The sequence below is a fragment of the Homarus americanus genome, unplaced genomic scaffold, assembly GCF_018991925.1.
Source record: "Homarus americanus isolate GMGI-L3 unplaced genomic scaffold, GMGI_Hamer_2.0 scaffold6317, whole genome shotgun sequence".
In the NCBI taxonomy this organism is placed as follows: Eukaryota; Metazoa; Arthropoda; class Malacostraca; order Decapoda; family Nephropidae; genus Homarus; species Homarus americanus.
The window spans coordinates 21,833,087-21,905,175 of NW_024730668.1; the positions used below are offsets into that span (position 1 = coordinate 21,833,087).

Genomic DNA, 72,089 nt, shown 5'->3' on the forward strand with positions numbered 1-72,089 from the left:
TCTTCTGGTTTGTGGGACCCCATCTGTCGTCTGTGTAACATTACTTGCACTCTGTGTAACGTTACTTGCTCTCTGTGTAACGTTACCTGTGCTTTGTATAACGCTACTTGTGCTCTGTGTAACGTTACCTGTACTTTGTGTAACGATACCTGCACACTGTATAACCTTATCTGTGCTGTGTGCAACGTTATCTGTGCTCTGTATAACGTTACCTGTGTTCTGTATAACATTACCTGTTGTCTGTGTAACGTTACCTGTGCTCTGTATAACGTTACCTGCAATTTACTCTACTTTCCTGTCCTCTTGCAGATAGCCTACAGGTGTTTACACATACTTAAGTTAGTGCTCAAATTCACACCATTCGCTCTAAAATGAACAATGATCGTTTACAAACACCCAATCTTGCTTCACCTTCAGCTGTGAGCCCCATTCTCGTGGAGTTAGATTCGTACTTAACCCCCTTGTCCCCTATATTCTACGGGACAAGTTTTTGAGAAATAGTGCGTTTAACGTTTGTGAGAGATTTGGCGATTCCAATTCGCAGGATATTTTGGATTTGGGTTTAGATGAACAAATGCTTTGGACTATGATTTATTCTTTGATTATTGACAATATTTGTATGCGTCATGGTATATAAGGGGTCCTTGGTTGAAAAATGTTTGAGGACCCCTGCCCTAGAGTATGGTGGCTTAACCCCTTGAGTACGATGACTTAACCCCTTGAGTACGATGACATAATCACCTGAGTATATCATAATCCACCGAGAACATGGTCATCGTACTCAAGGGGTTATGACTATATTTTTGTCAGTCACGAAAATATTGTCAATACTAAATAATTATACCCCTCAAAAAATAGATCCTTTTTTAATACGAATCTTGAACAGAGCCTTATTTTCTCAACAAGGCTTGTTGAGAAAATGATGATCCGCCACTGCTGTGTGGCCTAGAATGCACGAGACCGCATTATCCCCCCCCCCCCCTTTTTTTTCCTTGCTGGAGGAACGCGCCCGTGGAGGCTTCTACTCCTCGCTGGCCGGTGATTTACTGCTTTTTGTTCTCCAGAGGTTGGCCAGTACGCAGGTTTTCAATCTAATTTATCAATGGTTGGTCCAGTATTAGCCTTAGTCGGTCGAGGGTTATTCAGATGTTATCTGCTGATTTCAGTTTTGTCATGGTTTGGAAGGAATTCGTTCGACCGATTCAAATTCATTCTAATTTTTATTAACCTAGATAATTGTTTTTAGTAATTCTTAAGGTTTGTATAAAATAGAAATACTCGAGGAGTTCAGGAACAATCAAATTAAATTTTTATAACGCAAGTTATCCGAAAGTGCTTATGGTTTTGTCCAGTAATGGCTCTAGTGTGGCAGACCTCGCCTTGTTTCTTTCGCGGCGGCTGTGGTTGCCGAGTATTAAAGGAACTACAGATTTTTGCCGCCTGGGGACTTCACCGGCAGTGGGGTGGAAGGGGAGGGTGTCCTTATACGTATATGTCAGCACGGTACTCCTTTGTCCGTGATATTCAGTTGAGTGCAGCGGCCACGTCAAGTCCTCAGCTAAACATGTCAAAGGAACAGCAAGCTTAAAAATCTCCACTAGGGAAGGTAAACTGTCATACTTAAGCACTTGGTTGTGTGGTAAGTCTGTCTGTTATTTTTTTACAGCTATGTGCAATAAAACGTTAACTTGTTGGTGATAATAATCTACTCAGTATCAGGTTGTGTATCTGATATTTACCCGCGTAATGTATCGTAGATGGTTTTTATTTTTTTATTATTATTTTTTTTATTCTGGGTGTTTCCAAACCTGATTGATCATTACTGGTGTATAACAATGAGCTGGGGTGGACAAAAAAGCTGGTGGGGCGTAGCCAAGCGAGATAAAAAGTGGCCGGGCGTGACTGAACCTCCTCTCCTCTGTGATAATCCTTGTTTGATCCGCTGGCTAATCAAATATTCTAATCTAAATATTATTATGAATGTTTTCGCTGCTTCACGTCAAGGGAGAACGACCAGAAGAAAAAAAATGGAATTATTACTCAAACCATTAGCATATCCCAATGAGATAAGCTTGTTAGTAGCTGCCATACCTGTTCATACCTGACATTACTTCTATGGTATATATTAATACCGAGATAATTATATGCTGTCTGAAGGAGCATAAACATGAGGCGCATGAATCCGACTCCTTGGTTCACACGACCACTGAACCTTGGACCATCGCCACCCCAGTAATGGTCCTCCTCGGGGCTCCTGTCCTTCTTGACACACAGTTTCTACCACCATGATGGTAAATCTTATTCATCATTGTTGTCAGCACTGAAGCCTTAGCTACCAACGGGTAAGACCATCCCATCATAGCCACCGAGAGAATAAGACCATCCTATCATAGCCACCAACGGGGTAAGACCATCCCCTCGTAGGAACCCTTACAACCTAACACCTTTTTGCCAACTAAAACCACCAACAAGGTAATCAAACACCTGATCGCCATCTACTGTACGCAACACCCAGCCACAGTAACTGGACCTATTAACGTGATACAGTTGAAGATTGACCACGATTAATATACATATCATCTGACAGGAAGTGTTTACCCGCTACTATGTGAGTAATAATTTATCTAGACTCAATATGGGATTTAATTTTATGTGAACAGTAATAGCTACAGGGTTTCCTCGGGATGGTTATTTAGCCTGTAGTCTGTGTTTGTGAGTGTGTGTGTGTGTGTGTGTGTGTGTGTGTGTGTGTGTGTGTGTGTGTGTGTGTGTGTGTGTGTGTGCGTGTGTGTGCCAAGCAAATATCACTCTTGTTGTGTTGCTCTAAGATTTCAATTTCAGTATCCCTGAATTACCCAGGAAGTACAGCAGTAATAGCATTTGCCTCTCCTAAAAAAGAAAAAAAAATCAATCAGAAATATGATATTTGGAAACCCCGGCCAGAACCCGAACCCAAGGAGAAAAAAGTGTAAGGTGCATTTTTTCTTTAACTGAGGAAATAAAACTCAACTGACTACTTCATTCAAATTAGGAGATAAAATTCGACCGCCTTCTTCTTTCCAGCCGTGAAGTTAGGTACCTACTCACAAATGGGTGGACTGGGAGTACCCCGGACGAGATCTAACGACCATTAAGACAGGAGGCAACCATAATTAAACGTACTGTCTTATTCACACATCAGAATTCATGTACTATACGACTGTTTGAGAATCCAAGACAGACGGAGACTTTACAAGGATTAGCTAGTCATATCACGTCAACAAAAGCACAGTTTTTATACTACACAGAGTTGTGTCTTTATAATGAACAAGGTAATCAGAGATGACATACCTCGCCCCAGTCGCACCACCGCCACAGGAACGGGAAACCCCACACTCATGACACCATTCCAATAATCGCTCGTGTTTTTATTTTATGAACTGAGGAAGGTTCCACAACGACTCTCCATAATATATTTGAAGTGTTTTTATCCAACAGTTTCAGAGATATGACGATTTAAAAATGAAGAAGGAATTTTCTGTGGTCATTGTGAAGTGAACCTTCGACTCTCCAATGACAAAATTTTAAAGTTTCCCCTTAAGAAATCTTCACACTTAATTCTTATTAAAAAAAATAAAATAAAAAATAAAAAATAAAATAAATAAATAAACAAACAAATATATATATATATATATATATATATATATATATATATATATATATATATATATATATATATATATATATATATATATATATATATATATATATATATGTATATATAATGTCTGTCGAAAACTCATCATCTTCTGCACAAAAATGACGTAGTGGAAAATATAAATAATACTTATCTTGTGAATTTTGTCGAAAAACCTAATAGCACAATTCCCATCCTTGACCTTAACCTCACCTTTAAAGCTTTGACTGACTACCCAACACTTTTCATCCATAACATTCCGTCAGATTTGGTGCAGATATGGCTAAGATATATGGGCCGATGGTGTGAAAATACTACTGCTACTTCAAGAGAGCTCAGGTTCTCAACTGGCTCAGCGATGTTAATATTGTTTTTTTTATCAACTCTGTATCTTTGTTCTTCTGGTTAAATAAACTGTTTCAATATCAATACTTCGACTACTATTTTGCAGTCACCCGGAATCGAGTATGAAGATCATCCAGCTATAACACAATGATATGAGTTATTAAGGATGCTGCCTTCGTTGGTGAGCTCTGGGGTGACTCAAGAGGCCGATACGGGATCGGCAGGGCCGTCCACAGATGTTGCACATGTGGAGGGCTACATCTAGTGCAGGAGGGTTGTCGGCTGTGTTCAGCACACTTGGTGAGGAGTAGTCCGTTGGGATTACACTTGCCTACTCCGTTGCTTCCAATGGTTCCCTGCCATATGTCAGCATCTCTGTCAACTCTGGCATTGAAGTCACGAAGGATCACAACCTTATCTTATCTGGGGATAGAGGTTAGCACTCTGTCAAGATCGGCGTAAAAGGCCTCCTTGATGTCACTCTCTGCATCCAGTGTTGGAGCGTATGTACTGATGAAGAAGGCATGACGAGTGATTCAGTGAGACTCGGAGCGTCATTAGGCTTTCGTTGATCCCAACAGGCATTTCAATTAGCCGATGTAGGATGGATTGGTGAATCGCAAGCCAACTCCATAAATACGGTTCTTCTCTGCAGCAGGCTTACCTGGGAGTCTCTAATGGCTGTTATGTCTATGTTATACCTAGACAGTTCTTTTGCTACAAAGGCAGTTCTTCTTTTAGGATGCTCATTTGTGCCGGTATCCAGAAGGGTCCTGACATTCCATGCAGCGACCATAAGAAGTTGTATAGCTTGTTTTTGCTTTGATCTGTGATTATGATTATGTTTTCGACCGGTATTAGGTTGCCCTTAGTGGGTGCGGTTGCCCCCAGTCAGGTTGTTTTTTTAGGCAGGCTATGTTTAGGGCACCTTTTCTATCTCTCTCCTGGAAAGGACTGCTCAATCGCACAGACAGGACCGAATTGCACTGCTGGTGTAATCCCAGTGCATAAACGATCATCTTATCTATGCCGCTCATGCGCAGAGTTGTGACCAGAGACCCCTGGCAGTCATCTCTGCCTGTCCCCGTTGCCACTCATCTGTCGCCATAGGACTTTTGGGGGTATAGGGCTTTTGATGATAAGAAGTATGATGAGCTGGTTGTGGCTGCACGTGAGTGGATTTATGTGGTGAGGCTGCAACCACACATCTTGGCTTTCCCTTTTCCTGATCCAGTGGTGCAAGTACAGTAGTAACAACGACTGGGGAGTGAGAGAGATGGGTTTCACCTTCAAGCCTGTTCATCTTGCATTGCCTTCATCCGCCGGTGTAGTCGTTGTGTTCCTATGTTGGTCGCCTCTTCTGCCTTTACCGTCGTTGGGGGTCTTACTGGAGCTCTGTAGGCATGTCTGCCTGATGCGGGGCTCCACCACAGATTTATCGTTTGGGGTTTGCTCCCATAGTCTTATACCTACCAAGGTTATTCCTCAAGGCAGCGGGGCAGTGGTTGGTAGGCCCCAGGACGTGTCCACATGCCAGTGAGCCTATGAACCGTCCCTCTGAGGCCCACTGCTGCTCCGAGATCCCCTGCTGGTCTAGCCTGGGCTCACGAGGCACCCAGTTACCATGTGTTGCCACGAGGAGGCACAACAGGAGTCTTGATGATGAAGAGGCTGTGTACTGGTAGGGGAAGACCTATGCAAGGCTGCGTCCTTGTTCACCACGAGGGCTAGCCAGAGGCGGTAGCTGGATGCGAGGGGAAGCATGCAGTGCTTGCACCTTAACACTAACATAATGCTGCTATACTAGACGCATTACACTACCCTGTACGCACAAACAGACAGACAGACACACACACACACACACACACACACACACACACACACACACACACACACACACACACACACACACACACACACACACACACACACACACACACACACATTCAAATACCTCTCAAACCCCTTCTGAAGTGAGGTAACAAACTCCCGGGATGAAACAAGGTGTCCTACTGTAGCACCTCTAGATCATAGGATACAGGGTTATCAGTGCCTTATCCTAAAGAGATAAAAATAGAGGATTAACAGTTTATTAACCTAACACAAACAGGATATTAGGTTAGCAGTTCCTCATCCTCAGAAGAACACAGATGAAGGACGAAGGATGCTGGGTACTAAAGATCACACTGACACGCACTTGTCCTCTCTCTCTGTCTCACCTGTCCTCCTCTTACTCATCTGTCCTCCCCTATCACTCACCTGTCCTCCTCTATCACTCTCCTGTCCTCCTCTTACTCATCTGTCCTCCCCTATCACTCACCTGTCCTCCTCTATCACTCACCTGTCCTCCTCTATCACTCACCTGTCCTCCTCTATCACTCACCTGTCCTCCTGTCTGTCATCCCTCTCTCACTCACCTGTCCTCCTCTACTCACCTGTCCTCCTCACTCACCTGTCCTCTCCACGTCTCATCTGTCCTCCTCTCATTAACCTGTCCTCCTCTCTCACCCACCCACCAGTCCTTCTCTCACCCACCTACCAGTTTCTTTTCACCCACCTACCAGTTTCTTCTCACCCACCTACCAGTTTCTCTCACCCACCTACTAGTTTCTCTCACCCACCTACCAGTTTTCTCACCCACCACTAGTTTCTCTCACCCACCTACCAGATTCTTCTCACCCACCTACTAGTTTCTCTCACCCACCTACCAGTTTCTCTCACCCACCTACTAGTTTCTCTCACCCACTTCTCTCACCACCTACTAGTTTCTCTCACCCTACTTCTCTCTCTCACCCACCTTTTCCTCACCCACCTACCAGTTTCTCACCCACCTACCAGTTTCTGTTTCTCTCACCACTAGTTTCTCTCACCTACCACCAGTTTCTCTCACCCACCTACCCAGTTTCTCTCACCCACCTACCAGTTTCTCTCACCCACCTACCAGTTTCTCTCACCCACCTACCAGATTCTCTCACCCACCTACCAGTTTCTCTCACCCACCTACCAGTTTCTCTCACCCACCTACCAGTTTCTCTCACCCACCTACCAGATTCTCTCACCATTCTACTTGTTTCCATTGTTCTTCCTCCATGGCGCCTGTTCTATCTTGTCCCCTCACCGTGATTGCAGTTTTTTCTCTACGACTCTTTGTTCTTACTCTATCTTGTTCTTCCTCCAGGATAATTGTTCTTCCTTTAGGCTGCTTACACCTTATAATAATAGTTTATTCGTCACCCGGGTCTCTCTTAGTACAGTATATTAATGATCTAGTCGCCTATAACACTTGTCACTCTTGAATAGTCTGGCCTTCAGATTTTTCCTTATTTTTATTTATTTATTTATTTTTTGGTATGTGAAACAAGGAGTTGAATGAATCACCCAAACGCTGGAGCCAACCTGAGAGCTGACCAAACAAGGCGAGGGAATCGTACACTACTGTTTGAAAAGGACCACAAGAGCCCCGAGATCTGTTGGACATACAGTACAGTATGTTGACTTGTGTATACTACTGAACGGTGGAAAAAAGAATTTGATTGCTAAACAGGTCTCTTGATTTGTCGGTCGTCGCTTATTCTGTCTTGGGTAAGTGACGTGTTTGAGGGAGTGTGTGTGTGTGTGTGTGTGTATGTTGTGTATAGTATGAGTCAGCAGCGGTGGTCTCAAGTAAGCAATGGTGATTGGTTTTAGGGGGGAAAAACTCACTTCATTTAACTAACCCTGGAGGGAGGGAGTTTGTTGGTATGTCTGTTGTGTTGACGGTATTTAGTTTAATGAAAAAATCTCTGGTGGCTTTTTCTCCAGTTGGTTGTGTGGTGAGAGACAGCCGCCACAACGCCTCCCCGACCCCCTACCTCTCCCGCCCAAGCTCTCGCCTGCAGGTATACATACACACAACAAGCCAACTGGTCTTGGTGGCTCCCTCTGTAAAGTAAATATAGATTTAAATCCGTGTATTTAATGTTATGGTGATTATTTTGACCGCTTCGCCGTGTTTGATCGTTATACATCTGTAATGTCTATTAAAACTGATGATGTTTGTTGTGTTGACATAAATGAAAAGGTTCGCGTGCATGGGACGGGAAGGTTAGCGAGCCACTCATCATTTTTTTTTCTTAGCTCAATGTTTGGACAATGACAGTTATCCAGGTTCAGTTACATTTCCGTGTTGGTTACGAAACAGCAGTTAAAAAATACCAACGTTGTGTTGTCTGGTGAAGGTCCGATTAATGCGTTCTTCCGCCATAAAAAAAGGTGGAGGAAAAAAGTGGTCGTGACTTGAGAGAGGAGGTTCCCTGGGCAAACCATAATGGCATTACGTGGAGTGTGAGCCAAGGATGAGGAAGTGAGGTACACCCCGCGGTAATGCGCCCAGCCAGCCCCGCAGCCCTGCCCCCACTGCCAAGGCTCCAGCCTGGAAAAGGGGCCAGGAATGTAATGAAAGATACGATCGATCAGTAATACCTTCTGGATTATATAGTGCGAAGAGAAACATGGAGTACACGTGTTGAAGATTATAGGATTATCAATGCGAGGAATGGACTATATTTACCATATTTACCTAATGGCCACCCACTAGAGTTGGCCATACCTGCCAGCGGCCTGTGGAGGATCCCCCCATTGTTATTGATAGTTTTATCTCTGGCTATTTTGAAGCCCAGTATTGTTCTCGATTTCACACCTTGGGCTGGTACTCTCTAACATAGGTCTACCACCCTCTGTGTGAAGAAGCATTTCTTTATATTCGTTCTGCAAGATATCTTGGCGAGCTTGAAGTTATGTCCGCTCGTGCTGGTGGTTGAAACCACGAAAAAATTTTCCGGGTTCACGTTTTCCATCCCCTTTAAGATTTTGAATGTTTCGATAAGATCTGCCCCAGTGTGCCTTGTCTGAAGGGTTGTTTGTCCTAAGGCCCTCAGTCTACTTGGATAATCGAGGTAGTATACTTCAGGAATCAACTTAGTCGCTCTGTGTTTCACCTTTTCTAGCGATGTTAAGTCTTTATGGAGGTAAGGTTTCCATGCCTGTATACAGTAATCCAGATTGAAACGTACAAGAGACTTATAAAGTTGGAGGAGCATTTTGTTATCTTTGCATTTGAAGATACGACCTTTAATGCCCGAACTTCTGTTGGCATTTTCTACTTGTTGCGCCGCCTTCAACCGTATCCAGGACAGTGTTATTACCAGAATAACTGTGATTAAGGTTGTTGTATCCTATGTGCAGTCTTACATTTTGTAAAGTTAAAAAGCATTTGCCAGTCTTGCGACCATTAGAACAGCTCGTGCAGATCTTATTGTTTGGTTGCGACACCACCCTGAATTGCTGCCTTCCCAAATATCTTCGTGTCCCCTGCAGGAAGGGCGAGGCGGTGTGTTGTTATATAGCTGCGACGTGCCCGTAGAGCTGTGTGTGATCGGAAAGAGGTCACAGTGTCGAGATTTAAAACTCTTGAACCGTCAGGAAGGATAAGCAACTGAAGTATCGCAAGCAAACATGTGTTGTTGTCTAGACGTGCCACCAAGAAAAATGTTTTCTTGAACCATATGTAAATAAAATATATAAAATGATAAAAATAATAATAATTATAATAAAGCTATTTACAGGCAGAGAGACAGATGGACAGACAGAAGGACAGGAGTTAAACTTATTTTCTCCCGTTCAAAGATTAACATAAATCATAAGAAAAAGAAGATCAATACGTTTAAAGTAACTCGACTATTTAAAAGGATAAAATATACAGTATGATAAAACATTATTAAATATAATGGTGGAAAGAAGCTGAGTACCGCAAGTGTGTTTAGTTAAATCAGACTAAAATGTCAGAAATAGTTGGGAAAACATAAGAGATAAAAAGAGAATATACAGGGCAGATAAGAAGAGAACTAGAGAAGACAGAGGACTATTATTCAGTTCTTGTTCACAGGTATTGTTGTGCTTGATGTGAGGCAGAGATTGAGATTGCGTCATGTACGTACCTGTGTGAAGCGTGAGTGCCCATGCAGTGACGTCTCGCGTGGCAGTGTGGTGACGGCACTCAGTGAAGGTCCCCCGTGTATGTTGCGTTGAGACTCTTGCATTTTCAAACCTGGAAGAAATATAACTGTCACTGCCTCAAACTTACGATCTGAACTTGTCAATATAGAGAAATTTATGTTGGTAGAAGAGGAGGAACATTTAGTTGTTTGGAATGATGTAGTAGCTCACGGTTCGATATTAATACGTCCCTAAAAAACATATTGCTGTACTTTGGCTACGAGTCCTCATACAGTATTGTGTTGAAACTGGAGAGACGTTTGCCCAGGTAGTGTTGGTCTGGGTACGGGTGTGATAGATTCTAAACTCCTGGATGTGACGAGCTTGTGTGAGGGGTGAGGGTGGCGGTGGGAAGGATGAAGAGTAAACTTGGGGAAGGTCGCGGGGGACGAAGGAGGGCAGTGGGAGAGAGGCGTGAAGGTAACGCTGGAGGTGCTGGGAGAACCGGAAGACAGAGGTGGTTCCTTGTTCTAGTTAAAAGAGAAGCTGGCCAACGTCACGTACGGTACACTTTCTATAGCTAAGGACGCTGAGGATGTAGACTATCAAGGTTTATGCAGTAGATTAGGGGCCGGATATACATTATGACAGTAACAACACGTATTATCACCAATAAATATTATTCCGTTAAACAAAGTTATAAAGACGAGATTTCCTCAGATATTAGATTTGGTGTCAATACTAGAAATGGTTCGACAATTTGGACACAAATTGGTTTATGTCTTCTGGTAAGGTTCATGTAATAATTACATTAGTATGATTTCATTAAAAACCCCTTTCTTTCTCAACTACCACTGTGAGCAATGAGTGCACGCAAGGGTAGGTAAATAAATTTAATAGACCAGGTGCTGGTATCAGGAACTCGACTCTGCGTCGCAAAATGACATCATTCGAGGCTACGCATGAGTTATGTGTCCTTGGTAAGGAAAGAAAATTGTGTCGATATCTCCGTCTTCAGGTATCAAGCTCGATCACTAGAGGTGTTGGGAAGTAATTCATCAAGGAGCCTTGTAAGCGGAGGTCAACACTCTGTGGTGAGAGCCTGTCAGCCTGCCGTCGGAGTGTTGGGGAAAATGATTGTTGAAGGGGATACTATACGTACTTGACCACGGGGTGGGGCAAGGGTTGACAACTAGGCTGGTGGAATTTTGTTTTCTATGCAGTAAAATTTTACTCATATTCTGTAGATTTTTGTTTAGCGATGAATAGATTATGTACGTACTGTGGTATAGTATTACGGTAATCAGTGATGGGCGAACGTAGCACAACCAAGGCACTTATTCTGAAGGTTAGCCAGATAAGAGCACTTCTTAAGCAGCTCTGAGGATGAAACTTTTATGGTTATCTACACAACATGATAATGGCTCATTAATTTCAATTACAGTAACATTCGGATCCTTCCAAAGCGGAAAAACTTGCAGTCAGTGCTTGGTCTGGATTGGGTTATAATTACTGCACTTGGAAAATGAATTAGAGAGTATTTTTTAAAGTTTATGCCCGGCTATATATATGAAGCTGAGGTGAGGGCCATAGAGATCTAAGGTGAGGTAACTCTCTCTTTAGCTGAACCCAAACTAAAGCAATTGAACAACGCTCTTAGCGAGAGTTTTCAGCATTAGTTGTGTTTTACAAAACACCAATATAACTTACAGGACTAACTTACCATCTGTTGACACTGTTATAATGAGACTAAGATTGGGATACAAATATTACTGGCAGTTACGGTAAGTGGAGGGGCGGGTAAACCGTGTCAACTGTGTCATCTTAGGGATCCACATACACTGCAACATTATGTAATAGGATGTGAAAAAATCCAACCATACAGGAACAGTGAGATCACTACTTTGAAGAAACAAGTTTGTTGGATGATTAATAATGGAAAGATTAAAATACTTCTTGAAATGTATACAAATTTTACTCCAAGGTAATGACATTTAACTCTGTGTAAGATTACATTATCTGTTCTTTTAACATAGTAAAATATTCATGTCAAACTAATCTATCTTATATGCTGTAAAGATAATTCTTGTATTGTTATAGCGTTTATAACCTTTTGTAAGCCCCTAAAAGGTGAGGGTGGGAGTAGTATATTACACTGTCCTTTTGATGTAATAATTTTTTTATTGTCAATTAAATATTTAAATTTAAATTTCTCTCTGCACCTGAAAATCAATACACGAGCTTGTAGTTTCCAAAGGTCTCGAGCCAGTACCCAAGACCAAGGGTGTCCGAGACCGAGACCTGATAAACCAGTCTCGAGACCTACATCAGTGCTGTGAAGCAGTAAGACATGTGTGTGTGTGTGTGTGTGTGTATGTTGAGATAGATTTATGTGTAGCGAAGAGGCAACTGCATAGAATTCAGACACAATCTTATAGAGTTAGACAAGTGTATGAAGCGTTGAAACAGGTATGTGAAGCGTTGAAACAAGTATGTGTGAAACGTTGAAACAGATTTGTGTGAAGCGTTGAAGCAGGTTTGTGTGAAGCGTTGAAACAGGTGTGTGAAGCGTTGAAACAGATACAGTTGGCTCCACTCCTGCATTTACCACCTAGCGTTGCCAACCCTCTCTCTCCCTGAGGTCTGAACCCCAAACACTGAACTCTGAATTCGAAGCCTTCGCCCAGTGAGCGGGAGGGAGAGGGGAGGGTGTGTCAGGGTAGGTGTCTTTTTGTGGGGGAGGGAGACGGGGTACTGGGGGTGAAAAGGAAAGGGTACAATATCTCAGTTTGGACGATTACAATGCAGAATAATGCTTTGACAATACCGACGGAGTTTCCTCAGCTAAATGGAATCGTCTAGCGCTAGCCAGATGAAAATAAAGTTACAAAAGGGTGAGAGGGGAATGAATTCATGTTCTAAGTAAGATGTTCTTTTGTAAAATGGGGCATTTATGAGCAAATGGATTTTGGATGTTTGAGTCTATATCTTGACTACGAGATGGAAATTCCCCAGCCGAATAAAATCGTCTGTCGGTAGCCAGAATAAAATAGATCAGAAGAGCTCATACTGAAAGGATTAATTAGCAATCAAAACAATGAGGAAGTGGGCACTACATATTTATTTCAATACAAACTGACATCCAAGCGACCGACATGACTTACTATCTTTGTCCACACGAGAAAGGAACAATGTGAGGTAAATCATTATGTTCTCTGATCGATTAAAGTAAAAACATCAACAAGTATTTCACTTTGATAGGATAAGCTTAAAAATTCAAAAAAGCTTTTTACACTGTCTGACAAGTGTGATCTATATACCGTATTTGTAGTAATGAAAAACCTAATTAATTTAGAACAGGAATTATTGAATATTTGAATGGTATGCATTGGTGAGCACATGGATGGTGATTGGTCCATGTGAATAATTTCTCTTAACATAGATCAAAGGTCGTTTCTACGCTCCAACCCACCAAAGTAATACTGTACTCTGTCCATGAAAAATCCGTAAGTTTTATCTTTAATTCGGGAGCACTATATCACCCCCGTTAAATATCCAACCTTGTGCTATTTCTATCTTATGAAGTTCTGACTATCACCTCTCCTTTACAGTAGTTCAACCAAGACGCTCAGCTCATTACTTCAGCGCCGCTCACCAACACCCTCTCCCCCCCCCCCCTCTATTTATTATATATTCCTGGCACAGTGAGGCGTCACAACTCTCCCAACTCATGTATTTCGTGAATTACGTAGTCTGCAGGTCTTCGGTCTTTGAGTCGTGTCATTACATCACAAGATTCAGTCGTAACCTCCCCAATTGCAAGACGACCCGCAACTGAGATACGGTGTCTTTGAGGAAGTGGTGGGCGGGCTAGAGAGGGGGGGGGGGGTATAGGGGGTTTACCCTTGTTAGGTCTACATGTGGTTTTTGCTGTGGTGGCAAGGACGTCTGTGGTGGGGGTGGGTGGGGGAAAGAGGGAATACCTCTCTCGTTCATACACACACTATCTCAAAAAAGTCTCTGTGTGAAACATTTTGAGACCACAGATGATAGATATTGAGATATGCACGTTCCTGCCCTGTGTATTTATTTCGGCGTAATTACTGTAATATGAAGCTTTGTTACCAAATGTAGTAGGATCCGTGTGCCACACAGCCATACATACCAACCCTCCCGGGACATGTCAGTGCAAGTGTCAAGTCCTCCAGGTTTCACCTCTACCTCCTCCATCGTATCAAGTCCTTCGGAGTTCTCGCACCCAAGCACCCTCAACAATCATACTTTCCAAGCTCACCTATGCTTCTCTAGCCTGGCCTTCCTCCCTAAATGCCACACAACAGAAACACCTAAAAAAAAGGTGCAGAATAGAGCATGCAAGAGTATTTATTCTCTCTCACTCCCACTCCACATATCAAGAAGCTTTCATCACACTGACCCTCTCGGCTCTCTCTGATCATCACCATGGGAACATCTGCAAGTTTGGGGAAAAGCTTCTGCACCATCCTCGACACCGCTTCCTACTTCCACCCGAGATTCTACAGTAAACGTCCGCGAAATTCTATTCGACACTACAATCGCATACGACCACATGTGTTCGCTGCCATCCAATCTTATTTTTGCACTGTTGAAATTCCCTGTTGAATGACCTTCTCCCCACCTTGTTATTATATATCATATTTGTACCACTTATGTTACTTGTATATAATTTGTATATTTTCATCCTTTTAGCTGCCATGTTCTTTCAATAAACCGCTGAATTTATTGATTATTATTATTATTATTATTGTTATTACATAAAACACACACACATACACACACACACACTGAGCATGGAAAGGTGGGGGGTGGGGGTGAGCCAGGCAACTACATCTCTATGGAGCCATAAATAGTGATAAACTAGTGCAGACTTTAATGAACCGATCAAATACCCAGTTAACATCGACTTATTAAGTGTGTGTATGTGTGTGTGTGTGTGTGTGTGTGTGTGTGTGTGTGTGTGTGTGTGTGTGTGCAAGGTCACTCACACCACCAGTCTCAAGCGGCCCTGGCCTATAATTCCCAATGTCACCTGTTTTACCCTTTTTTACCCCTTAAATGACAACGACAGAACCCATCGAGTTGAAATAATATCTAAAGTGTTATTTAGACGTCACTGTTGCCTTTTAAGTGTGTTTTTAATTTATTTTTCCTAGTATAAGGACAACTGATTTGGTGGCGAATGGTATGGTAGGTTAGGTTAGGAATCCATTTCATGAACTAGGCAAAACAACGTAATGTAGTGTAATGTAATGTAACGTAACGTAACGTAACCTAACCTAACTTAAACTAACCTCGGTTTGGCACGATACTTGTCATCACCTTTCTTATGACGCCTCACTTTACAATCCCCTTAATGAAGGCTCCCGTAATGCGCTTTTTTTTTAGAGGACAGACTGATTTATCCGCAGAGACACGATGGACTCTGAGGAGAACGATGGTGAAGTCCGTTTTTTATATTTTCTTTTCTCTTTCTTTCTGTCTCCTCAAACATTCCAAGGAAGTGGTGAGGTGTGTAGCGACCCCCGGCAGCTGTAGAGTCAGCGTGGGTGCTGGTGCGGGACAGTTCCAGGGAGACTCCAGTGACTGTCTGTTGGCCACCGCGTTCAGTCCTCCTTCCCGCTTCACACCTTCCCCTGGCTCCAGAGCGCCACCACACACCTCCCTACTTCCTTTCGCCGCGCTTCTTGGATGTGACTGGGTATTATCCGCAACCTAAGTCACGGGAAAACGGTCTGAGGAAATTAAATTGAGACGTGGAATTATCAGGATTTTTTGTTTAAGTGATATAAGATAGTAAATATTATATGAACCTACTGTTGACATGACCATACAGAGGATAAGAATCATAGGTAATCTACTGTAATTCCTTGATCCTAAACGCCAGCGCGGAAGATTGTGAACGTAACGCGGAAGTAGAGTGCCCGTGTAACACCTGGCTGCTAGTAATACCTTGGCACCAAGTAACACTTGTATATTCATGGAAAACTTGCTTGTGGTGAAGCAGTGATGTAGACTGTGAGAGTGAGGTGTGAACGACAGCGAGGCTCCAGTGCCAAGGGTGGTAGAGGTGAGGCTGGGGTGCTACACTGGCAATAACGCTGGGAGTGCCAGTGTTTCGCCTCAACCCTGGCGCGCCACACTCTACACCTCCACCAGGTGATGGCAACTTCCGCTCCTCACTCGACAGAAGAGAGAACGATATATTTGTGAATAAAAGTTGTAAGTTCGCCAAGAACACCTCCAGTATGAACAGTCTCCAACAGTATTCCCTACGAACTGGTGAGTCAGACATTTTTCTGTTACCATTTTTCCTGTACTTAATGAAACACGCAATGATCTTGAACGTGTCAGTTAATAACACTGGGTTTGTTATATAATAAGAAATGTCATAAACTAATGCGCAAATATCACAATTTGCATCATAATACGAGTGGAAAGTGACTTATTAGGATACAATAAGGACAAGTATTGGAGTTACAAACATGGAACCCCAACCAGCCGCGCCAGCACATACACACACATACAGATAACTGTCATATTAAATATTAAAACTATATTTTTTCCATAAAGTGATAACTTAGGGTTTTTCTAGCTGTAACATAACAAAGTTTGTTCATATACTGTATCGTAAAATATGTTGTTTCAACTCAAACCCGTGGGTTACTCTTATAACATAACCAGTGTCTAAATTTTGTTCGGTAGGGTCAGGTCAGGTAAGGTTTGGTTTTGTTTTAAGATACTGTACTTATAGTGTATGCTTCTACACGATTTTCCTTATATACAAACCAGGGATAATTACCTACTAACAATAACTTCAATAAATATAATATTGTGTGTGTGAGCAAGAAAGGCTGAGAACAGCAAAGACATAGATAAAAACTTGAACATTGGGATGAACGGCGAAACTGACGGTTTAATCAAACTTAGGAAGTGTGTGTGTGTGTGTGTGTGTGTGTGTGTGTTTGTGTGTGTGTGTGTTTGTGTGTGTGTGTGTTATAAATAAGGAGACTGGTTTCAATGTAAACAAGAGTGTGTGGGTGGGGAGGAAGGGGGAGGGGCCAGCTGGTAGTTGGTGAAGGTGGGTGGGTGGAGTACGGGGCTGAGCGTGGTGTTGGGGGAGGTGGGGACTGGCACTGAATGGCGTGGGTGGAGAGGGTTGGGTCAGAAAGAGGAGTTGTGTGTTTCGGTAAATATGGAGGACAGGAGAGGAAGGAAGCAGGGATGGAGGTACTGTGTGACAATGTGGGAAGGGCTGGCTGGGTACTGAAGGTGTGGGTGACTGACTGGTTGGTGAGAAAGAGGTTAAGCCACATGTTGTGTATCACTCGCGTCGTCAAATAACACCAAAGGGACTCTACGTCACGCGCTTTGTTTACAACGTTTATTTCCACTCAATAGGGTTAGCATGTTAGCACGTCATGGCGTATTCACTGTGAAGTGTCCTGATAAACAAAGTAATTGGTCTGTCTCGCAATGGGTGCCGATGAGAGAGCCAGCAAGTATCAACACGGGTAGAGGAGGTGTGCTGACTGACACTTACCAGTACTGTATTATAATGTGATCGTGTTTGGGTGGGAGGTCCAAATGTTGCAACACCTAACTAATTAAAACAGCAAGTTAATTTATGTGAACAGACACGGTATGTTTGTAGCAAACCATATGTGAGGTAGTGGCCCACTTACTGCTGCTGGCAGAAAGCCATGTTGTGGAGTCATGTGTGTGTGTGTGTGTGTTTGGAGGAGGGGGAGGAGGGTACTGTAGCACCGCGATGATAACACGCCGTGAGGAGAGCGGTGAGGCAGGTATCTGGTGGTGCTGGAGTAAGTGAAGGTGAAGTTTTTATCCGTGATGGCGCCTGACACCTGGCCGGCACAGTTACATGTCCTTGCTGGCGGGTGTCGCTGCGCGCGGCCTCCCCTCACATTTACAGGATAAAGTTCATTGATCAGGTCCCCGTTATCAGTTTCCCCGAGTTGGTGTTGTCCAATGTCCCGCCAACATCCGTTACTTAACATAATAATTGTCCTCCTGCCAAATGTAATCTAAACTCCTCGACTTGATGTAAATAATGGTTTTTGCTTATACTCTCAAATTATAAAAAAAATGCTTGATTTACTGTACCTTTCGTTCCCTTATAATGAAATAAGAAATTATGTGTTCACTTTCAACCGGATAGTGTACCAGTGACGTCAGAGCTGACCATGGTTGCTGCGTGTGACGTCATGAATCAAGGATATATTACCCACCATATCCACAAATCCTCTTCAGGTTCCAAGGGGTTCAGTGGTGTAATAACGGGCCAAGCCAAGCTAGCCTTGTGGTGTGTCGGAAAGAACTCGAGGATAACATATTGGGGTGAGCACAGCTGATACTCTAAACTGTAATGTTATTTCTTCCACGGCGGGGATGACAGGCTTCGGAACTCGGGAGGTGGAGGCCAGTCTCCCTTCCTGGCCCACTCCCACCTCACGCACTTTAAATGACTGCTATATTTAACGTAGGTATGTTGACTATCGTGTGTTATTTTGACTGTAGACGGCCAGTAGGATGCACTGTACAGTTTCGACATGTTCAAGAATAGTAGAAGGATCTTTATCATTGGTACTGCAAACATGAGAAAAACTTTATAAACTAGATGAGAGAGGTTGGTCCCCGTGTGACCCATTGGGAGGACAAACTGACCTACACCTCGCCAAGGACTGACTGTCTTGTGGTTTCTCCCAAACGACGCTCCAGTGAACCCAATTATAGTGTACCTGATTGCTTCTCGCTGCGTGACATCACTTACGACGGCGCCAGCCAGGCAGCACAGCACACGTCATCACCACTTTAAAGTACTCTGATGTCCATAATCTCTTTTAAGCTAAACAACCTAATCTAACCTAACCTAACCCAGACTAATCTAACCAAACTAAACTAACCTAACCCAACCTTACCTCACCTAATAACCTGACCAACCCAACTTTAACTAACCTAACTTAACCTAAGCTAACCTAACCTAACCTAACCTAATCCAACTAATATAATAAACATGACAATTCTGTTCAATTTACTTATTTTCATCTTAATTCACTTTTAACTTCCATTAGTTGACTTTGATCATGAAACTAATATTTATTACTTCTCTGTTGTTCAGTACTATATGGTGGAGAGGTAGTGAAAGTGAGGGAGAGTGTTGGAGGAAGACAGTGAGGGTGAGTGCTGGAGGTAGGAAGGTTGGCTGAGGGAGAGAGGGGAGTGTTGGAGGAAGAGTGAGGGTGAATGCTAGAGGTCGGACCGTTGGTAAGGGAGAGAGGGGAGTGTTGGAGGAAGACAGTGAGGGTGAGTGCTGGAGGTAGGAAGGTTGGCTGAGGGAGAGAGGGGAGTGTTGGAGGAAGAGTGAGGGTGAATGCTAGAGGTCGGACCGTTGGTAAGGGAGAGAGGGGAGTGTTGGAGGAAGACAGTGAGGGTGAGTGCTGGAGGTAGGAAGGTTGGCTGAGGGAGAGAGGGGAGTGTTGGAGGAAGAGTGAGGGTGAATGCTAGAGGTCGGACCGTTGGTAAGGGAGAGAGGGGAGTGTTGGAGGAAGACAGTGAGGGTGAGTGCTACACAATACCTAACCACTGAGGAGGAGGGAGAGAGTAGAAACTAGAATGGTGAGGGGAGGTTAGGGTGAGGTGGATACAGGTTTAAGTTAATGAAGGACCGTCACTGAACACAGAGTATATTCTTAAAGCACTAGCATGACACTGGACAAATACAGTTCATAGCAAAGTAGCTAAGAAAGAACTACTAACTACCTGAATGGCTCATAGGCTGAGAAGTGGTGAAATAATTAATAATAATAATAATAATAATAATAATAATAATAATAATAATAATAATAATAATAATAATAATAATAGTAAAAAATAATAATAATAATAATAATAATAATAATAATAATAATAATAATAATAATAATAATAATAATAGTAAAAAAAAAATAATAATAATGATAATAATAATAATAATAATAATAATAATAATAATAATAATAATAATAATAATAATAATAATAATAATAATAATAATAATAATAATAATAATTCTAGTACCCAGTTACCGGTAGGTGTTGGGGAAGGACAGAGATTCAAACACGCGATGGGACAGGTGACAGGTTATATTACAAGTTGGGCATTTACTAACACGCTTACAGACACATATGTGATTACAGTAGTAAATTTTCCCCTTGGAGGGTCTTAATCAGCCTCTGGTATAGCTCCGCGTCCGTCTGTCTAGGCTGGATCTCTCTGTAAATTTGGCACTAACGTCTGTGGATGGGATTCTATATAAAAACACAGCCGGCGTGCTTAGATGTGCTAAAGGCTCCTCCCAATTCTGACTCCTGTGATTCAATTGGTCACATTCAAATTGCTGCTCCAGTGATTGGTTAGCTTAAACCCCGCCCTCAAAAAGGTGGAATATCACAACCCCATGGGAAAGTGGCCATCCTTTGGTTTGTTTGTGTGTGCGAGACAGCCATCAGCCCTGACAGTGAGATATACTGTACAATTCGAGTCTTCAGCCGGGACTATGTAGCCTCATATTCACCTTTATGCTTCTGTGCAAAAAAATATATTATCACCCTTATATTATAAATGGCTGTCGTGAACGCCTGTCCTAAAAAAACCATAAATCCCAAGTCCTCACTGTTACACTAACCTAACCTAAACAAACTTAACCTAACTTAAGGGTGTCGCGTGGTGGAACTAGACTTACAAACAGTTGCTCAATGTTATCCTTAGCTTAGGAATATTAACGCACAATCCTTTAAGAATCCGGAGTATGGTCATTGGTCAACACGTGAAAGGTTACCTGCCTGCTATAATCAACAGGTGAGTATTTGCTGGTGCTCCTTATGTTTTTGTTTTCTACCTTGACGTTTATATGGTGTTGTTGTTAAATGTAAAGAAACATTTCTGGTATGACACAGGTGGTTGGACAGTTAAGTCTTAGTATTCAGTGGCTATAATGGGTTTCCCTGGGCACGATGCTAGTCCACAGAAGGGTTGGTCTACCGTCGGGGATCGCACATATTTACCACACAAAGGTTACTGTACAAAGAGGGAACCCAATCATCCACTACAGATAACAAACGAAAACAAACTCTTACGTACAAAAACAAAACATACTGACGCACACACGCACACACGACGACATATCCGCATTGACAAAAAAAAATTACGTGTACAGGTATTCCTAAACAATACAAAGACAAAAACGGACACCGTTCTTCACACTGAGCAGACTGGGGTCTTTAACTCTCCAGCTGATCAAGGTCATGGGGTCTTTAACTCTCTAGATGATCAAGGTCATGGGGTCTTTAACTCTCCAGCTGATCAAGGTCATGGGGTCTTTAACTCTCCAGCTGATCAAGGTCATGGGGTCTTTAACTCTCCAGCTGATCACGGTCATGAGGGTCTTTAACTCTCCAGACCAAGGTCATGGGGTCTTTAACTCTCAGATGATCAAGGTCATGGGGTCTTTAACTCTCAGGTCATGGGGTCTTTAACTCTCCAGATGATCAAGGTCATAGGGTCTTTAACTCTGATCAAGGTCATGCCTTCTCAGTCATGGGTGATCAGCTGATCAAGGTCATGGGGTCTTTAACTCTCATGATCAAGGTCATGGGGTCTTTAACTCTCCAGCTGATCAAGGTCATGGGGTCTTTAACTCTCCAGCTGATCAAGGTCATGGGGTCTTTAACTCTCCAGGGGTCATGGGGTCTTTAACTCTCCAGCTGATCAAGGTCATGGATCAAGGTCATGGGGTCTTTAACTCTCCAGCTGATCAAGGTCATGGGGTCTTTAACTCTCCAGCTGATCAAGGTCATGGGGTCTTTAACTCTCCAGCTGATCAAGGTCATGGGGTCTTTAACTCTCCAGCTGATCAAGGTCATGGGGTCTTTAACTCTCCAGCTGATCAAGGTCATGGGGTCTTTAACTCTCCAGCTGATCAAGGTCATGGGGTCTTTCTCTCTCCTGATCAGAGGTCTTGGGGCTGACTCAACTCTCCAGCTGATCAAGGTCATGGGGTCTTTAACTCTCAAGGTCAGGGGTCTTTAACTCTCAAGGTCAGAACTCTCCAGATGATCAAGGTCATGGGGAACTCTCCAGATGATGGGGGTCATGGGGTCTTTAACTCTCCAGCTGATCAAGGTCATGGGGTCTTTAACTCTCCAGCTGATCAAGGTCATGGGGTCTTCCTTTAACTCTCCAGCTGATCAAGGTCATGGGGTCTTTAACTCTCCAGCTGATCAAGGTCATGGGGTCTTTCTTTAACTCTCCAGCTGATCAAGGTCATGGGGTCTTTAACTCTCCAGCTGATCAAGGTCATGGGGTCTTTAACTCTCCAGATGATCAAGGTCATAAAACCTGTCTTGACACCTTAGCTGACCAACTGAATAAGGTCAGGAGGTCTTCATTGAAACCTTGACCCATCAACTGATCAAAGTCAAGAGATCTTCTTTGATTCACTAGCAAGCTGATCAAGGTCAAGGGACCTTCCTTAATGCCTTGGCAGTGGAGGTAGAGGCATGAGTGTGGGGGTACCAGTTTGAAGGTGTAGGCTTGGACTTCTAGGCATAATATATGACTTTGGAAGTGTGAAAACATACACGATAACTCCACTGTAAATGTGGCCGTCTTGAGAGTTGAAGATGGGCGCGAGTGTGGGTGAGGTAGTGGGCGGACGTCGGTGTGATTCCTACTGGATGAGGAAACAGGAAGGAAGGTAAAGAACGGTGAGGTGGAAGGATCCAGGTGACGTGGTGCGGTTTGTCAGATTTACGCTTCAGTTTTTCTACCTTAACCTTGATAAGAAAACGAATCTATAGTTACCTGTAAAGTTCCAATGCAATACCGGCCCCCTATCTCTGTGTTACAGCTTACGAGAAGAACTTATGGTTGGAACCTCTGAGAATCCGGACACAGGGTATATGAGACGGGGTAAACATAGGGGCGTGGTCCACCTGACGAGACCGCCTACGGAGTGAGTTTCTGAAGGGTCGAGGCAGAAGGGGACGGGGACAAAGAGGTGAAAAAATATTAAAGGAGGAAGAGGATTAATAGGTCGAAAATTTAAGGAGTTTAGAAGGAGGTAGTAATAGGCCGGCTCTCTAACCTTGCTTATAGTGTTGTCATATTAAGCATTGGGCTAGGTGTTGTGGGTATTTTTTTTTTACCTGTTTTCCGGTTAACGGGCCGTTATGTTGGCACTGGCACTAGACAACCCACCCTATCCCATATACGGGTGTTTTGAAGGCCATATTTCATATACCGCCGACCCTACTGGAGGATGCTGGTCTAGGAAGGTTGTCTATTGCCTGGCCGTAAAGATCGGGGGTGGTGATGGACTTGTTGAGGTTTGGTAACATATGGGGAACCATCGATGGTTGATGTCATTCTCGGATTATGGGGTCGTGTGATGGTGGTGAAGAGGGCTGGTAAGGAGGGGAGGGTAGCGGTGGGAGAGCGGGCAGGAAAGGAAGGGTAGCGGTGGGGAGGGCGGACAAGGAGGGGGTGTGGCTAAAAATGGATCCTGGGCGTTGGTATGAGGATGTACGGGATCCGGGTCGAAGAGACCAAATACGCTTAAGGTCATGGTTACCTGTAAGGGTCCCTGGCTGGCTCTCTGACCTACAGGACACCTAGCTGGCTCCCTGACCTACAGAGTCCCTGGCTGGCTCTCTGACCTACAGAGTCCCTGGTTGGCTCTCTGACCTACAGAATACCTGGCTGGCTCTCTGACCTACAGAGTCCCTGGCTGGCTCCCTGACCTACAGAGTCCCTGGCTGGCTCCCTGACCTACAGAGTCCCTGGTTGGCTCTCTGACCTACAGAATACCTGGCTGGCTCTCTGACCTACAGAGTCCCTGGCTGGTTCTCTGACCTGCACAAATCTTTGGTTGATTTACTGTCTCTCGAAGTCCCCCGAATATCTAAAAGACCTGTAAGAGGCTTTTAGTTATCCAGAGCGCTCACATGGGGCTACTGTATATAAAGGATTTCTAGATGGCCTGCTACGTTGTTTTTTATGGGGGGGGGGGTATACCAACATCAGACGTGTACGTCTGACTCTCTCTAGAACCCGCAAAGACATTACTTAGGCATCCAGGAGACTTGCAAGTGTTCTTCGCCGACAGGAAGAATTGTAATTCTTCCTTGTCCTTTGGAACACACTTGGATATTCATTTGGAGGGTCAGTTGATGGCTCAAGGTTCTTGAGTAAAACTGTCGACTCTTCTTACTAGAAGACCGAGGTGAGATGCCTGCTTTTGTGGCAGATACCTGTTGTAATATACTGCATTTGATTGTGATTATCATGTCACATCTCGTATAAATACTCACTGATCATTTACTGGGCAATTTATGGACCAAACCTGCACCACCTGGTGGAGATAATGGCCAGGACCACCTTCATACTTCGGAACTTATAGAAGCTGACAGGCTCAATGGGAACGTCTGAGATCCTTCAGTTTGATAAGGGTCGTGCAGCTCACAAGCTGTGTGGAGAACTTATAATAAGGGTTCATAATTCGTAAGGCTCCTGTTGGGGCTCTCACTCTCATTGCAGAACTTCCTGACAGTGAGGTTATGTGTGTGGCTTGGCTTCTCTGGCTGGACAAAACACCCTACTCAGGAGCAACAGCGTTGACATCTACTGCCTGCATCCAGCGCAATTTTTGGCTGAGTTACTTGGCTGGTTTGAACAATGGATGAGTTCCGCATGTTAGGGATAATCTATGACCTTTGTTTCCCTCGTGTTATTTCTCCATTCCATAAAAAATATAAACCACAAACAATAAAATTCCATCACATCTCCAAGGAAAAAACTGTAGCTTTACATTGGCTGAGATTATGTCAATGTTTTATTTTGTTTTCAAGTTAAATACGTTACCGTTTCATCAATATACGTGCAGCTTAAATGACCCGAAGCAAATAAAAAAAATAATAATAATAATAAAATACAGCAATTAATTACACTGGGAATAACACGAAGTCTAGTTTTTGCTTGCTTTCCTTACAGTCAGCTGGATGATGAGTTTGCAGCATCCGTCTAGGCTGGTGAAACAAGAAATACTGTACACATCACCACGTCAGTCCTTGGTTGGTGATGTATACAAGTTAATGACATATAATTCACCCAAATCTATCTCTACAAAGTGATACACAAACGTACCCCCAAAGAAAATGGGAAATATATCTCGAGGCAGAGTACAGTATATCTTTGCAGACACCAAATTAATATGAAAAAACAAGTACAACAATAGTGAGAGGCGAGGAGGCACAAGTTGATGGCTGGGGGTGACGCCCTCTTGTCAACCCCTCCTCCAATACGTGGAATTTCTACGGCAATGACGCACAGTATACGCAGACGAGGGTAAGCGTACGTCTCTCCTAAAAATAAGCACAAGCGGAAAGATGACTCGACCAGATAATATAAATATAAATTACGTACTGAAAATCCATCCAGGAATAAAAAAAAAACAATTGAGAAACTATTTATTTATTTATTTATGATTATTATATATTGATTCATATGTTCGGGGGAGGGAGGGGGGTGTTTGTGAAGTTGTCAGGTAACTCCAAAGTGTGTCAGTTCCGGCGATAAAGTCAACAGTAGATGGTATTAACATGATATAGGAACATTGTATTTTGAAAGTCTTGAAGGATGACTTAATGACTTTCTACCAGAAATATAAATATTTATTTTACCCTGACAAATGACAACAATGCTGAATATATAAAAAAAAATCAACAATTATCAGCGGAAAGTTTTAGAATACGATGCTTTTGGTAGAAAGAACTGGGATCACCTGAAGAATCTTCACCCCAGCTTTTTTCACCTAAAGATTAACCACACGAACCTAACCTAACCTAACCCAACCTTAACTAGTTACGATGGTTAAAGTGTCAAGTGTATTTTCAACGGCATTTGGTTCATCATCGTCATCATCTTTGTACAGTTGTTTATATAAGCCAGCTAGACATGTCTATTTAACCCCTTGAGTACGATGACTTAACCCCTTCTGTACGATGACAACCCCTTGAGTACGATGACTTAACCCCTTCTGTACGATGACAACCCCTTGAGTACGATGACTTAACCCCTTCTGTACGATATGATGACTTTAGCCTCTGAATACACTGACATCATACTCAGGGGGTAAAGGGAAAATACGATGACACGAACCTTGAGTACGATGGGCCTTGACCTTGTTCACCTGGCTTTAGCCTCTGAATACCACACACACACACACCACGTTTTTATCACTGCTACTGAGGCTGTCATTACTCACCAAGTGATACAAATATTTCTCCTCCGGTGACGTTTATAAAACATTTCAGATTATATGGTTCCACCGTTGTTTGGAGAGCGAGTCATGGTGTCACCCTAAACCAGGAATTTACTTGTACCCCTTGAGAAATACTACTACTACTACTACTACATTTTTAACGTGGCCTCCAGCCTTCCCCAATATCCACACCTTCGCCACCATTTTATTACCTTAATATTAAAATCCTAATACAAAAGTAGCTACCCTAGCTGTGTTGAGTTAGTTAAGCTGCAGATTTATGCGGCATTCAGTGACTGTTGCCTCGTAATCAATATCTGAGACTGTTGTTGGCTTAGGGGCCGATGATCTCGTTCCCCCAAGGCAAAGCAATGGAGACCTAAGTAAAGGGAAAGATAGTCAACATCTCAACCAGCTGCAACGTGGCTTCTGGGCTGTTGCTTCTGTTCAGATAACACCTCGACCAGTCTTGCATAAAAGCATCTTGCACTCGGTCCCATCCCGCCAGAGGTTGTGAACACCAGATGAGTGAAGCTGCCTTGATCCACATTCTGAATTCCCTCTGTTTACTCCTTGTTCTTGTCATTCTCGTTCTTCGTGTGTGCAGCCTCGAGAGACAGGTTACAGTGACATGCGACCATGGGGTCGAATATCTTGACGCCAAAGAAGCTGCTGTCCCTGCGTCCAGCATCCTCAAGCACTGGAGTCCACACAGGCCTCATTGGATGTGTTGGACGTCCTGTGATGGCGATTCTCCGTGTCCAATGTTAGGAGGGTCGGTTCCACCGTGACGTCGTGGCAGATTTCTTTCAGTATATTAGCTGTGTGATCCCTGACTTCGTAATGCCTCAAGCATACAAACCCCCCCTTCTTGCACACCATGGCGTAGTCAATGTCATAGGATGAGCCACACACGCCTTGGGTGGGCAAACCTTCTACTGGCCATAAAAAAAATGAACATCAGAAAAAGCAAAAATAGATTCCAATTATAATGACAGATAACATTTTAGATGCCTCGATACTAAAGTCTCAGATTTTAGATTTGCCCCGCGAGGGGCATCCTGTGCAAGAGGAAGTGCAAAAGCGTTCATGCTTGTCTTCGTGACTCAATCATTAAGGACGTAAGTGTCTGAAGGGCCATGGTATTTATCAGCAAGATCCCTGATAAAAATTCCGCACTTGGTGTAGCAAAAATTTGCATGCGAAACGCTACGGTAACATAAATATCCTGAGGAGAACAGGAAAAAGACTACAATATTTCAGTAACATCCTCCACCACACTGCGGAGGATACTGTGACGTTGAAGGTTAGAGAGTACTTCCACCACATTGTCTGCGAGTGTACAGTACATGGGAGTTGGCTTATACACACCCACAGTGTTTGGCCACTATAAATATTTAATGTTTTCACCTCTGTGTGTTTAGTTCTGTACGCAGGAAATTATCTATCTACTGGGCGCAAAAAGCGGATACAGGTTTAATATCAAGCATCTTGCTATCAGATACGTGCTGTGCCATTTCATACACAGTGTGCTTGGACCTGTTTCTAAAGGGTCGTATTTTCTCACAATTGGATGGCCAGTGGGTGGATGGTTGACTGGCCAGAGGGTAGATGACTGGGAGGAAGGACAGGTGGCTAGCGGAGGGATGACACAAGTAGGATGCCGAGAGGTTAAAATGAATGGACGCTTATGAATACGATCTTAGCGCCGCAACAGCCAAGGTCATAATTTATGACGCCGGAAAAAAATTATGCTAAAAAATTAAACTAAAATCAATATGACGGAAAAATAAAACAAAACCGGAAAAAAACGACTCAAAAGGAAACAACAAGAATAAAGAAACCTATAAAAAAAGAGAGGAGGGCAGTCTCACCCCCGGGCAACAGTGATTGAAAGTGAAAGTGGGTCTCCTAGGCACGATTACCAGTTAAGGACAGTGGGGATACAACACACTCTATACTAAGCCTTCGGTATACAAGGAGGCAGCATGGCCGGTACTGCACTCGACCGCCTTCACTTCCCAACTGTAATATTAGGTATAGTACCAATTTATAGTTGAGCGGATTAGAGATGCCCTGTGCACAAACAAGCGACCATTAGAAGCGAGGCGAGCATTGTATCCACTCGGGAGCCACACCCATGCACAGAGGAGAGTGGGTGGTTAATAGGTGGAGGTGGGTGTACCACGCCCACAGCCGCCCGTGTTGCCCAGCTCCTAGAGAACGCAGAGTAAAAAAAGAAGCCACGCCCGAACTGGTTTTCCTTGGACGTGGACGTGAGTGTGTGTGTCTGCGTGGAGGTACAGACAAGCGGTCCCTCACCAGCGTAATGAAGGTCTCACTACCTGTTAATATAATGTTATACAACATCACAGGATCAGCACCGCTAACTAATTTTAGAAGCCCTCAACTCGTTTATACCCGTTTTATTGCGTTTTACCCCCGTATACCAGTTTGGCTTATGACCACAACAATTATGTCAGTGCATTTGTTTATTTTACTCAATATGGGTGACGTGAATATTGATATACGAAATCCAGAACTAAAAACTTACTAAGACAAGGTTCAGGAGAGATAGTTTTTTTGTGTACGTTCAAAACAAGGACTTTTTTTTATTAAGTTAAAGATATACTGACCATTAAACTGTACCGAGGTAATTGTGAGTGGTTGTGCTGCGAAGACTGTAACTATTGTTTGTACAGTACCGCCAGGGTGTTGTGTTGTGTCATCATCCTGGAAGAATCTTCACTTGTAGTAGTCACTCCCTCATCCTGAATACTTACACGTTCCACCCTCTGACAACAGAAAGGATCAATTTATCTCCCGTGGTAGCCAGTCACGGTGTCACCTAAGGTCTGAGGGTGCATGACCACAGACTCTCAACCAACACGGGAGAAAAATTATTGCAGAACACATTAAACATATACTCGACTGGGGGACGAGTGTGGCGCCATTCAACCCCCCTCGTTCCTAAAACATGTACAGGATAAACCATTGATTTCCCAAGTTCTCCAAGAGTTCGGCTAAAAGGTCGTAGGTCCATCAAGTTTTCGCTTTCATATAAAATTAATATCATATAACCAATGTATCGCACCAGCCTCGACCCTCGCTATAATATAGTGTGGTGTGCCTAGATAGTGAGGTCATGACGGTGTACACAGTGACCCTCAATGTCCTCCGCCGGGCACTCCCCCTCTCCTCCCCACCTCGACCATAACTGATGACTTCACCGTTTTTATCTACCTAATTTACCTCACCTAGAGATAGCCATTTCGGGGAGAGGGAGTCAATGGCCTGTGCAGGATCCCTCCATTGTTTTTAATAGTCTTGTCAAGGGCTATTTAGAAGCCTAGTAGTACTGTTCTCGCTTCCATGTCTTGTTTCACCCTCGTGATCCAGAGCGTTATCATTACTGTTGTTCTATATTAACTTGCCAAGACCATCTCCGCCTCGTGCTGCAGCAGTGAACACTTAATGAACGCTTAAGCGGGTCGGCTGTGAATGTGAAACTTTTATCATTTGTTTACGCCGCATTAATTCCAGGGTCATGGGGAATCTGCATGCTTGGGTACGTTTATCTGACGCTTAGCTGGATCATAGGGCGCCAGACGTCACAAGTGTTCCACTAGACGTACGATGTTTAACTCCTGCATCTGAACTGATTATCACGCAACACACACACACACACACACACACACACACGTCTTGCCATGTCATTTTCACTGGGGCTATTTTATCAAAACCATACATTGTATACCGGTATTCGAAATACTGTATTTGTAAACCGCTGGTCTATGAATACCACCACTCTTGACCAACAGAACCAGTGCTGACGCTATTGATAACATATATTATTCCTGGTCTCCTTACTCTGACAGGTAAGACACATGATCTCTGACTACAACAGTATCTCTGTCAGTTCTGAATCACAGGATGAACACTAACAATAACTTAACACTAACGCTGGTCTAGTTGGATTCAATACTGGACTTTGCCATCTTAGCTGCACCACTCAACTCTAGTAATACCCGTCCCGATTACTCCTACCCTACTGTACTCCGCCACGTCCTCACCAGCCCTTGTTTATGGCCAATTACTACTCATTCTTGTTTCCTTGTATACTATTGTCATGCATCTGAGTAAATTATTTTATGGTAGACTGTTATATCTAATCATACTGTCACGTGTGTCTTGTGAATCATGAGAAAGAGCAACGTCAGGTAAGAAAGGGGAAGAGTCTGGCCAGAAATACACAACAGAAACAAGAAACGTGGAATAAGAGTAGAGGAATTGGGAGACAATAATTGAAGGAAGCATCAAGGAGGAACAGTTCCAGCACACTTCCTCGTATCCTCAACTGACATATAAAACAAACAAACGCAAACCAGTAAAATCCACAATGATTAATTATTATTTCCATGTTCTTAAGCGCTAAGGTTAATTGTTAGAACTGTATACAGGTACATCGTGTGTAGGATACTTGTTCACGTAGAAAATATGGGTTTTCCTCCCACAGTCCACTGGCACACGTACACAAGTCACGTATCTATCTTATATTTCACTTGAGACTTCAAAACTACCACTCATTCTATCCTCCATCCACAATCCGTCCAATCAAAAATACCACAACTAGTTATTTCTTCCGTGGGATTGATTCTCTATTACTTCCTTACTATCTCTGCTTGTGACAGACCAAGTCACTAATATCACTACCTTGTTTACCTTTAACCTAACGGGCAACACATTGGAGTTTATATACCTGTCCCCCCCTCTTGTCATTATATATTAGATTTGTATCACTTAAGCCACTTGTATATTATGTGTCAATCAAGTGACCTATTCCCTTGTTATGTAACTTTTATCATATATATTTAATGTATATTTTCAGTTCACTGACTGCCATGTTCTTTCAATAAACCATTATTATTATTATTATTATTATTATTATTATTATTATTATTATTATTGTTGTTGTTGTTGTTGTTGTTGTTGTTGTTGTTGTTGTTGTTATAAGCAGTCACACTCCATCTCTCTCCGTCGAGCCCCTCAACACCCTCACGCAAATCAAACTTTACACAATTCTCCTCTCCGTCCTTAGCCCATTATCTTTAATTGTCGTTTCATACACTCCTAACACAACCATTCTCACATGTTAATAATTCACACTTCTCATGTTCCACCCTCCTGTTCACACACCCACCGGGTTTATCAAGGGTGGTGGCAGAAACTCCACCCAAGGTGGCTCCCGTTTCTCTCCTCGAGGATAGACTACAGTAGTTTTTTTTTTTTTACGATCATTAGCCCACCCGGGCACAGGTCATTTTTAATGACCCACATCAAGGCCTGGGGGGCGAAAATATAATAAAACAATAATAATAATAATAATAATAATAATAATAATAATAATAATAATAATAATAATAATAATAATAATAATAATAATAATAATAATAATAATATTGTAATAATAATAATAATCATAATAATAAAATTAATATAAAAAAATAAAAATTATAATAAACGAAAATATTAACACTAATAAAAATTATAAATAATAATAAAAATTATAACTAATAATAATAATAATAATAATAATAATAATAATAATAATAATAATAATAATAATAATAATAATAATGGGCCATAAAAAAAATATATATATCAAGAGTGAGAAATGATATATGTATATTGTGTTGTCAAAGTAAGAGAAACAATTGGGACCTTGCAATTGTGTATAAATGAGGCAGAAAGTCATATCAGCAACCTGGGACATGGTCACAATTTTCCTGATGCCATATGGCAGCAGGGTCTACCATTAGACAATACATTATGCTTCCAATATCTTCCCAGGCAGTAGTACTTCCCTGATTGATAGCTGCCCACTACCTACTGCCTACAGTACAGTTGGGTACTGGCCCCCAGCTCCAATCCCAAGCGGACGTTTGTGGGTCCTAATCTTACAGCAAAATCTCCAGGGCAGGAATCCTAAAAACTGCTACGGTGTTTCAATGTGCGTGTTGTATGACGCTATTAGTACAAGGGAAAAAATCTTTGACCCAACTAGTGGAGTTTGTATTATGGTGAAATTATCGAGGAAATTGTTGTTACCAACAAAAATGAAGGTTTGGTGAGAGAGGTGGAGGAGAGAAGAGTATTATGAAGAAAGCAGTGCGAAAGATTCGATGAGGCAGATGAGATATGGTGGATGGTGGTCACGGTCATGTCTTGAACCTTGACTCAACCCACTCAAGTATTGACTCACTTGAGATCTTAGCTAATTTGCAACAAGAACATTGCATCAAGCATACGTTGCTATATTGCACAGACTGCAAAATATCACACTCGTCATCAAAGATGCGCTTCTGTGGTCGCCATGTTCATGCTTTAAACATAAAATTGTAGCTTCGGTGGCAAGGATTGAGGGCTCGGTCGGTAAGAGCTGAAGGAGGAGACAGAAAGCCCTGGCCCACATAGGTGTAGGTGTGGCTGTGGGAACATCTCGACGGGTACGTCGGTAGGCCCATGGTCAAAATGACCATGAGTAGGCCTATACCGGTACTTGGACAAGACTTGTGTCCCAAGAGAAGTGACGCAGCCTTGTCTGGGTTGTTCACTCTCCTCGATTTAACAGATTTACGTCCACAGATATATGTAGCTCTTACTCTGAGGGTAGAATTGATAAGATAAAATTGAACTGGTCATAGTTCCTCCCTGCTGGTGTGAATAAACCAGAATCGTCTTAACACAGACACTTCTGCCTCCTCGAGGATCTTCACTGGAGATAGACTAAACTTCCACAACTCTCCCTTACCATCTTAGCAACTGACCAAAGCACAGTTGGGTGTCTTAATTATTGATCAAAAAGAGTGTAAAAAGTAAAAAAAAAAAAAATCTTACCAAGTTCATAGGCGTTCGCGTGGATACAGCAGTTGTGCAATTTTTAGTTGTGTTCACCAACACAGGACGGTGTTTACCACAAGCAGTGTCAAAATGGCACACTATGTCAACAGGGACTCTTTAGAACGGAGTCAGCAGAGAACCAAAAGTTAGCTAAGAACGTTTGAATATAAGATAATCATCAAGCACTGAATAAAATCTTGGCAAAACGTTTCTTGACATTTTCTTGTTTTAGATTTGTTCAATGGCGGCTTGAGTGACTCAGTTGGTGAGACAAACAATGACCAACTGTTTGAGGAAGATTTTTGCCAGCACCAGCTCCCTCACCCTGTTGCCAGAAACAATACATGACAGCTTGATTGGACTTTCTCTCCATGTAAATATCAAGTCATTGTTATGTGTTTGCTCTTTACCTTGACCAGTAAAACCAGTATCCAGAGAAGCTGCGGGAGGCAAGTCAGTCACGAGTTTGACATACTGACCCTTGAAGATCTTACATAAGGATACTGGAGTTTCCTGAATCCCAAAATTCATACAAAAAAGTTCGTCATAAAATCATACATGTATAAGTAGCTAAAACAACTATCTGTGTATGTGGGGGTCGATATGCTCCGAAATGTTACGTGTGACTAGTGACAGCCCTCATATACCAAAATTTATCGTCCATGGTCTCATGTTTCCCACAAAGTATGCACAGATAGTTGTTAGCTACTGTACATAAAGCTACATCAGATATAACTGCATTAATATATCTTAGAAATGTTTAATCTAAAGACAATATTTGTGTGTGTGTGTGTGTGTGTGTGTGTGTGTGTGTGCGTGCCTACAGGCCTAGTGGCCAGATAAGGGTTAGTGTGGATACAGCACACTGATGACTAAAGAGTCAGTGAGATCTGCACTCTACCATCTCCCGTTTCCTCAACTGTAAAGTTGGGTAGCCATTCTGCACGTAGGTCGACTGGGGGGAGCCCTAGTCTTTGGTTGGCCGCAGTACTAACCGACTTAGGCTACTGTGTACGCCCTTAGTACAGTTACCGATGATGATTTAATTACACATTACCAGCTATTCATAATTCCGTTTATATAATGTTGTTATAGTAGTTCGGGTTGCTTCATAATTCATAGTTTACAATATAAATGCCGTTACAGAAGAGATGAGGAGTAGTTTCCGGCTACTCCGTGAAATGCCATGAATTGAGGTCAAATTAGGCCCTAAAGCACAACAACGAAAATCAGCCCACTTAAGTTTAGCAACCTTAACAATGGCGGACGACGTGAGCATGTAAGGGGGGGGGGGTAGTCTAATAGGCTAAAATACCCCTGTAAGTGCTCTTCGATTTCTAACATTTAATAACTTCTAAACTCTTTAGATAAGGACTTGTGAGGAAGAAAACTATACATAACAAGATGTGTTTATACAATACATCTCCCTTATTGGTGCCCTCCAGTCGACCATATGTCCATCAATGTGTATTAATGTCTTCTTAAATTTTAAATTTATGCCAAGTTCATAAAAAAATTCTGCAGTTTATGTTTAATGAGGAGTGATAAAAAGGAAACTGATAAAAAGGAAACACCAAAAACAATAAAGTCGCCAGTCGGCCATTTTTTTTTATTAAGAATGTGACGTACGCATTATTGTCTAATGACCTTTTGTACTTTTACCAAGTTTAAATTGAATAAATATTTGGTGGTGTCTGTAAAATGAGTGATAAAGACAGATAGAGAGAAATCCTAGAGTTCTTTGTCTAGCATGAACTTATCTCTTTGCTATGGGCAGTATGACTGACACATTTAGAATATATATCATAAAAAATTTTAAATAACTATTTATAAAAAGAAATGAAGATCAAGATATTCCACAAGCTGAGAGAAAGATGCATGATGAATATTTATGGGATAGCAGCTGTTGTTGCTATAATGTTGTTACTGCGCTTCAACAACGAAGGTCATTAAACATGTAACAAGGCTAAAAATACACTAGCCCGACAACAATTAAAAATTATGAAAGACAGAACTCTGAATGGCGGTGCGAAAGAGAAGACCCGAGGTGGTGGGGGAAGCTGGGAGGCTGTGCAAGGATCACGGCCAAGAAGAGTAAAGTTACATAGGGTCGTTAGTCACAGAGGCAGATGGCTACAGTGATCAAGGGTCTCAACAAGCCTCTCGTGGTAGCCATGTGGAGTGGACGCCAGTAATGTTATATCAGTGTTTACCATAAAGATCATCAGCGCATGGGAACTCTGATGAAAAAGTTGAATTCTGCCTGCAAGTGACTTGACCAAGGTAAGTCTGCACTCTGGCCTATTTGTATACAACCGGTAAATAATTCATTACAAAAAAACCAGTCAGTCAGGTTTGTCTTAAAACCGGTTCCGAGTATCATCACGGATGACGTCCCCATGCCAACTGAGCCCCCACCAATGACGTCACCATGACACACCAGCTATGTTCATGGTGTAAATATGTCAACTCAGCCACTGCTCATTGTATCATGACGACAATATAACCTATGCCTGTGACGTCCCAACGGCAACCCAACTGACGCCTGTGGTATCATCATCAGCAGTGAGTGTGGCGAGATGCTAAAAACCAGATTCCTGGCGTATGTGATGGTGTGTTGAGGTTAGTCCTTGTTTACCAAGACGTCCTTCATGGTCCTCTTCAGGCCATCCACAGTATCAAAACATCACAAGCAAATGTTGACACAAACAGATACTGACCTAACAAAAATATTTTTTTTTAAACCGTTTGTTGATACTTTCTGACGCTGATCATATACCAAATTAGTGTTTAAAGCTTCTGCAAGATGCCTCCAAAAAGAGGAAACAAGGGATGCGTTATAAAAGTGAGTTCAGTGAATAGATTAAGAAATAAACGATCGAATTTACGGTTTCAGTCTCCTCTGTAGAAGAAAAAAAAACGGAGGTGAATTAAACGAAAAATATTCAAGGATTAGGGAAGAAACAACAGACTCCTGACTAGTAATGGTGCTATGATTTTTTTTTCTTCGTGAAAATGGCTCAGAAGACCAAATCAAACCTTTCCATGGTACAGAAGGTGACCGTAAAGGATTTAGAATGAATAGCGTCAGCGAGCACGCGGTAAATAATGCTAAGGCGGGAGGGGGTCCAAGAGATGACCAGACCTGATGAGTGAAGGCGAATTTAGAATCATGACGCTGTGTTTTAAACTGAAGAACTGCGTTCGTATTTTTATCTAGTGCTGTTACATGTATTTAGCCTAACTTGACGTAGTCTATTAAACCCAAAGAACCCTGTCAAAGATCGGATGATAATCTAACACTATTTCTTGCCAGCAAATTTGAAGATTACTAAATCCAATGTCTTATATCTGCTTAAGCTTACTGGTGATAAGTGATAAAATACCTTATATCAGGGGTTCTCAACCAGGGGGGAATTTCCCCCCTCAGGTTTTCAGGGGGGGAGGGAAACTGATACTAATATGGAAAAAATAAAGGATTTTCAGTATTATATGCATATTATTTGGAATGCACTTTTTGAGGCAGACAATCTTGGAAGGGAGGGGGGAATGACATTCTGACATATGGTGAAAGGGGTGCATGGGGCAAACAAGGTTGAGAACCACTGCCTTATATGTTCTGAAGTTTTATAAAACGATCCCCAAAAGTAGTGCTTTATTTGTTTAGCATATGATTAATAATGCTGTACAGGTAAAACAAGTAGGAAGGGGAAGTTTCCTCTTGGTGGTGAAAGATGTCGAGAGGAGGTGAAGTTGAGTAAATTTTGGATGAGGTCATTTCTGGAAAGCTTCTTAAGCCAAGAAAATACTAGGACGGATACTGCGACCTTTTAAAACAAGAAAAGTGAAAGACACATCGTGATCCTACTCACGTAGTATTACTGTCTACTCGCATCACGTTTTACAGTCGATGGAATCTCGGAGCTGGTAAATGCACCAAGTGCTTCACATTAAACATCTGAACTCCTGGGAACAACTTAAGCACTATGAATGTACTCCCTAGAACGTGAACGAGAGAGGTATGATCAGGTGTGATCACAATTTATAAATTAAAGACATCTAACAAGTATGGGCTGTAATCTGAACTCAAATGAATTACTGTTAGTGAGACACAGTAATTTGTGTACGGTAAATTTGATGACGAGTGAGGGTGTCATTATTTACAACATGAAAACAGTCTTTTATCCAAAACCCAAAATTTCTGACGAATTATGGTACAGGTAATGTTAACACAAGAAACATTCCAGGGAGACCTGTTGTTGTTATAATGTTGTTACTGCGCTTCAACCACTAAGGTCATTAAACGCGTAAAAAAGATTAGTATCACACTAGTCCAACAACATTTAAACAATAAAAGTTATGAGAATTAGAACTCTGTATGGGGGAGACCAGTTGAGGTCTTCATATCTTGATAAGTTACCCCAAAACGTTCCTGATTACGCAAGTGGTTTTCTTCATTGGCTTGAGGTATGCAAGAAGCCTAGTTGGTCGGTTACTCGCTCGGGTACCAGCTCCTGGAATCATATCCGTAAGAACTGGATGTGCTGTAACCTGGTCGCCCGGATTATTTTGGCATTTATGTCATTTCAATACAAGTCTATAAATATAAGGAGTTGAGCGATCATCATTACATCCTGATAAATGAATGAACAAATTTAAGCACAAGACCGGGTCGGTATTTATATCAGTGTGATAAGCATAACAATGGGCATATTTAGAAATACTGTATAAGGAAATTCAATAAATTATTTCCATGTTTAACAAGAGCTGTAGTCAAACTATATCTATACAAATTGACATAAGCATAGCCTAATTTAATTTCAACATAGTTTACATATGAATTATGAAACGAAATTAAGGGTTATTTTGGTCTTTTCTATGTAATTCTGTGCATGTCTTAACGTCGTATTATGACCGTTGAACTTGATATACTTATCATACGTAATAATTATAATTTTGTACATATCTCGCTCTCCTAAGTTAGGAGGCAGGTTACGTGCATCGAGCTTGAGGTGGAAGGGATAGAACAAAAGTGTATGTATAGTGGGCAGCACCAACTAGCACTTGTCATGCTCACAAACCGGTGAAACTGAGAGAGGGTCACCATAAACATGACTGCCAGCTGGGGACAGTGTAGATACTGTATACTGAGCCTTAGGTATACGCATGGAGGTATCTTGGCCGACACTACTCGATCGCCTTTACTTCCCCAACTTGCTAAAGTTAGGTACAGTACTCATTTACAGCTGGGCGGACTAGCAGTGTCCCAGGATCGAACCAGCAACTCCTAAGACCACTAATGGGAAGGAGAGGACTCCAACTCCACCCCTGCCTAACCGGATCTACTTTAACTCTGACGTCGAATGAACCCTCCGTGTATTTGATGATTACCCCCACGTGTGTAAGTTTTGATAGACTAACCTGAACACCTTGTGGACTGCCACCTCCCGTTGATAAAGCCTGAATCACCCAGCGTAAAGCCTTGGAACCCGTTTATAATTGTGGAGCACACCAGGACCGCTCACCAGATAATTTAATGCAAGCAGGAGAAATGTGCATCCTTGGTGTGCTCCTGGTGGTGCAGGCCATCCCTTCCTCTTCGCTACCAAGTATAAAATCTGGTGATCTACAGTGCAGAGAGTTTAACGATCAACGGTAGGAAAAAAAAAGTTTGTAGACGCTTTTCGATACAATACATATAGCAGCTGACCACATCCAAGCCGCACACTGTAACACACTGTTATCTATATCTGCTATACCTCTAAGAAGTTACTTGTCTTCATTAATTTAGTTTTTTTTTATTGATGTTGCGAAATTGGAAAAGTAATGTAAGAATGCTTTTGTGCTTTCTTTGTTTACGGTTAACTTTCTGTAGTAGAATATAACAACATAGCAACAATGAGACTACACGATTTATTTTCATTGTTAATACATTTATCGCAGGAACAATATAACCAGGCAAGTCTCCACCGTCAAGTTTCTTAGTTCCTCTTTTTTTTTCATCAGCCAACAATAAATTTTGATCAAAATTGATTCTCCAGCTTTAGTTTGTATTCTCATACACAAAATTTTAACCTTCATTGTGACCTTGACCTTTGAACTACTGTACTTTTTTCCTTTGCCAACATTCAGCCTTCCTGTCCAGTTTCGTGGAAACTGATCCAACCGTCAATGATATTTGCACAATAACCAACTTTCAAAACTTTCCGCTGTGAGCTTGATCTTTAGTGTATTAGAAAATTATTGAATACCTGTATACAATTTGTTGATTTGGGGCACAAACTTAACCCACCTGCATTTTTATCGAGAAAAAAAATCAATTCTTAGATGCGCGTATTATGCCTGGTTCCCGGACATAAATGATAATATTTTTACCACACGAGGGATTTTTTAATGAACAACATAACCGATTGATGATAAATATTACACTGGTTAGCTCCATCAGTTAAGCCTAACTGGACTCTCAAGAAGTCCAATTATGGCCGTTCCCCATGATTTCAGTGTCCTTAGTCACCTTTGCTAAAGGGGATACGGTATACACACACACACACAGAAAATATGAAACGTACTAAACAGAATGTCTACTGATAATATTTGCACTATAATTACTAGCTACTTAAACTAATCTATAATTTGTAGAGTAATACTGTGTGTGTGTGTGTGTGTGTGTGTGTGTGTGTGTGTGTGTGTGTGTGTGTGAGGACGCCATAATGTCACCTTGTAATCTGAGACACTCGTTAGCCGTGACCTACAGTGAGAGAGGAACTCCTGCTATAACCCTATCAGCTGTCTGAGAGCGGTTATACATTGTAATTCATTGATGCAGATTTATATTCCATGAAGTGTAAGTTAGCCGAATTAACTTACACAGTACACAGTTTTTTCCACATACTGTATTGAACAAATGCCATTTACATACGGTGAGGTGAACGTTGGATTCTTCCTGTACACCACAGAACATACTAGGCGTTTTTCACAACTAAAGTTTTGTTTATTATTGTAGGCAGGTCACAGGGTGTAAAATATTGTAACCTATACAATATATACTTATATCTTCTTTTTTTTTACATAAGGCATTAAATGCCAGTCCCCTAACCTAACCTAACCGTGGCCTGGTATTTAAAACCATTATACGAAAAGGCCAGCTTTTTGGTCACTATTAGAGTACTGTAGGTTAGGTTAAGGACCTGACATTTAATGTCATTTTTCAAAAAGGTCAAACAGTTGTTTGGTCTTTTTTTTACGGGTCAATTTTGCAAGAGGGCCGTAACAACAAAGTACCGGTGCACTTGGGATGAATGTTTTAATAGCATTAATTGAGAATGAATGTGAATAGGACCTAGGTGTGTATGTTGACAACGACCTGAAGTTATCGGGCCATTGCGAGTAGAAGGTGAATCAGGCAACTAAATTATTATGTCTTATAAGAACGTCGTTCAGATATCTAGACGGTCCCCGTCCCTCGTAACGATTTTCAAAAGTGAAATGCTTTCCCGTCTAGAGTACTGTCACCCCGTCTAGTCCCCGAGATATGTTAGGGACTGTCAGTTGATTGAAAATGTCCAAAGGAGGGCCACCAGACTGGTGCCTGCACTTCGGCACCTCAGCTAATCTGAGAGATTCGAGCGCCTGAATTTGTCTAGTTTATACTACAGACGGGCAAAGGGGGACCTAATTGAAATGTATAAACATCTCAAAGGGCACTACGCAGTCGAGTGTCCTTAACTGGAGCTGGCGGACGCTCGCCCCACAAGAGGTCACAGCTCAAGTCCAGAAAACTGTGAGGGGTAACTTTTTCGGAGTGAGAGTTGTGAATTCTTGGAACAATCTGCCAGAGAGTGTTGTGACGGCACCGAGTGTGAGCTCTTTCAAGGCCAGACTTGATTAGCACTGGAGGAGGTTCGGATACATTCAGGAGCCAGTGCATGCCCAGTATTTGCCAACAGTGCGTAACAGAGACGTGACCGATCGCCCAAGCGGCGAGCTCGATCAGTGTTGAAGATGATAAAAGTAAAAAGTAAAATTGTAAGAAACGTCAGACAGTGTTATCCGGGCTTTAACAAATTCTCACATCACATCCAAAGTTTTTAAGGGTAAACAATGAAAGTGTGAAAGAATATGGGTGTGAAAAACAATAAATGGCTGAATATGTACACTTCAACCTACTTTTTTCCGGCCACTATCACAAAGCATAGTTATTGACAGGTACAAGACCTTCCATACTGCATAGTTCAATTAATATACCTTTAGATATTATGATTTGGAAAATTAACCACAAAACATCTGATGTGCAAAATTTTACACTTGGGTTCTCAGGCAAAAACAGCATCCTCTAGCTATTACTGTACAGTACTTTCCTACCAAAGCCAAACTCAACTGCTGCTTTCAGTATACAGTTATTTATTTTATTTATTTACAACCACGTGATCGAAATACAGAAAATGGGGTATTTATAACTGAAATAAAGGATAAATATGATAAAAACAATAAATACTGTGGGTGAATACATGTAAAAATATAAAGGAAAAATCGTCTTTTCTCCATGCGTTCTAGCTTGCGTCTCAATATTATTGCAGCCTTCCACTTTTAGAATTAAGCTGTGGTTAATACTGAACACAGGTGGAAATATTTTTTCTTCTCTCACAAGGAAAAAATTGGAATAGAAAACATAACTATAAAACACATTAAAAACAAAGATGAAAATTTATTTTAACTGCTGGTTCTCTTTACTCCTTGGTTTACAATAACCGAAGGAGAAATGATAGAATTCGACCCTTTAAAACACTTGTCTGTGAGTTATGCTTGTGATGCTTTTCCCATAACTGCCTAAGAATACTGTGTTGGGATACCTGTTACTTTACATGACTTACACTTTGTTTATAAAGTAAGCAGCTACCATATTGCACTAACCTTTAACTGCGTGAGTTCCTGCAGCCTTGTGAGTGCAGTTGTCATCTAGCCTTTTCTCTTATTTTTCACTCTCGTGACCGTTATCGTTTACTTGTTGGAATCATGAGTTAGTCCCTGGGCTTTTCCTTGTTTGTTTGTTTGTACACTCTATTGAACATTAATAAAATACTTGGGTTTAAATATGGTGAATATATATCGAACTGGTGGTGATAGACAACTGCATCCATCCTATCCACCGTCCGTAAACTAACAGTAGCTGATCAATACCTCGTTAATATATGACCAGCGAAGAGGTAGTGTAACTCTCATAATGCTCTGTAGAAATGGAGAACAAAACAATCTGATTTTTTTAAAGTTTTCTTAAGGCATGAAACATTGCATTGGCATACAAGATAGTGTAGATTTTTTGTTTTGTTTTAATGGGATTAGAGACACTGATCAACTGAATAAAAAATTAAAATTAGTCACTCATCAGCAACTCTTCAGCGTGCTTATTGGTTAGCATAGCTATGGACAAGTGATGGCTGGCCCTTCGTGCCCAGTGAAAGTTTGAACACTCGTGCTTGGCTAGCGCACAACCCCCGTCAGGCTGACTGAGTACAGCGAATGAGGGTGCACCAAGTCCGTAGACTTGTGTCTCAAATAAAATGGTTAATTAATGCCTTCCTAAAGAAACCATCGGCATGGGACCAGGCTTGTTCCACTCTACGAATTTGTTTGCAATTTTTCCACCAAGTTTGATTAAAAACGATTGTGCCATTTCGGCTACCCAGAACAGACAGACACATGGCTATTCTTATAGTATATTAGATTAGATAGTATATTAGATACATTACTTGGCTATGCCCCTTTGGTCCTCTGTCAACTCTGAAGGCGTGATTCTTCTGATCAAGTTCATATATTTTTATTAATTCAGTAATACCTTTGTATTTTGGTCTAACTTATTTTTTACTGTGCTAATTCCTGAATTTTACGCTCTTAAATATTTAATACTTTGCTTACAAGTGCAACCTTGACTTTCCATTGTCAGAAAAAATCCTCACAAATTTGATCGTTTTCATAATATATATTGTATATTTCATAATATATATATAATGTATATTGTATAGTTATGCAAAAAGTTAACTAGAAACGCTTGCTGTATTTTTGCTTCAACCATTATAAATGAAATTAAGATAATGTGCTCACTTGTTGACATTTTACACTTAATGGTTGCATTTGATGTTTAGCTATGAAGGAGGATAAAGGATTTGCACAAGAGTCAGTAAGATGCACAGACTGGTATACGACAGCAAGTTACTTTTTGTTATATTTTGTGAAATATAGATGCTGTAAAATGTGCATTGTCTCCTAAAATTCTGTAATATATTGGAAAATATATATATATATATATATATATATATATATATATATATATATATATATATATATATATATATATATATATATATATATATATATGCAAGTAAATCACTGTAGGTGCGCGTGATCTAGGTATATGCTGATATAAAGAAACACGTGTTTTATATATATATATATATATATATATATATATATATATATATATATATATATATATATATATATATATATATATATATATATATATATATATCCAATATATTACAGAATTTTAGGAGACAATGCATGTTTATAGCAGACATAACATTGTCTAATTCAATCAGAACCACAGTCCGGTGTAGCACAGGGGACCATTTTAGACTAACCTTGAAGTGACAACACGATCACTACACTTGTGGTATTTTCAACAGGACATTTCCTGCATAATATTTTTATAGTATAGTTGTAATACCTTAAGTTCTTCAGGTAACATTTTTTCGTGTTTTTCATGTGAAACGAGTATATACCTCATTACTTTAGCTATTTTCTTAAAATGCCTTCGTGTTTTTACTTTGCCACTTATAATTGTTAAATTATTATTATTATTAGTAGTAGTAGTAGTAGTAGTAGTATCATCATTATTATTTGAGCAGGACGGTTAATTCTGTTAGTTTAATTGTCGAATTCAGTCAATTTTCACTTCACAGTCAAAACATACTTCTTTTTTTTACAAATCTTATCTATGTACTTTCATCACTTGTAAACTATTACCAACTGTAATTAGATGGCTCACACCTTAAAATTGTATTGTTGTGGTCAACTGTGGGGAAAGTTGATGACTCAGACGGGTGGTTTGGTGTTAGACCAAAACGGTGGAATAAATAATGGTGTTAAAACTTATTGTAAAACTGTACTGGCACAGCTGAGAATAATCCGAAAGGAAATGCTATACTTTCCCCAACAAATAAGCTGTACAAGCCAGGAAGTGCTTAGGTTAGGACTTATTAAGCCTTCCAAACACCAGAACCTTTAAAAACATTAGAAGAAACTGGTAGCAGTTTGCTGACTTGTCTGCCAACTGTGTTAGCAGGTGAAATTACTGAGTAGCACATGTTAATTTTGGTTGGTTAAGGAAGAGGAAGAGTTTGTAAGGTTGACTACCTTGCTCTGTGTACTAGTATAATAATATCCCTTTTCATTTTAAGTGGTAAGTACCGTGCAAAAAGCCGCGTAATTGTGTTGCGGAAATGGAAGTTTGTGAAGCCGAGGAGCGAGGTGATGGAGTTACACGTCGGTATGTACAGAATACAAGTCGTCAGTGTACTTATATGGTGGCTCCCTGTTCAACACAACTACGCTAATTTCGGTAAACAGGAAATTTTAAATTTATGATCAATTTAGAATCAGGCCGTGTGTGTAGTTTTTGTCCTCATAATGAAAGTGATATTAACAACTCTACAGAGTGAGGGAGATGCGTCACCTGAAGACGTAGTGGTAGTGAAGGTTATATGCTGGCGAGAGATAATGAGGTGTTTGCTGGCTAAACTCCACCTGTGGTGTTCTTTGCTGAATCACCACAAAAAATAGACCAACTATTTCGTAAGGTTTTTGTTTTTAGCTCATATCAGTTGGGGGGCCTTGACGCGAGACAGGTTGTGGTCGTGCTTTCAGGGAACAATTTAATCTACTTAAAACTCTCACTAGTTTGATGACCGACCGCAACCTCTGTGCTGTTTATTCAGACACTCGTGCCACTACACAGAAATTACTATGCATAGACTCACACCCGCACAAATATACTCACCCCCATACACACTCATTCACACATCTACATATATACACTCACGCCAATATACATACACTCACACCACTACACCGCAAACATGGCATCTCCGAGTTTAAGATAGCTAACAACACCACCACTATGTTTCCTCTTGGTGTCTCCATCCCTTGTACCTCATCTGCCATACGACAGCTAACCTGCCAATGTACAGACAGGCTGAAACCCCTTAGAAGAGTAGCGAGATACAACCCCAACTAAGGTGTTAATGTTAGAATTATTAAAATAATGTATCTAAGATGATAAATTACCGTGCTCCAGCTCTCCGTGGCGGGAAAGGCATTGACAGACCCGGAAAAAAGGCAAAATAAAGCCCATTTAATTATTTTAGACTGTCCTATGACCACTAAAGTACTTAATGTGAGGACAGAACTAGGAATACCCAGTGTAAAAGATAGATTAATTGAAATCAACCTCATGATAGCCCAGGGGCTTTTGCGTGGTGATCCAGATAGCATTGTTTCCATGAAACTGCTAGACTACAGTATAATGAGTCAGGAATTAGTGAATTTAAATGGGTCCGAACTACAGCAACATATACGAAGATCTTGGGACTAAACAACCTGTACAAAGTTGTGACACATCAACACTTCCTACCACCTTGGCGGAAGTTCCCTTCGATATCACAATACCTACATACCCGCCCAAACGACTGATTAGGCACAGTCTTTATTTCCAATACACCACAAAAATGAGAGCTGTTGAACACAGTGGCCTGTGGGGGGGAAAGAGGTGCTGTCATTGTGACTCAGCCTAATGATAATACGATAGACTGAATAGAGAAAGGAGTTAGAATCAATAATTGGGCATCCACTTTACAAGCTGAATTAGTTAACATACTCACATATAAAATAAAACTTTATACCACTGCCACTGACAGTCTCATCATCACTGACTCCTTATCCTCACTACTTGCCCTTGACACCCTCAACATAAGTTGTCACACGCATTTATTTCTGAAACCAGACAAAAATATGCGTACGTTGTTGTCCAGGGTGTCAAGGTCAAATTGCTGTGGTTCCCCTCTCACATAGGCCTCAATGAACATGGCCTTAAACAAATTCGCGATTAACAGACACCATTGAATACAATTTAGGTCTGTCAACAAGAACCCTTAAAACTGTAATCAGGAAAGGTCTTGATGAATTTGAGACAAGCAGACAAATGCAAACAGCCAATAGTCAATCCATTGTCTACCATGATGAGTATAACATGTAGTATATATGGAGCAAGTAACGAGATCACTAAATTGCAAGATACTGTAACCACTAAATTAAACCGAGGATATAAGTACCTCAGGCAATATGCCCCTGAGGCCACACACTCGAATAATACATCCTATAGACTGTAAGAAAATAGAATCTTTTAGGGACAGGTCCTAGCACAGTGTGTGAAATGGCACAGTACTTTATCTTTAATGGCAAAATAGATGACATATTAAGATTATATCCACTTTTTTCCATCTAGTAGTTAAGTAAATTCTTATGTATAGAACTAAACACCCAATGTACGTACTTGAATGTCTCTCGCGCAGATATGAAGAACAAAGTCTGTGGCCAAAACATATGGCCTCATTCTGCAGTACAGTATACCACTCACGCAGGTGTGAATAAGTCAACTCCTATATAGAGAACTAAACAATTAATTAGAATTACTCTTTAACGTTCAATACCACAATATTTTGACCACTGGGGTCTGTTATACACATCCTTTGTGATCTATACTCTGTAAGATTAACTCTTTTGCACTACCACTCACAGGATGAGTATGAGTACACAATAAATTTTGCCGCTGTCTGTGGCAAAAACAAACACAAAACATGCACACACTCCAATACACATACACTTACCCCACTATACATACACAGGCACACACTACTACAAAAACATTCACACTACTACACAGGTAGGTGACTAACACTACTACACATGCTCACACCACTACACATACTGTACACACTTTAATCACTCGTCATTGTCAAATCCTTGGAAAGACGGGTTTTTATGGAGAATATTGTTGTCAGCAGCACATAAAAAATGGACGTCTTAAAAGTCATGGATGTTGAATTCTATAGACGGGTGTTTTGTATAACCTGGCGGTGCAGGTCTCTCAAGTGGTCCTAACCTCCTCTCCTGAGGTATTACTCCTTCCTTGTTTAGCTCTCTCCCTCTCCCTCTTTCTTTTCCCCTTTGCCTTCCCTCCAACCCTACTTTCTCCTCTCCCCTTCTTCCTCTCCTTCCCTTGTTACTTATCTGTCGTCTTTGTCAATAGCTTCATAAAAGTTTGACAAATCATGTGTGGTTGGGAGTTTGTCTTTACCTGAAGTAACAGAAATAGTGCCAAGGCGTGAATCTTGAATTATTATGTGCTGAGTCATGACCTCTATACACACGCTGGTGGGCTGGACACGAGCCAAAAGTTGTGTAGCAAAATATCTTTAAACTATCTTGATCTAACAGAGTATTATAATATACGTAATAGGATTTTCCATACTTGGAATATGTTTGGCAAAATATTTTCACCTCGTGTACTGTCCACACACTCCAAATGAGCGATTCCCGACCTACTTAAACACTTCATCCTGGCGACTCTTCTTTACCCTTTTTGCTATTCACCAGCCAGAAGAGACAGAAGTAAAAAGTATACGTGGATTTTATTTAGTCTTATAGAATTGTCCAGAGATTCAAATGGAAACATTTTTAAGACACGATAGGCGTTACAAGATGTGGTCGCGTTGCATCAAAGAGTGACACACCAAACACACTGTCGTGTTTGACGGGTCGTCCCTTTACTTGTAAACTCGTGAAATGTGATGTACACAGATCTCTACTATAAAAGTGTCTCTGGAGAGATAATCAGTAGCATCTAACGTTTCCATCTGCCCCTAAAATGACAAGATAATAAAAGTTAAGACAGACGACGCTCGCTCGTCTTCTAGCTTCAGCGGCACTTGTATGGAACGAACAGCAGTGTGGTAGCCAGGCCTGGAGGAGGGGGGGGGGGAGATGTGGCTAAGCATGGAGAGGTTAGGAGTATCTACAGTAATTCTGGAAGGAAGGAATGACGCTAGGAGATATAAGGGAGGGATGAGGGGGGACGGGGGTCCTCGCGTCCTTGGCCATTTCCTGTAGGAAGGTGACCAGTGGTGGCCACCTCGCACTTCCTCGTCCACACCCACTTCCCCGACACCTCTACAATCTCCATGTTTTCTCATTGAAATTTGTTCAGTGAGTTACATTTTAAGAGAATTTTCTCTCAGATTCTATAACCTCTATTTGTATTAAACAAAATTGAGTGAGGAAATTCTCAAAAGCACGTACCGTTTTGACAGCTATGTGGCATCTCAACACTATATAATGCATTGGAACAACCCACAACCATTCTTCAAGCATCCTTTAACACCATACCTCTAGACCTCAATAAGTTACCTAAATAACCTGTACAGTGTACACCGTCTTAGCTGTTTCTCCTGCGTATCTAATTTGCCGTGTCCTCCCTATACTCACCCGTGTCGTGTCATTGTAACTCCATTTTATCTATTTAGTTCTCCAAATATTTTCCAACCCCACACATTTCTTCTTCTAGCCTGATTTCTTAACCTGCCAACCCTTCAAACTCACACAGTACTTTGCAGTCTCTTAGAGTTAGATCATGTGTAATATGTATATATGTATTTAGTTGTATTTAAAATGGTTGTTAACCATACACAACGTCGTTGACGCAGATAATCCTAACTCCATTTTAATTTTCTCCCAGACCTCCACACCTACCAGTCATACCATCCTCCAGCTTATCACCCGTCCTGAAATTATCCATGATTGGAGATTATATTACAGTCATATACACCAATACTTTGTCCACTGCAGCCAATAACCTAGTTTGCATACCTCTACTGACAAACTTCCCCCCAAAAATACGACTACCTTTCAGTGTGGTTTCACGCGCCCCTGACAGATTCAGATCAATCTTAAAGTATCCGCCACTTCCTTTCTCTTATGTTCATCATTCATATCTCTCTTATTTCATTCTCCCATTCTCAGTTTCGCACCAAATAGTTGTATTGTCTAGGGTGGTTATCCTTGGTTGCGGTGCCTTAGTGTTTACCAATGTTTGTATGCCCGCACTGTCCAGGTATACATTGTGTGCGTGTTCCTCCCTACGGAGATAAAATACTCAGAGAATAGATGGTGTCCTTCCTTCCCCATCCACCTTCCTTTTAGTCGCCTTTTACGACACACAGGTCATACGTGGGACTTATAATTACAGTCGCATCCCCAGGTTTTAATAAACACTATCAATTAACTAGCGCTTCTGGAGGCCTTTAGAACACTATCCAGTGTAGCATTTAAAAATAAGAAGGAAATGTTATTGTGTTTTTTTTAAGATGATGATGATGCTTATGGCAATGTTTATTGTAACAGTGATGTACATGTGGACGTTGCTGACAACGGCGACGTGGCGGAACGGGTTGACGGAGGCGCTAGGAGCCCCCCTTTTGGGTCCTGACATTATGAGCTTCGGGTCGCTGCCCCCCCTAACAGTATGGCAGACGGATTCCCTCCCCGTGGTACCCTCAGCCCCTGTGCAGTCTGGCCTCCCCGCGCCCAAGGGCACAGAATTCGACGGTCCTGATCCGGGCCTAAATGCTGCCATTATTAGTAAGTCCTTTCACCCGTCACTCTTATTTCTCCATCTTTTCTTGTTTTTATATCTTCACATCCCGCGCGCGCGCGCGTGTGTGTGTGTGTGTGTGTGACTACAAAGAAAAAGAAATAAGCAAACCAGTTTCGGTAACTTTGCAGATAGGTTGGATGATTCCTGAAATAACTAATTAGATTTTCGATGAAGTCGATAAAAGTCCAAGGTCATTCACTGATCAAGGCCAGAGGCACTAATGTGAAAGGACAGTTGGATCTTGACTTATAAAGGAACCATTGAACTTTGATGAGGAAATGTCAAAGTCACAGCTCAAGGCCATAAACAACTTTTCTAGTATTCTGAAAAATAAAAGATCGAGAATTAATTTTTATGAAATTTGGCGAATCAGTTGGGCGGCCTGGGACGAAAATATTTGAGTGAGACTAAAGACTAGGTCAGTCATAGGCTGAGGTAAAGTGTTGAATTGAACGGAAATATTTTGCAATAAGGAATGACTATTGTTCTATGCCAATAAATAATACAGCCTTATGTTCCTCAAATAAATAAATAAATAAATATATATATATATATATATATATATATATATATATATATATATATATATATATATATATATATATATATATATATATATATATATAAAGTAAATGAATGCTTATTATGGACCTCACAACTATACCCAAATGCTCCATCACACTTCAGATAATTGCACCAAACTTTATAGCTACCAAAGTAATTTTAATACAATTCATATAATAGAGCTCACTCATCTTTAATAGTTTTCTTTATTGCACTTCCTAATGCTTGAACCTTTATAATATTAATTACTTCTCTCAATTTGTAGAATAAAACTATCTCCTTCATTGCACTTTGTTTTTAAATTTTGTGCCATTCTCAATTACCTAACCCAATTTATACAAATTTTGATAGATGACATTGTAACAACATATGTATGTATGTATGTGTGTGTGTGCGTTGCAGCTGTGCCAACGGAGCCGTGTGCGAGCGGGTACCGGCGGGACTCCAATGGCGTGTGTCGCCTGGAGTTTGGCTATGGACCAAACCCGTTCTTCTCCTTCACGCCTGAGAATTTCAAGGGCGATGTTCAGTTCTACATGGGCCTTCAGGTGAGATAGTTATGCTTCATTTCACTTCATATCTGAGCTTAATTTTTTACTGTGTTAGTAATTAACGTATCAAATGTATGCTCGACTCCTGCTGGACGAGTGCGAACAGAAACAAAAACTTTGCTTGCTGGAATTTCCATCGAGCAAAGTCGGTGGCGAGTTGGGTCTTTCCTGTGTGAAACTGTATTATAAAAGAACGCCGGTCGTGACAGAAGGTATGTCACGACCGGCGTCCTTTTTTCCGCCGCTTTCATAACCATATCATAGTAGTAGTAGGGGCGGGGTCCCAGTGGGTAGAGCGGTACCGCTCTTGCCTCGCAAGCGAGATGTCACGGGTTCGATTCCCGGGCCGGTGGAAAGTTGTTCGGACACACTTCCCAGCCTCCCTTGGTCCCTGTTCACCTAGCAGCAAAGTAGGTACCTACTGTTAATCGAAAGTTGCGAATTCGTATTTAGGGAACATAAGAACGTAAGAAAATAAGGAGTCTGCAATAGGCCGGTTGGCCTGTGCATGGCAGCTCCTGTCGAGAGTTACTACCACTCTCTATCATCCATGAATCTATCAAGCCTCCTTTTGAAACATTCCAGCGTTCCAGCACTTACTACAAAGTTGCTAAGCTTGTTCCACTCGTCCACCACCCTATTTGTGAACCAGTTCCTTCCTATCTCCCTCCTAAACCTAAACTTATCCAACTTAAATCCGTTGCTCCGAGTCCTATCCTGTTCGGATATTATAAGAACTTTATCTATATCCCCTTTATTGATTCCTTTCACCCACTTAAATACTTCTATCATATCTCCTCGCACTCTTCGTCTTCTAGGGAATGCAAATTTAGTTTCTTTAACCTTCTAAGTCCCGGAATCATATTCTTCGCTGCACCGACTCTAGTGAATTGATATCCCATAATAAGGGCACCAGAACTGAACCGCATGAGGTGCGGCCTGACTAGCGCTATAGTTTAAGATCTCTGACTCTTATTACTTACACTTCTAGATATAAAACCCAATACTCTGCACTGTTTTCTAGGCCGTAAGTCCGGGCTTACAAGTACCCCTAGGTCTCTTTCACAAGTCAACTCCTCTAGGATGATGTTGTTAAGGCCGTATACATTGACAGTATTTGTTCTTCCAATATTATGTACGCTGCACTCGCTGGTGTTGAATTTCATTTGCCATTTTTCAGACCACCCCTGCAGTTTATTTAGATCCTCCTGTAATGCCTTTGCATCCTGCCCTGAATTAATCTGCCGCCCTATTTTGGTGTCATCCGCAAACTTGCTTTTGTCACTGCTGATCCCAGTATCTAGATCGTTTATGTAGATTATGAACAAGAGTGGGCCTAGTACTGACCCCTGGGGAACCCCACTGGTTACACGGCCCCGCTCAGATTTAACACCATCTACGCTGACCCTCTGCGTTCTATCGGTGAGCCATGATTTTATCCAATTTAAAACTTTCCCCTCGATACCATGAGCCTTAATTTTTCTCAGAAGCCTCTGATGTGGTACTCTGCTTTGCTAAAGTCTAAGTAAATAACATCGTAATTTTCGTCATTATCTACTACCTCGAAGACTTTCCTAAAAAACGTCAGCAGATTTGTTAGACAAGATTTTTCTTTTGTAAACCCATGTTGAGAGTCGTAGATTAATTTGCTTTTCTCTACATGCGATCGGATGCTATCTGCTATAATTGATTCAAGAAACTTCCCCACTACTGACGTCAAACTGATCGGCCGGTAATTTGACGCTGATGCTCTGTCTCCCTTTTTGAATACGGGTACTACATTTGCCTGTTTCCACAAGTCTCGCACAACTCCGGTGTCGAATGATTTTGTAAATAAATTTACGAGGGGTCCGCTAATCTGTTCCCTACACTCTTTCAAGACTCGAGGGAAAATTTCATCCGGCCCTGGGGATTTTGTCTTCTTTAGTTTATTTATCCTCTTAAGTTGTTGGAGCTTCCAATAACTTGCTTAGACATAAACCATTGACTCTTCAGGCTTCTACGCCCTTAACTCAAGAGACATAAAGGCAAGCATTAACTTAGCATGCTTCCCTGTTGGGAGCTGTAAACGCTTCTGCCCAATAAAAAAAAAAGGTGCGTGTAGTAGAACGTCAAGAGGCTGTAACTGATGATCTCTTAACGACTAACCTGACACCACAAACTAACTTCAACTTCATTATATGCCGTAACTGTTTCTCCATTTTATATCCCCTCTGTCTTTTCAATCTTCATTAATTAAATACCCCTCTCTCTCTCTCTCCTATACACAAACACGAGAAACATGAAGGAATAAACATTAATAAATAACTATCACATTTGTAACACAAATATTCTGCCTTCAGTAAGGAAATAAATCCTTAACCAATCTTATTGCATTCATCTATCTATCTCTCTCCTACACACAAACACGTAAATACATTATTCTTCACTGTAAGGCAGAATATTTGTCTTAGAAACGTGCGACTTGACAACTTCTTCCAGGACACAACGTGGGCTGTGACTGACTGTACCGCTGGCAGGCTGATTGGCTGAGGGGTGGTGGTGCTGCGGCTTATACATTTGGGAAATATGCTCCCCGGATCCCGTGCCACATTACACAGAAATTACTTATTTTGATATCACGTGTTTAGTCAGCGTGAGAGTACACTTGGGCTGAGTGGGTCGGTGGTAAAGAAACAGACGACACGCAGCGACTAGGCAGATTTTTTGGACATTACCTCCAAAATAAAGACCATCCAAGAATGTTGAAAGGTAACGTAACCTGTATCTAAATTCCAAATAGCAAAATATTAACTCTTTCTATAGGAAATGCGAACGTCAGCAAAACCAATCTTTAACATATTATTATTTTTATTCGAGAACCATAAATAATTACCATACACTAAAACTTTATCAGTTAGGAACCTTATATTTTTTTTCACAAATATAGCCAAATGTTACAGAAAGACGTGACATGATCCACACAATTGATTACCTTAAATGAAGTGTTGAAAGTGTCCACCAACTTGTTGCAGGCAAAAATTTTATCCTTTCAGCATGCTCTCCGACACAGAATGTAGAATTTCTTAGGTAATTTTACTGATTGTGTCACTGATTAATGCTTTTAATTCATCAAAGGTGCGTGGATTTGTAGCATACACTATCCTTCAAATATCTCCACAAAAGAAATCTGGCATCGTGAGGTCTGGGATCTAGGTGGCCATAATTACTTGAACACTAGTCACCAAAAAGTTACCCAAGCTTGTTCAGGCTGTATGGCTGGGGCATTTTTTTTTTTTTTTCCACGCAGCTTGTTTCTCTGAACTGCTTTTCCAGTTTCCATATCACTGATTTCGAAGGTTTCGTACGACCACCAAAGCCACTTTTAAATGCAATTTGATATTCCCCAAGGATGCATTCTTGACTAATGTTCGACAAGAAACACATGCTCTTACACAGTGAGCGCCATGGCGTGACTGAGTAGTGAGTAAATACCGTTCAACACAACTGACACTGAAGTGTCAAGTGATAAATCACGTGATACCTGATAAATCTCAGGATCATGTTACGTTTATCTATAACATTGGCTACATTTACGCAAAAAATTAGGTTCCCAACTGATATAGTTTTTTGTATGGGAATCATTTAGGGTTCTTGAATAAAACAAAAATCACCCTGTACATAGATAAAAATTGAGATGATCTTTATTTTCCATTGAAAGTATTGAGCATGTCAAAAAGCCAACAATCGCTTATGTTCAATGCTTAACAAGTTACAGAACAACATATAGTTTCTGGGCTAACACCTAAAAATTTCTTGTTTTTAGTTTGCATATATACAGTAATTGTTTCATATCCCATCAATACAGTTTTCAGACATCCACAACGATAGTATATCACGGCAATTTTCTGCTTATTATTAACAGGTTGAGTAATTCAGACTGGTTAGCTTAACTGATTTTTTTATAGTCATCAAATGAAAACGAGGCAGAGGTCCTTCTTGGTATCGCATTTTTAGTGATATTAAGCAATGCTTAATAAACACGCTGAAGGGAAGACATGGAGCACGTTAAGCTGTATGACACGTTGATCACAATTGTGTGATTTATATATACTAATTGCCTCTTGAGGAAAGTATTACACATGCCCCCCCCCCCAAAAGCGGGATTAAAATTTAATACCATTTAACACTTGGTTTTATATACGTTTTTCAAATCTGACAATGCTCCAGAGACGGTGGTAAGACATTTCAGTAAAACTTTCCGAATCCATTACTCAAGAGAAAGTTTTTTCACCTTTTAAAAACCAACTTCTAGGCTAGAAATAGTTTTTTTAAAAGGGGAAGCTAACAACTCCACCCAACGTTGATAAGTTTTCTACCACTGGAAGATCCAGGCAACCCTGTTAAATTTTGCTCCCAGTTGAAATTTGCCACCATTACCAAGCCAAAACGTTGGGTATGAGTGAGTACGGTCCTTTTGTTGAGCCCTCTTTGGAAAGTCTAAATGAATCTTTATTTAGATTAAAGCCAGAGCCCCGAACTTAGGAACATCAAGGGTTCGCGTGCTAAGTCTACGGACACCAATATCCTACTACCCCAGGGACGCCTAGGACTCCAAGTAAAAGTATATACGGATGTCGAAGATCAAGCACTTGACGGATAACAACCCTTATATTGCACACCAATAAGAACACGCCTTGCAATAAGATTTTCTAGATAGTTATGGTTACATCAAACATTTTGACCAGATTGTAATGCAATGAAAATCAAGTACAAAAAGTTTATAGTTAACTTCAGCATCTCACAATGTTTTTTTTTGTTTGTTTTTTTAACAGGATTAGCCCACCGGGCACAGGTTTTTTACCCACATCTTGGCTTGGGAGGGAAACGAAATATAATAATAATAACGATAATGAAAATTTTAATAATAACAATAGTAATAATAATAATAATAATAAAAGAGTATTTATAATTCATCACTGATACAAATTAATAGTACCCCTGTACTGAATTTCTTACAAAGCATTACTAAACACTCTTGTTTTGCCTGAAGATTTGAATTACACGAAAGCGCTTGGGAACTTCGTGTTTTCTTCTTTCCTTGCGGTTATCAGCATATATATATATATATATATATATATATATATATATATATATATATATATATATATATATATATATATATATATATATATATATATATATATATATATATATATATATATATATATATATATATATATATATATATATATAGTGATTCACAAAGATGTACATTGAATTATTGAATTGCAGGGTATATTCCTGGGATAATTCTAAGCCACAATGTATACCTGTATTATACAGGTATACTGTATAACAAAATGTCGAAATCCAAATAGTTTGCTAGCTACAAACTACACATGAATGATGTTGAAGTAATGATAGTGATAATTGTCTTGTAGCATAGTGTATGTGGCCAGTTGTCTAATTTCTCTTTGTTGTGTCAACTGTCTTTGTTAGGTTCACATACATACGTACATGGAGATCTCGCACTCAGGATGGCAGTGAGAAAGGAAACTCACAATGGCGTTTTCTTTATATATATATTATATGTACAGAGCAGTCAGGTGCTGGGAAGTTGCTGTGTTGTAGAGGAGTTGCTGTGGAGGAGCTTCTTTAGAGGAGGTTGTGGGGTTCAGGATGTTTGGTTCACACTCGGGATGGGATGGAGAAAGGAAACTCACAATGTGCTCTCTATATACATGTTCTATTGGATGTGCAATGCAGCTTGGTGCTGGGAAGGCAGCATGGTTACAAGCGTGATGTAGAGAGAGCTGGTTGGTGAGGACGCTCAGAGGAGGACCAGCTTGTGGGTCGCCATGCTCGCTGGCGGGAGAGAGGACCGCCAGGCAGGCAGAGGAGGAGCGAGGGCCGCCAGGCAGCAGCGGAGGAGGAGGTGTGTGTTGCTGGCTGGTTGGTGTAGGTAGAAAGAGGGCAGGTCACTACGAGGTCAGGTCTTAAATAGCGGGGGGTAGGCGTGGCTTAGTAGTTGACCCCCGCTCCGTGATGTATGGCGGCGCTGGTTGACCCAGACCACGAGGCATACACTGGGGAATTGGTGGGGTCGGCTACTCAGCAACAAACAGCATTTGTAGGGGAGAAATCCACTACAAGGTCTTCTCTACTTAAGAGTATGGTGTCGTCTGCTCTCATGGGGAGGCAGGGGGGTATTTATATGACTCTGTCGGATCAAGAATCGAGGTGCAAAGATGAAAAACGCTGCTGATTGGCTGAGGTGAAGGCGGCAACTGGTCAATCACCGCACAGTTCGAAAGTGAGGGCTGGTTTATGTAACTCGACCCTGGTTGGCTGAGGAGAGGATGGCAAGTGATCAATCAGCAGTTATAGGGGAGAGGATCCACTACAATACTCCCCCTCCCCTCCGAGAGCTGCAGGAAACTTGTTGTCGGCATGGTTGTATCCCACATGGAGACATAAAGGGCAGGGGTGTGAACCACTCAGCCGCTACGGGTGACGACACCGTCGAGTGACACAAAATCTGTGGGAGAAGCATTGGGAGAAGGAGGGTTGTAGTTTCTGTTAGGACCGCTGGGCTAAGTGTGTTGAGTCCCAAGGGGCCTACTTTGAAGGGGTTCAAAGTTGGAACTCAGTCAGTAAGCTTGTTTTTTTTCACCTGCTAAAGGTCTGATACTTTTCGATCAGACCTCGTTCAATGGGAGAGGGTGTCGGCGATCTCGTTGTGGCTGCCCTTGATGTGTTGGATGTTGCTGGTGAACTCCGAGATGTAAGCCAACTGGCGAAGAACACGAAGTGTATGTCTCTGGGAGGCTGACACGAAGGCGTGGACAAGGGGCTTGTGATCAGTGAAGATGGTGAACTGACGGGCCTCGAGGAAGTGCTGGAAAATGCTTGACAGCAAGATATATGACCAGGAGCTCTTGATCGAAGGCACTGTACTTGAGTTGAGGTGGTTCAAGCCGTTTTGAGAAGAAGGCAATGGGCATGAGAGTTTCGTTGATCTCCTGTTGTAAGACGGCACCTATGGCAGTAGAAGAAGCGTCTGTTGTGAGAGTGGTCTGGGTGTTGGGGGGCAGGGTGAACCAGCAGGGTAAGGTGTGTGATGTGCTGCTTGATAGTGGTGAATGCTGTAAAAGCCTCTTGAGTCCATATGAGAGGCGTGTGAGACGTCTTGGGGAGTCCCTTGAGAAGATCGTGGAGAGGAGCGAGGATGCAAGCAGCTTGGGCAATGAAGCGGTGGTAGTAGTTGACTAAACCCAAGAATTCTTGGAGCTTCTTCGCTGTTTCAGCTTTGGGGAACTCATCAACCTAACCCCCGTGAATTTGAAAGGCATGCTGTACTGAAATTTTCCTTATAAATATGATTGTTTCTATAATGAGACAACTGTATATGCTCTAGATAGTGTTTTTACTTTGTAGCCATATCTCGTATCCAAACAGAAGTACTGTACCGTAGTTCAGTATCAGAAATATTCAGCACCAGCTCTTTTGTTTTAAGTAGTGTTTCTTATTGATGTTCACAACAAATTTAAAAATTACGTCAGTGATTGTGTGCTGTATACTGTACTTTATAAATATAACAATCAACAGAGGATCAGAAGGCCTACATACAGTATACTGCATATATTTACAGATTGGAGGTGGATTTCCATCAAGAAGACGAGGGCGTGGAAGAGGCCGTCCACGACCACCACTGTTCCATATGTCCTCTTTCCCTCCACAACCCATCGAGGATGATGATGATTAACCACTGTCTACTGAAGAAATATACAGATGGCCTAATGGATCGCTTATATTAGGTACTTCATTGGTGCAGTGGTATCTTTAAGTGTTTCCATTAAAGATAAAAAAAAAAGGTTACCAGCTCAGTAAATGCTAATCTATAATTCTATATACCATATGTCTTCTAACAGTGAATACTAGCTTGTGATGAAATACAAATCAAATGTTTGTTACTAAAACAATATTATAATTGGTGAGAAAAATATACGAGTTCACAAAGTTTGCTATACAATAATTTCTTGGCCAGAGGATTGCTGATTCCTGACAGCATATAGACTCCTTAGAAGCCTGTATTCACTGCATATTAAGTATTTATACTACCTCAACAGTCTTAACTGTGATGAGGAGAAACTTGTGGTGCACAGAGAATAAAGTGGCAGAAAAAAATATATACTCGTACAGTACTGTAGTGTATTACTGTATACTGTACTGTACTGTATATTGCTGATGAAAGTAAAGTGCAATACATGGTGATTGAGTATGAGCACAAATGAGTGAGGAAAGGGATGCAATCATTCATATAAGAGTGTATTTGAATGAAAAACTAGTAAACTACAATCATGTGTGTACATAGTAATCATCCACACAAACAAGACTGGTCATTTGATATGGCCATTTATTTATTTTTAACTATTAATGAACTCAATTTGTGAATTCCATTTGTGATGTTGATAGAGGAAGAATGTGCCTATTTACAATAAGCATACAGTATTTTATTTCTGTAGGCAATGATAAATATGTTTTCCATATTATGCATAGCATAAAAGTAGCTTGGTGTATAACACTAAAGAATTGACCAAACCATTAGACTAAAAAAAATTGCATTAGATGAACTTAATATTTAAGATAATTGTTGTGACAGAATGACTTAATTAACTTGGTGAGACAGGTACAGATGTGACTGAATATGAAATAACTAAGTAGTTTGGAGAAGATTTATTAGGAAAATATAATGTTTTTTAAAGTAGTGTAGCTGTACCATAATTGTTTCTGGATATTGAGTTACAAATAATAGAATATTGGAAATTTATGGATCAACAAAGTAGAAATAACATTTTTAATCCTTTAAAAGATCATGATGTTAAGGCCTATCATATTGTGAGTAGCTTTTTATCAACCTAGTTTTTCAAATACTTTCATCTTGCCTACATAATTTTTCTTACTTTAATAAACTATTTCCTTCAACCTGTATAAATGATGCTACCAGATTCTTCCTGAACAATTTGGCTGGTTTTTTTTTACATTTAAATACTGTACTGGTATTAAAAACCAGTAGCATTAAAAAACTGGCAAAGAAATCTTTAAGTCTATTCAGCAGTATCACTCATGAAGGAGTTACATTTGTTTGTGTTATAAATAATACTGTGGAGGAGCAATGACAATAAAGATGGGTTAAAATACTAGGTACTGATAATTATAAAAACAAAAAATCATGACGGTACAGTACTGTAATAATAAGCTGAAATTAATATTAGTGTCATCATATTTTGGAAGTTTAGTAAAGGTGCCAAATGAAAATTTTATTTAGTCCATCCATTACCAGCTCCTTTTGTATTTGTAGTTTCAATACAGTAAATAAAACAAACATACAGTACAGAACTCATATCAACTACATTCCTATTTTAATCATTAAACAATTCAATCCTGCCTCCTAATTAACAGGGTAACATACTCACCCAGAATATTCTATCTGGCACAAACTTGCAATCAATTTGTCATTTACAGGTAAACCTCGATAAACGATGGGGTTACGTCAATGAAAATCCATCGCAAGGTGAATTATCGTAGATAGGGAGCATTATAACATGGGCTTCAATGGGATACGTTCCCAGCCAGTCCCCAAACACACATGTATCACAGACAAAACAATTCCTACAACACTGCTATCAATACAAAACAATTAAACAACACTCACCACATCCTGAAGAATAAACCTGGTCATTATCACATGTCCCCTTCAAGGCTAAGGGGGCCATTGTAGGTGGAGTGGAGATGTCACTCTGATTCCCACACAGCATCTGGGGAGTCTCATGCTGCTTAACATTGTCAAGCTTCACCTTAGAGACACAGTTGTCTTGGATGCCTTGGCCTTCCCAAACATTTACAAAGTTACACTGCTCACTTCAGTCACAAAAACAGAGCGAATGATTATAACAAAAACAATGATAGCGGCCGACCCTGCTCACATTTTCAAAACAACAGAGTCAACGCACCTTACTGTCACAAAAACACAGAAAATATCACTTCATAGTCACAATAATGCACTTCAATCTAAATGTGCAGCATCTCTGAATGGGGAGGTAGAAACTTGGTTAAATTCAGTAGTAATAAAATTCAGTATTTACCAATTACACTTTCCAAATTAGATGATCTCCCACCAATCACATTTCAGGATGCAATCATTCTGCCAAATTCTAAAATAGATTTGCTAGGCCTCGCCATTTCCTCTATGTCATGGAAGCCACATATCCACAACATTGCTAAAACTGCCTCCCGAAAGCTGGGAATGCTGTACAGATACCGTAGCGACTTCACTCCTGAGCAGTTGCTTCAAGTTTATAAGGGATTCATTCGTCCTAACTTGGAGTACTGCTCTCATATCTGGGGTGGCTCTTCTTCTGTCCAACTGTAGATAAGGTGGAATCAAAGGCATTTCATCTTATTGACTCTCTCCCTTTAGTTGATAATCTTTCTTCCTTTTCTCTTCGCCGCAATGTTGCTTCACTCTCTCTCTTTTACAGGCACTTTAACGGGCAATGTTCGGTGGATTTTGCATCCTGTATACCGCTGGCAAGGCCGTGGGCTCGTAACACTCGTCTTGCCTGTGGTGCCCACCGCTTTTCTGTGGATGTCCGTCACACTAGAATAACCCGTTATAGTACCTGTACATCCTTCTTTCCTCACACAGTCAAACTGTGGAAAGCTCTGCCTTCTTCTGTGTTTCCATATTCATACAATCTGTCTCACTTCAAAAAGCTGATTTTCTGGCATCTTTGTAGTGTTGATTAATATAATTTTTTTCTTTTCTATTTATTTTTACTCTTATTATTTCGCCCCCGAGGCCCCATTGTGGGTCGATGACCTGTGCCCGGGTGGGCTATTCTCTGTAAAAAATAAAAAATAATAGAATAAAAAACGTTAGTGCAGTCCTCTCAGTATATAAGAGCTGGGTCTAGAGCTTAGAAAAGCAGTGCTTTTATCATATACAACGCCAGTATATCTTAGTACAGTACTGTACTGTCGCTGCATTCTCTTATCAGTTTAGCAATACTGTATGTCATTACAATGGAGTCTTGAAACCAACTGTTGTTTCCTCGGTAGCAGTCATATTCACTTTAATTTTCACAAAATGTGGAATACCTTGGAAGTACAGTACAGTATTTGCTCTTTTAGATGACTGCCATCAAGTGATCTAGCCCCTTCATGGGTTTTTCTGCTTCAAAACTGGGAAATGGCTCATTAGATTAAAATTCCACACTTAACTTTTAGAACCTGAATACTGTATTCATACATTGACTAGTCACATAACATGACCCTGTCTGACCCAACAAAAGTTCTGAACCATTCACTCAAACTTCATTTAACATACTGTACAACATAATTTTTCTGAAACATTTAAGTAAAATACACCACTGCAGACCTGCAAATCCCTTCTGGTAATGAAACAAATCTATACTTTTTAATGAACAGGTATAATTTGTCAAGGAATAAATTATCTTGGACAATACAAATATTCCTAAGTATCCTTACTAGTAAAAAGAAAAAGAAGAAAAAAAGATATGACATTCTCATGCACCTTACCAAGATTCATGGGGTGACAACCCCTATATGAGAAGAGTTGGTTTGTGGCCAACTCAGCACAACATAATGTTCCACAAATATGTGTCACATAAATTAGGGGTCCAGATTACTAGCAACTGAGTGACAAAGCCCTAAAAACAAAAATATCTTATGTAATTATCAAAATTTATTAGTTGTCAGTTTTAGAAAATAATGTTAGAAAATGGTGTTAACCATATCGTATAAATGACATTATTTTTAACCATAATATTAATTACCGGGTAGTATCTGTACTAAATTCTAGACACTCTTATGTCTGTGTAATGTATATAGATCAGCACCTATTTCTCTAACAGGGCTATCCCTATAACTTCAGTGTAGGTACAGAAGAAAACTAGACTTCCTGGAGGAATGAAGAATTGGTCCTAAAATCCAATTTTCTGGAAGGACCTCTGGTCCTGCAGCTCTAATAATACAGCCTGTTTAATGGAAGATTATTATTGATCCTCAAACTACACCTCCATATTGTCAGAATAGGATTGAACTCATTCCAATTTGGGTTGTACAACCGTATGTCCCTTCCCTTCACACCATCCTTGCAAAAGGGGAAAAATTGATGAGCCAGTTGTAGTTTCATGAAGCCAAGCCTGTCCAACCATCACACTCCATGCCAGGGCTACATCCAATATTATTATTCAGGTAAAATCTGTCACTCACACCTCAATTCCAAATGACCAATCCATTAACCCAAAGGATAAAGGAGGTATTTGCGCATTTTCACAAGAGGCTCCTTTAGAATAAAGGCCCAATAGTTCATTTTCAGCATATAACCTGAAGCTAGCAGCTCTCAATCAAAAGCCAGCTACACAAGAGGGAGATGGTTGTACTGTACTTGCCATCTGTTATTGGGAGGTTTTGAATTTTGCTCTCCAAAACCACACAGTTCTTTGGAGTTATCCTCAAACCTTGAGGAAAGGAGAACCATCAGTATCAGTTCCATTAATCAATGCACCACTTGTCCCCATGGAGATGAATTGGGTGAAAGCGTCTCTAACAACAAGAACCATGTACAGTAACTAAAAAAAGTATCAGTGAATACACTGTGTGAAACAATATGAGACCACGGACAATAGGTACTGGGATATGCATGTTGTCTCCATTTATTTCATTCCTATATGCCAACTCATCCCCAGTTTAGGATACTGAATAGCGGTGGGTGAGGACATGCATACCAACCCTCTCGAGACATCACGAGTTGTACATATAATTTCGGAAGCCATCGGACCCACCCTGTTAGATACTTTTTTTAGCAACTGTACATCCTGTGTTGGTAGTTAAGAAAAGCAGGGAACCACAAAAAAGGAGAGAAAACAAAATCCAGGAAATCACTACTGTAGTCTGTAACCAAAACCCAAGCCTACATTGAATAATTTTTTTAATGCACTGATTAAAACTAGTGAATATAAACGATCCTGTAAAATCCATTTGAAATTTATAAAACACCGAAGATGACTGAACACTACTGTATCTCCAACCATTCTAATACAGGACAGTGAAAGGTTTTGAAAAAAGCTTCATAAGAAGTTTTACAAAGCAGAGAAAACAATTCTGGCAAAACCCAGAAGCTCCTGTAACTAATAAATCAGAACTTCCTTTTGATATAAAGTACGAGTATTAAAGAAATTAAATACAGTATTTACCCATAATGAAAGTCTTAATCTACAAAGAAGTCTTCCTCTCATGGGATACCTCCTGATGGTCAAGCAAATTGCAGACAGGGATTTTGCAATTACCATTCACTGCTAAAAAATCCTCCATAATATTAACACCCTGAGGATGAATCTACAAGAAGGAATGATCATCCAATCTCTGTATAGTGTGTAATATCGTATCCTTAAAAATAGTGTTTACTCTATCATTCAACATTCTAGTAAAATACTTTGGCAACGAATGAGCATGAAATCTGTCACAGTATTAAACATGTCTTTAGGAATTACTCCTAAGGGAAAATACCTTGCTGATACCAGGTATACAGTGAAGTATATATCAGACAGGCATCCTACAAATATGTTCTCCCTCATATTTGATGAAGAAAAGAGGAATAAGTTTTTTTCAAGTGATGAATGTGGATGTTCTGAATAGAAGAATTATATACAGTACTACTACCACCTTTCATTCACAACCTTGTCAACTCAGGTCATCATCAAGGAGACTGACAGGGTCTTGCTTGGCCCAACATTTCCTTCCCTGACAGTGAAGTCTGGGTCAACACTTGTCAACTCAGGTCATCATCAATCCCCTTCTCTGAGATGTGACAGCTTGTGATGTTGGAGTGAACCTGCTTCTGGCCACAAGGGTTTACACAATAATGTTGTTAAGGTCAGCATCATGGTTCAGCCTGTCAGGTCATATATAATAGGGCAGTTCCAGCAAGTCACTTAAGTTTTAGGATACACAACATAATGTGAACTTCTGGAATTACTTCATTACAGATTTTTAGATTACTGTATAAGGTAAGATACACTCAAACTAATTCTGTGAAAAGCATCATGCTTTTTAAAATTAAGTAAAAGATGTATTTTATGAATATGTTCCGAGGTGCAGTTTTACAAATCTCAGAAGTCATCCCCTCTTTCAATCACAACAAATCTACGCCAATGATAATAGCTATGTGAAATGTATGACATTAGTTTATCTGCATTCTACAGTACAGTGGTCCCTCGGTTAACGAACACAATTCGTTCCAGAGGGTCGCTAGTTAACCGAAAATTTTGTTCACCAAATCCACTATTTCAATAGGATATTGGGTAATTGGTTCCAGCTCACCGAAAAGTACATACAAAGTAAAAAAAAAAAAAATGCAAAAAAGTACACTTACTTTGAGGTGTGTGTGTAGAAGGTTCCTGGTAGATGATGATGATGATGGAAATTAGAAGTGAGGGTGGAGGAGTAGGGAGAAGAGAAGGAAGTGGGGATGGAGGAGTAGGGAGAAGAGAAGGAAGTGGGGATGGAGGAGAAATCACCTTTCAGGGGACCCATGCTTGATGCCATCATTTCACCAATAAAATTTTAAGTTCACTAGGTGTAATTCAAGATTGTTTTATTTAAATCAACACTGCACTGCGCTATATACTATCAATATGTTAACTAAATTTCAGAATGACCAATATTTTAAATGTAAAATGCAAAAATATTCAAGACACCAACAAAATAGATGTTCACTCCACTGTCAACAAAGTCCAACTGATGCCTGGTGCCTGAGTCAAGCGTCTGATGGGCGCACAAAAAACTAGTTCCCTGTACTACATATATCAATATGTTAAATAAATGTTTAAATGACTAATAATTTTAATATAAAAAATGCAAAAATATTAAAGAGCACAACTTTCTTGATATTTACTCCACTCGAAACTAATGCAAACATAGAACAGATTACTGAATTGGCAGACTAGCCCATCAGCTGATGCTCACAACAAAACGTTATGTTAATAAGGATGTCGTTAATCAAAGTTTTGTTCGGTAACCAAATTGAAGATCCTTATGGGAGGTAATTCGTTCACCGAAATTTCATTAATCGAACCATTCATTAACCGAGGGACCACTGTATACAACATGAATCAGCATAAAGGGAAACTTCTTTTTTTTTTATGCCTAAAACTGTCTTCATATGTTTTGTTTCTTTAGTGAAATATGCAAGTTTCCCTAAGATATATAAATGTTTTTCAAATTTTAAAATACAGTATGTAAGATAAACCTTAAATTGCAAGCATCCAACTAGAAACTTTGAGTTGTACAAATATTTGTAGTAAGAGTTGTTTTCTTATGAAATGTATGCAATTATTTAGAAACCAACGCCGTTATTTATATTTATCATCCAATTGGCACTGACTCAATACTGTACTTTCCTCACTGAAGAGAAAAGAAATCACCCAAAAAATTAGTAACTCTGACTGTTGTGTGTAATTTTGACACTTCAAATTTCTCTTCCCTGGAAAAAATCAGACATCACTGGAATTTTTCTGGGTACTGTACTGAGCTGGGGAAAATTTTTCATGAGGCTAAACTAAGTATCTCACACAGACAGACATAGCTGTACTGTCATATAACAAACAAGCATGTCAAGTAAGTTGATGCTACCAGGAAAACTTTTTTGCACAAGGAGAACGCTGATTGGCTGCGAGCATAGTACTTGGATACGTCGCTGAGTGTTCTGCCTTGTAACTTCTACCTTGTATAATGGATTTTTAAAAATTTTTGTTTTCTAGTAAAAAAACTCCAGGGGAGGACCAAAGAGTTCTATAATGAATCATCATTATGCAGGGTAAGGCTAAATGGAGTATTACTGTACTGTGATTATTTGTGGTAATTTGGATACGAATGAACCAGAATCCGTAAATTTGTTCCCTTAATACCAGAGTCCATTATTTTTTTTTATTTTAAGACATGAGTTTGTAATACAGTATGTCAACTTAATCTGAACGGGTCAGAGTGCCCGTTAAAGCGGAGGTCCGTTATAGGATTATATTGGGGGTTTATTGTACTGTGAAAATCCCTCTCTGTAGTTCTGTTATGCTTTTTGTCTTGAAGAACTTGCAAAACTTGTATATAACAGAAAAAAAAAATATATAATAATAATTAATTCACCCTAACATCACTGAAAATAAAACCATATCTTATGTCCAACATTTATTAGAAAACATCAGAACCATCCAAAACAATCTGGGGAAAGTTTATACAACTGAACATACTATACATTATATTATAAACATGGATAATGTGATTGCTTAGATAAGATAAATACGTGATTAAAACTTTGGTATGCATATTTTAAATAAAAAAACATTGCCAACTTATTAAATTATGCAGTTTTTCCCCAGATCATTCTTAATGTCTGATCCACTACTGTACTATATACAGGTCAGTTTATCTAATCATCAGTATCTTTTCTAAGAAAAATTTAAATAAATCCCAACATCTACTGATCTTGGGAGTCAAGCAAGTCCAACCACTTTTAAAACTGATTCTCTATATCTTGAGAGTGTTGGCTCATCTTCACCTGGTCAAAAGAAGAAAATTGCAGTTAATTATTATTTGGAACATTTGTGTATAGTCAGCAAAAAATTATTCTGCAACCCTGGGTGCAATGACTCGCAGCGAACACTGCGAGACTGACACCATGTATTGGTAAGGTTGGTACCTCTGATTGTGTAATTCATTGTAAAACTCATGTGCTTTTATTCCTTCTACAATATGTAGTAACCACAGAGAAATTACCAGGAATACATATAAAACCCACAGCATTATATACTATACCGTAGTACTGTACAGTACTACGTTTAATCACCCACATACGGTAGGAATGGCAAGCACTCTAGAAACTGAGGTGCTGTATAGGAATTTCACATACTATGAGATACAACGAAATTGTGAAACTACTCATGATTATAACCACTATATGAGAAAGTGATGAGAAGTGGCATAATACAAGACCTCAACCAGAAAAAAACAATACCCTGTACGAAACATTTGTAATGTAAGAAAGTTATATAATATTACGCATAGGTAGCTGAGCGCCGATTATTTTATAAATATACTGTAGTTATATGATGTTAACTGCTCTATTCACATCTTGTAACACATTGTGCACACAGACATACTAAAACACCTGATGGTAAATACTATCTACAGAGTAACTGGCAACTCAGGAAGCCAGGGCTACCAACATCTGCTTTGACTCATGAGTGTTTTCAGAATTCTTGGTCTGGTGTGTCATACTGTAGGAACCCTTAAAGGTGCAGAATAATAGTTTGCTGACTGTACATGATCTTTTGTTAACTGAATAAGTAATGGGTCAAGCAACGTGACAAAGGACTTTAAGAATGCCATCCATTAACTATTCAATGCAGAGAGGCCACACATGGAACAGTATGGCTCTGGCAGTTGACGGCAAATGTGCCAAAAATGGAACGGAAACCTGTTATTAGTCATTAGTGCCGCACTGAGGGTACACTTGAAATTCAGACCAGCTGCAGTGAATGGGTTAAATGAAGTCATGTAGCAACATTACCCAAAATACATAGGATATTTCTATTGTATATGTGTTTCAAATTTAAATAAAGTACAGTAATGTAATTTGAAGTATGTACTGTATAGTTAAAACAAGGAAATGATACTGTTCAGCTTCCCACTCAGTTTGGGCCAAACACTAGGCAAACAAAAAACTAATCCTAACAAAAACATAAATAATTACAATGAATAATCCTAATGAAATTCATGTTAAGCAGTCCTTGAACCTTGCTTTCCAAGGTAATGTAAAATTACTGCACTACAAAATGGTACACAATATAACCACAGATGTTCAGACACCAGATTTTTATAAGTTTGATGACAATGACCTTCACCAATGTTCACTCTATTTTTTTTTTGCAATACAGCGGGGGAATGAATTTGTTGTATGCATCAATACCTAGGCAAAGTGTGAATATGAGCCACCAGTACAAACAAAAAAAGCTGTATACTGTATAATATATTTGTTTTAAAGTTATCGATACCACAGGTATGCAATAAATAAAAGAATATAAAAACAAGGCGTACAACAAGGTGCACTGTTTTATATGCAAAGCTGATGAAGTGTTGAACGTTTGTGCCGATACACAGCCAAGAGGGAATATTGACTTTGATAATATGAAACCAAAATTGAAGTTACCTGAAAAATGTAACTGATGATCTACCAGCCAAATTTAGTAACTGCATGATGTAGAGTAAAACTTTTCATGCAAAACCTAAGACAGAAGCTTAACCCCTTATGGAGTAGTATCAAACTTAGATATTTTATTCTAGCTAATGCCAGATGATTTTATTCAGCTGAGAGAAACTCCTACTACTCAATGGGTTAATGTATTTTCTGAGTCACAATCAACTTGACCTCCAACCCTTTAACAAGAAAATCAATAAGATAACTTTCAATATACAGTTTGTGTGGGACAAAAGTAATCATTTGGAAACCAGTTTGTTAAAATATAAAGTTCCAATAACCTTTTGGCCAAAACTAAGTAAGAGGGAAAAGTTGTTCTCGGAGAAAAGGCATCAATGAAAGACCCCCTAGGTTAGCAATACAATGATTACCTTCAAAATGTGACAAGTAACCTAAAACTCAATATGGAATTTCCCTTCATTACTGCCTTTCCCATCCAGGGCTATGCTGATGAAAGCAAAACAATCATTAAAATTCCCCATCACATGTGATGTTTCACACCCTCTTGTAAAATTATTCAAAGAAGACATTGACACCATTTTATACCTACAACCCATTTTCATTAATAAATAATTTAAATTTGTCTTCTGTTCATCTATAAATCATGTCAGAAACAAATGGACATTGTACAGGGTATTCATCATAGTAAAAATGCACCCACCTTCATTATGCAAATCAGTAACAACTTGTTCATAATCTTTGATAACTTCCTCAGGTGTGCAGTCCTCTTTAGCACTGATTATTGTCTGAAACCTTGCCTGTGAAGGACTGCCCTCCCACAAGTATCGCTCACGGTCTGCTACTTCCTTCTCATGTTCCCACGGCTCTGTTTTCTAAAGTAAATTGAAAGGGAAAACAAAATTTAAAATTTAAGGTAAAATAGATGCAAGTGCAATTTCATTTACGGATTATCAAGTGGTAAACATAACTGTAATACAATACAGTAATAATAAACAAGAAAATATTTGAACAGATATTATCATGACAGCCTGCTTAGCATTAAAATTTATAATTCAATTACCATAAAATAAAATTTTATTATTTTAAACCTATGATTGCTTCAAAATAAATACATATATCCATCTAAAAATTTGTGAACACTTTCAGAGACTGTCACTGAAAAACTTATAAGTAGTTAAGTTGGAAAAAGGTTGGGTTGCACAGACAAAAGTTTTGAGTAATCATGATGCGACATAACCTATTTTTCAAACTATACATTTCATACCTATCTACAATAATAGGTAAATTTGTTAAAACTTTCTTTCAAAACTAAAGGATTGTGGAATCTCATTTTGTGAGAGAACCTACAATTTAGCAATTCAAGTCCATAGTTCAAAACTCAGGTACTTCACACTCAATATATGCAGTGGAGACTAATCCACTCCATGACTCATGCAGCGGTACCTAGCGAGGAGGCTATTTTGAGGGGCTACGATATGATCCTCCAATTGTTATAGATATAATAGTGTACTGTATATGTGATAAAGATTCATACTGTTTACTGGAATATCATTATGGTGAAGTCTACAGACTGTAACCCCCCTTTAACCCTTATGCCCCGGGTGATGTAAGACTAGCCAAACACCCCAAGTGTGCATATTTTTTTTTATTTTTTAATCCATTGTTGAAAACTAGTATTTCAGATGTCAAAATGAGTGAAGTTACTCCAAGCATACTGTTGCTGGTGAGCATGTGGTCCCCTACGACCACAACCTCGCTGAGGGGTTGGCAGCCGTGGTGGGGAGGGGGAGTGAGCACCATTGTCTGTATCACTGTCCTCACTGCTGGCTGCCTCAACAAACTCTACATTATCTGGGTCTGTTTCCTCCCCATCACTGTCTTCACCACTCGATACTATATCAATGCCACTTAAATCAAGCAACTCTTGATGAATAATACAGTACTACTGTTGAGGGTATGGAAGGGCGAGGCAGGTCACAAGCTGTCAATACATCCACCATGATATATGGTGAGTAAATGGACCACTAGACTGAGACAAAGGTTACATGCGAGTTGAGTTGCCAAGGAAATAGATATCTTATGTAAAAGGGGAGGATTTGATAATATAGCTCCTCCCCGACTTACGACGGGGTTAGGGACTCAAATTCAGGTAATAAGTCGAAATAGTCGTAAGTCGAAAATGCTTAAATAATACATAGAAAATCTAAAATGGGTGTCTCTTTTTCTTCTCAGCACCACTTTTAAGCTTGCCAGCAATTTTAAAGTAAATTACAAATTAAAATTTTGTCTGTGTACTGACGTTGGGACTTGAAAATATGTAATTTGACAAAATTTTGGTACAACTGAGGCAGGTCGTAAGTGCAGGTGGTCGTAAGTCGAGTAGGTCGTAAGTCGGGGAGGAGCTGTATTTGAAGTTGGTGGGCATGTGGTAATCCTGAAACTAGTGAGTGTCACAGGGGTTGGCCTCTCATTCGTCTGCAATAGGAACCACATGGTAAACACATGATTGTTCATCCCCCAACTTGCTGGGAATTAGTGGTGTAATATAAGCAGGAATCTTGTGAGACTGGTAGTCTGCTGTGGAGAGCTTGGAGGGAAGCGACAAGGGGGAATTTAGAAGACTATTAATCTGGTGACCTTGCTACCTCAAGAACGGCAACAGAGAGGCCCAGCTGGTTTTGGTA

General features: G+C 40.4%; 2 protein-coding genes across 2 annotated transcripts in view; one reads left to right on the top strand and one right to left on the bottom strand.

Moving 5' to 3' along the window:
* Positions 1 to 15,616: 15,616 nt before the first annotated feature.
* On the top strand, positions 15,617 to 60,504 carry LOC121867332. Its single transcript, XM_042367253.1, has 4 exons — positions 15,617 to 16,312; positions 49,761 to 49,997; positions 50,980 to 51,125; positions 58,762 to 60,504. Exons 1-4 carry the CDS (start codon positions 16,279 to 16,281, stop codon positions 58,873 to 58,875), a joined length of 531 nt encoding a protein of 176 aa, XP_042223187.1. The 5' UTR covers positions 15,617 to 16,278; the 3' UTR covers positions 58,876 to 60,504.
* Positions 60,505 to 67,363: 6,859 nt separating this feature from the next.
* LOC121867333 (28S ribosomal protein S35, mitochondrial-like) overlaps positions 67,364 to 72,089 on the bottom strand; it is a 20,821-nt gene continuing 16,095 nt past the window's right edge. The window contains exons 6-7 of the mRNA XM_042367254.1: positions 70,106 to 70,277; positions 67,364 to 67,746 (exon numbers count right to left, since the gene is read on the bottom strand). Of these exons, the coding sequence (XP_042223188.1) occupies positions 67,682 to 67,746; positions 70,106 to 70,277 (237 nt within the window). The 3' untranslated portion in view covers positions 67,364 to 67,681. The remainder of the gene's footprint in view (positions 67,747 to 70,105; positions 70,278 to 72,089) is intronic.

Coding starts and splice junctions, on each gene's coding strand:
- LOC121867332 (XM_042367253.1), top strand. CDS start 16,279: ATGAACAGTCTCCAACAGTATTCCCTACGAACTG. Junction 16,313..49,760: donor ACAGTATTCCCTACGAACTG/GTGAGTCAGACA, acceptor TTATTGTAACAG/TGATGTACATGTGGACGTTG. Junction 51,126..58,761: donor AGTTCTACATGGGCCTTCAG/GTGAGATAGTTA, acceptor ATATATTTACAG/ATTGGAGGTGGATTTCCATC.